The 72,089-nt window shown below is 39.7% G+C and overlaps 1 protein-coding gene across 6 annotated transcripts; it reads right to left on the bottom strand.

Annotated features, from left to right (window-relative positions):
• Nucleotides 1–14,775: 14,775 nt before the first annotated feature.
• Nucleotides 14,776–50,559, bottom strand: LOC18425695 (Golgi SNAP receptor complex member 1-2). Of its 6 annotated transcripts, none has more exons than XM_088848209.1 (7): nt 50,183–50,559; nt 47,107–47,309; nt 45,854–45,943; nt 45,690–45,761; nt 45,478–45,607; nt 45,250–45,393; nt 14,776–15,007 (listed from the first exon to the last, which is right to left on the bottom strand). In XM_088848209.1, exons 1-6 carry the CDS (start codon nt 50,274–50,276, stop codon nt 45,293–45,295), a joined length of 690 nt encoding a protein of 229 aa, XP_088704335.1. In that variant the 5' UTR covers nt 50,277–50,559; the 3' UTR covers nt 14,776–15,007; nt 45,250–45,292. The 6 variants fall into 6 exon arrangements, with proteins under 6 accessions (XP_088704335.1, XP_020517828.1, XP_006830290.1 ...); XM_020662169.2 differs by lacking the exon at nt 14,776–15,007 and adding an exon at nt 32,870–33,161; XM_006830227.4 differs by lacking the exon at nt 14,776–15,007 and adding an exon at nt 33,213–33,688.
• Between the last annotated feature and the right edge of the window lie 21,530 nt (nt 50,560–72,089).

Raw genomic sequence — 72,089 nt, 5'->3', positions numbered from 1 at the left:
AACATCAAGACCTTCTCCCCTTTAGTAGACCTTGCCATGAAGAATGAGAGGGACTGTGAAGAGTCCCGGTTCAAGAAAGAGGGAAGAATGGGGCCAACCCAATTTGGAAACCTTGGGAGGAAAACTCGACCACCTCCAAGGAAAATTTTTAAGGGAGGAAACAATCAGGGAAATAGGAAGATTCAGAAGACCTATCTGGCGACATAAGGGATAATCGACACCCGGCCTGCCCTTTGTCACGACCCCACCCCGGACCATCGTGCCTTGCGCTGCGACGGGCGATTGAGCACAGTTTTGTGAACCAATGTAACGTTTGTCACTCAAGAAGGAGTGGACTCAATGCTTTATTTCGGTAATTGAGCAAACCATGGGAAAAGAACTAGAACAATAACCTAACTAGTAGAAGAACATAGACAAACCCATGTGGTGTTACACTCACGACGATACGCGCACAGTGCCACCTACACAAAATTATGCGTGTGGTGTTATGTGTGCATCGTTACATGCACAGTGTTTCCCACATGCAGTACACATAGACGGCGATACTCAGACACACAAGGCGATGCTCAAACGAACGCGGTGATGCTCATGCAGTTTCACGGCGTTGCCCAAAAGGGAATCACCGTTATAAACAGTGACATGTTTGAACATTTTAATTCGCATCATTCGATTTATACACTATTTTAATATGGCATATAAAACAAACTTGAATTGAGTGCATATATCTCTCATCTAAGACCAGTTTGGGCTTGTTTGGGTGCTATTTTGGTCAGTGAAGAGCTCCGAGCAAGAGCCCTCGATGTTGTTAGAAATTTCTCTTTTCCATGGCATTAACGAACTACTACCATTATGTACACCAACTATGGCTAATGTTACGGGTGGTTAGGTAGAGCGTTGTGGCTGGCGTCACACGAGCAGCACGGTGTTAACACACTCGGTACGATGCTGACAAATACGGCGTGGTGCTGACACTGCTAACGGCTACACAATTGACCAACCAGATAGCGATATGCCTTGCGTCGATGCCCCAGCCAACGATACTTCACTTATTGCGTAGCGTTAGTCTCTCTCTTGTGCGATGATGCTTCTTACGCCTTTCGCGCTTGGCAATGCTTCTTATGTCATTCGCACGTGGTGATACTCCTTGTTCGCAAGCAGCATTACCATTTGTTCACCCTTTCGGACGGCATTAGCCATGATGCTACATGGGCGACACTAGGCCAAATCACCCAGACGGTGTTAACCCCTGCCCTTAGCGTCGAGCATGTGCCTCTTTCTTTCACGACTTCCTTCTCTCCCTCCACTGCCGCAAGTGGTCCGGTTCAATCAAATTGTGGCCCGTACATCATCCCCCTCTTAAAAGGATTGTGTCCCCAAAATCATTTATCAAAGAGGTGGGGGTATTTCTCCCTAATTTCATCCTTCCGTTTCCAAGTTGATTCTTATCTTCAGTGATATTGCCATTGTACTCAGACTAGGGGAATTTCTATATTGCGTAATATTTGCATTCTCTGGTCCAATATCCCGATTGGTCGATCAACATAGGTTAGGTCTTCCCTGAGTGGGACTGGTTCATACTCAAAGATATGGGACGGGTCAGGTTGATATTACCTTAACAGGGATACATGGAAGACATTATAGAGATTGGCCAAACCAAGTGGCAGGGCAAGTCAGTATGCCATGCTCCCAGTCCTTTTCATAATCTCAAAAGGCCCAATGAGTCGTGGGCTTAATTTCCCCTTCTTACCAAATCTCATGAACCCTTGGTCGGTGATATCTTCAAGAAGACCCAATCTCCCACTTCAAACTCGAGGTCTCTCCAACGATTATTGGCATAACTCTTTTGCCGACTTTGGGCTATCTTGAGCCACCCTCTGATTAAGGTAGCTTCTCAAAAGTCATCTGAACGAATTCGAGCCCTATTAATCTTCTTTTGCCCATCACATCCCAACAGATGGACGACCTACATTTCCTTCCATATAAGGCCTCGTAAGGTGCCATCTAGATGTTGGCTTGAATGCTATTGTTGTAAGAAAACTCTACCAGGGGTAGATGGTCTTCCCAGGTTCCTCTAAAATTAGTTACACATGTTCTCAACATGTCTTCCAAAGTTCAGATAGTCTCTGACTGCTTGTCTGTTTGGGGGTGAAAGGCGATGCTAAAAGTAAGCTCTGTCCCCAGAGCTGATTGTAGACTTGCCCAAAACCTAGAAGTTAACCAGGGGTCTCTTTCTGATACAATGCGGATAGGAATCCCATGAAGTTTCACAAATTCACTGATGTATAGTTGGGCCAAATTGTCCAATGTATAGGTCATGTGAACTGGCGAGAAGTGAGTAGCCTTAGTCAGTCAGTCAACCACGACCCAGATACTATCTTGCCCTGCACTAGATCTTGGTAACCCAGAGACAAAATTCATTGCGATGTGTTCCCATTTCCACTCTGGTATGGGCAGGGGCTGTGACAATCCAGCAGGTTTCTGATGTTCGGCCTTCACTTGTTGACACGTTAGACATTTAGCCACAAACTGCCCCACGTCTCGCTCCATATTATTCCACCAGAATGCTCTCTTTAAATCATGGTACATCTTTGTACCCCCAGGATCTATCGTGTAACGAGAGTGGTGTGCTTCCTTCAAAATGGCCCTGTTTACACTTTCATCATTAGGAACACATATTCGACCCTTAAACCTTATTCTACAGAAAAATCCTCTTTCCCTTCTATCTTCAGTTCTTCGAGGATTTTCATCAGGTGGGGATCTTCTTTCTGAGCCTCTCGGACTTGTTGGAAGAGTTGGGGATCCACCCTTAAACATGACAGCACTTCCCTCTCTTCACCGAGAGGTTGAGAAGGGTGTCAGTCCACTACATCTTCCAACAATTTCATTTCTCGCACCATCAATTATGTATATTAGTTTTACCTTGATGCTATTTGATTGTGCAGTCATAGTCATTCAGTAAGTCCATCCATCTCATTTGCCTCATGTTCAACTCTTTCTAAGAAAACAGGTACTTGAGTCTCTTGTGGTCTGTGGACCTTAAACTAGGCTCCATAAAGGTAGTGCCTCCATATTTGTAGTGCAAATACTATTGTCGCGAGTTCCAAATCATGAGTAGGATAGTTCTGCTCATATGGCTTTAATTGCCTAGAGGCATAAGCAATAACCTTACCTCTCTGCATTAGTACACCCCCGAGCCCTTTATGGGATGCCTTAGTATAAATCACGAAATCTTCATTTCCCTCGGGCAAAGCCAGCATTGGGGCGGTGGTCAGTCTCTTCTTGAGTTCTCAGAAACTTCTCTCACAATCTTCTGACCACAAAAACTTCACGCTCTTCTGGGTCAACCGAGTTAAAGGGAGCACTATTTTTTAGAACCCCTCTACAAAGTGCCGGTAGTATCTGGCTAACCCCAAGAAACTACCAACTTCGGTCACATTTGCCGATTTCACCCATTTAAGCACGGCTTCCACTTTGGAAGGGTCAACTATGACCCCATCCTTAGAAATAATGTGACCCAGGAAGGTCACGTTGGGTAGCCAAAACTCAATCTTTTTTAATTTGGCATACAACCTTTCTGACTTTAAGGTTTCCAAAACAGATCTTAGATGTTGTTCATGTAACTCCCAATTTTTCGAGTATACCAGGATATCATCAATAAATACCATCACAAAGTCATCTAGAAAAGGTCGGAACACCCTATTCATCAAATCCATAAATGCAACATAAGCATTGGTTAATCCGAACGGCATCACAAGAAACTCGCAGTGACCGTATTGAGTTCTAAAGGTCGTCTTCGGGATGTCTCTCCTTCACCCTTAGTTAGTGATACCCTGATCAGAGATCGATCTTATAAAACACCTGGGCTCCCTGGAGCTGATCAAAGAGGTCATCGATTTTAGGCAAAGGATACTGATTCTTCACCGTTATTTGGCTTAGTTGCCTATAGTCAATACATATCCTCAGGGACCCATCCTTCTTCTTCACGAATAGGACTGGTGCACCCTAGGGTGACACGCTGGGTCAGATGATTATTTAACAATTCTTGCAACTGCTCTTTCAACTCTACCGGGGCCATTCTATATGGCGCTTTAGAGATGGGCACAGTGCCTGGGGTTACATCTATCTCAAATTCAATTTTCCTCGCCGGGGGTAGGGATGCCAGTTCTCCAGGGAATACCTCAGGGTACTCCTTCACCATAGGTATCTCTTCTAACTGGGACTGCACACCCCAATTTTCCACTACATAAGTCAGATACCCTACACACTTCTTAGCCAAAAGGCGAGAGGCCAGGAGGGTAGAGATGAGGTGAAGGGGGAAATTGTTCTTAATGCCCCTGAAGTGAAATTTTGCTCGATCGGGACGTTTAAATGTTACCTTCTTTTCATGGTAGTTGATGGTGGCATAGTGTGTAAACAATCAATCCATGCCGAGAATCACATCAAAGTCTTGAATATCTAGGTGGATTAAATCCACAGGTAGGTCGCCCCCATCAATCGTAAGTTTACATTTCCTATAAATTATATCAGTTTCTATAGAGCCTTCCACAGGCGTGCATACTACCAAAGTATAATGGAGACATGAAGGTGCAACATTCAAGTAATGGGCAAACTGGGGTGTAACCAATGAGTGAGAGGATCCAGGGTCAATTAAGACTTTAGCATTAACATCACAAACTAAGCGCATACCTCTAATCACCGAGGTGGATGCCTTGGCCTCTTGTTCAGTGAGTGCAAACACACATCCTTGGGTCTTCGGGTGATCCTCGGTCTTCATCATAGGGAAATCCCTCGCCCAGTGGCCAAGCTTATCGCATTTCAGACATACATTCTTCTTTCGGTAGCATTTCGCGTCAGTGTGGTTGCCTCTCCCACAATACGTACAAATCGAGCATCGGTTAGTGTCTGTATTGCCTGGAAGACTCTTCAAGATCCTCGGGTTAGGTGGGTATGGCTTCCCTCTGGTGTTTCTCCTCGAAAGCTTTCAGAGTGTCTTCCCAAACTTTCATGGCGACACTGCTTTCATTTTTCCTTCCCTCCAAAACCTACGATCCTCGTAGTCTTTTTCCATGTTTAGGGCATGATCAACCATCAGGGCATACGACTCTATAATGGCCGACATCGCTCTACTCCTGATATCTGGTCACAAGCCGCTTTCAAATTTAGCGGCATTTCTCACCTCAATATTTATTATGTGGGGCCCATACCTAGAGAGTTATGCATGTCGAGCAACATATTGTTCAACAACCATACTCCCTTGCTGGAGTTCAATAAATTCTACTTCCTTCTTTTCCTTGATTGAATCGGTGGAGTACTTCTCGTTGAAGGCTGCCCAGAAATTTTCCCAGGTGACCTTGATCTCTGTCTCCCTCCAAGTTTGCTTCAACGAGTCCCACCCGTACTCTGCTTCCCCTTCAAGCATAAAGGTCCCTAGCTTGACTTTTTGCTCATCCGAGTAGTGTAACACCTCCAAAACCTTCTCCATTTGTTTCTTCCATCTCTCAGCCTTTTCTACTCCTCCATGCCCCAGAAAGGATGGGGGTGCCATTCTCCTAAACCTCTCCATGAGGCTACTGTCATTCTACTCTGGTGTAGGGGTAGTCTAGGTTGGCATCGATTCCTTCATCATTTGGGTGATAGCCCCCAGAGTTCTATAAAACTCGCTGAGGGCCTCGGTATTTTCATTATTGAAACTCGTGGTGTGGGTACGAGCTCTCGGCATCTTTAACCTAGTCACAATAACACCCAGTCACTTATCTACCCCAAAACAAATCTACGAACCCTCCTAAACTCCCTAGGCCAAGAATCCTATAATGGCTGCTTTGATATCATATCTGTCACGACCCAACCCCAGACCACCGTGCCTTACGCGACGACGGGCTATCGAGCGCGGTTTCGTGAACCAATGCAACGTTTATCACTCAAGAAGGAGTGGACTCAACACTTTATTTTCAATAATTGAGCAAACCATGGGAAAAGAACTAGAACAATAACTTAACTAGCAAAAGAATATAGACAAACCCAAACCCCAATAATTCACTATATGAAAAATTTTCCCAAAAGGTATTACATTCAGTTCGGGGCCTTTAGGCCCAATATTACACATATCAACAAAGAACAAAACCCAAGGCCAACCAGCCCAGACACAACCACGATCTAAGCACCTTCTTTGAGATATCTAGCTTTGACCTCTCCCCGCAACCACGAACTCCAAGACCTAAACCTGACTCTATCAATCTACAAGGATAGGAGAAATAATGGAATGAACTATACAGCCCAATAAGAAGATTTAGTGTCATGCATCTATAGTAATTCTATCCATGTGTGATAACAATTCAATCCATCAATATAAAGTCACGGTTTAACATTTATGAATATCAAGTCAAAATGGCGAGTATGAATATTACACTCAAACGACAGTTATCAACAAATCGGTGTAATCATAAGTTTTCAATTAGTGAAGTCATAAATCATTTAATCAGTGTAACCCTAAACATTCCTCATTTAGAAATCACATTATTAGCCACGCACTCCCTAATTCCCCTACTCCTGCAGTAGAGGCCCTATCCATCGGGCTAAGTCAATCCCATAGCTTAGAACCTCTACTATCACCCAGGAGGGAGAGCAATGACAAGTGGGTGAATCTACTTCGTAATACCCTCAACACACTTACATGGTCTCAAGCGTGCATTGGGTGTTCGATAGGCCTTTACCTTGCAAGGCATCACTCATTTCATTCCATTTCACAAATCTAGGGTGTGACCCTCTATCCTCTCCCTTAACCCGTTCCTATCATTACACAGGTTAAGGGATATGCCGGCATCACCTTCCTTACTACCGATGAGTGTCCCATCGTGTCGTAAGTGATATCATAACAGTATCCACTATCGGTGAGTATCCCACCATGTAGTGGCCAATATCCATATATAACAGTGGCCATTCATCACAGTATCATAATAACATCCACTACTGGTGAGTGTTCCACCGCATAGTGGTCAATATCCACATAAATGTGTAGCACAATACCCACTACCAATGGGTGTCTCATTGGGTAATGGTCATCATTGAGGCCTTTTTCCATGCTCAAACATTCAATTCATTCTTGCCAATTCAATGCCTCATAACAGGTGAATCACATTCTCATCATAACTGTATGGAAATAATCACGAAACATCCATTACATGAATCGTAGCATAACAATTATACATGAATGAAATCAACGGCATTTTGGCACTTGTCATAATCACATCAATATGGCACTTATCAGATTTACATAACGCATAGTTGCATAGTACGATTCATAAAATAGTATGGCGTTTAGTAGCTATCACATGAAGGTTGTCGCATGGCTCTCAGAAGGCAATGGCACACACGGTGCTTCACGCACTGCGCTAAGCACGTGGTGCTACATGCACATTGATACGCACACAGTGCCACCCATATGGAATTATGCGAGTGTAACGCTACGCGCACAACATTTCCACATGCAATACACACAGACGGCGATACTTAGATGCACAAGGCGATGCTCAGACACATGCGGCGATGCTCAAACGCATGCGGCAATGCTCAGAAGCACATGGTGATGCTCAAACACAAGCGACGATGCTCAGGCAGTTTCACGGCGATGCCCAAACGGGAATAACCGTTGCTGGGGTTTACAACAGCTATAAATAGTGACATGTTTTAACAATTTAATTCGCATCTTTTAATTTATACAATATTTCAATATGGCATATAAAACAAACTTGAAGTGAGTGCGTATATCTTTCATCTAAGACCAGTTTGGGCACTAGTTTTGCTAGCGGAGAGCTCTAAGCAAGATCCCTCGCTGTTGTTGGAAATTTCCCTTTTCCATGGCATTAACAAACTTCTACTATTATATACACCATTTTATAAGTCAAGTTAGAAAGTTTGGCAGGGGGATTACTTTTATGATTCTCCAAGCTCATCGGCAAGGGATGAATGCTCATTTTCATTTTCCATGCATTCCATTATCAAGCGTCTTAACCTACCATTTTCCTATCCATTACCCCATAAAAGCTTTAAGGTTGGCACAACACTAGATCCACTTACCAAAAATCATGGCACTACCAAACTTCCTCGCGTACGTCGCTCCTTGCACCACACGGCAGCTCCACTCCTAGATCTTCACGAGCAGGTCACCCCTCGGTCTAGTCGGTGGCTTCCCAATGGCAGCAATGCGAGGCTCTAGAGAATGAGAGGGTTTGAGGGAAGGAGAGGGAAAAAATGGTGCTGAGGGAAAGGAGGGGCATGGTTTATAGGAGCGTAGGTAGGTGAGGCCAGCTGTGGCTGACGTCGCGCGTGGTAGGGTAAAGCATTGTGGCTGGCGTCACATGCGTGGCACAGCGTTGACACCCTCGGTATGATGCCGATAGATTCTACGCGGCTCTGACACTGCTGATGGCTGCACAATTGATCAATTGTGCACGACGTTACAATAGGCGGTGATAAGGCTCGCGGCGCTGCCCAGCCGGCTATTCCTCTTTTATCACGCAACGTTAGTCTCCCTCAAGCACGGTGATACTCCTCTTACTCTTGACGATGCTTCTATACCTTTCAGGACCAGTGATACTCCTTGTTTGCAAGCGGCGTTACCATTTCTTCACCCTTACGCGCGACATTAGCCATGATGTTACATCGGCGGCACTAGGCCAAATCACCCAGACGATGTTAACCCCCACCCTTAGCATCGGGCGTGCACCTCTTTCTTTCATGACTTCCTTCTCTCACTCTGCTGCCACAAGTGGTTCGGTTCAATCGAATTGTGGCCCTTACACCCTTACTATGGGTTAAGACACCATTCGGCAGTTGAGTGCTTTAAGAAAATGAAGTCATGTTTTAGATGTGGCAAGCCTGACTACCTGATCAAAGATCGCTCGGTGAAAGGACCAGAGAACCGACTGAAGATCCAAGGTCGGGTATTTGCACTCACCGAACAAGAAGCCAAGGCGTCTACCTCCATGATTTGAGGTACGCACTTTGTTTGTGGCATAGAAGCTAAAATTTTGTTTGACCCTAGATCTTCTCACTCTTTTGTTGCACCTCACTTTGCATGCCACATAAATGTTAGACCTTCGCTTCTTGACTGGACATTGGTAGCATGCACACCTATGGAAGAATCTATAGAAACTGATATTGTTTATAAACAATGTGGGGTCTTGCTGGAAGTGTGTGTTCTACCGATGGACTTGATACTGTTAGACATTTAAGATTTTGATGTCATCTTGAGCATGGACTGGTTGTCCACACATCATGCTACAGTAAATTTCTATGATAAAAATGTGACCTTTAGATGCCCAAATCTGCCTGGGTTGAACTTTATTGGCATTAAGGACGTTCCCCCTCCATATCTTATCTCTGCCCTTCGAGCTTCCCGCCTTTTGACCAAAAGATGTGTTGGGTACTTAGCTTATGTAGTAGAGAATCGGGGCGTCCAATCCAAGTTAGAGGAGATACCAATGGTAAGAGAATATCCAGAAGTTTTTTCTGAGAAAGTGACCTCTTTGCCTCCAATCAAGGAGATAGAATTTGAAATAGATGTGGTCCCAGGTACTGCGCCCATCTCTAAATCCCTTATAGGATGACCCCAGACAAATTAAAGGAACTGAAAGAGCAATTGCTCAAATTGTTGGAGAAGGGGTTCATCCGACCTAGTATGTCACCATGGGGTGCACCGGTCCTGTTTGTAAAGTAAAAAGATAGGTCTTTAAGGCTTTGTATAGATTATAGACAGCTGAATCAGGTCACGATAAAGAATAAGTATCCCTTGCCTAGAATTGACGACCTTTTTGACCAGCTTCAAGGGGCCCAAGTATTTTCCAAGATTGATCTCCGGTCAGGCTATCATCAACTATGGGTAAGGGAAAAAGATGTCCCCAAGACCGTGTTCAGGACCCGATATGGCCACTATGAGTTCTTGGTAATGCCGTTTGGGTTGACCAATGCCCCCGCTGTCTTCATGGACCTGATGAATAGAATTTTAAGACCCTTTCTAGATAATTTCATGGTGATCTTTATAGATGATATTTTGGTGTATTCAAAGGACCTGGGAGAGCATGAGCAGCACCTAAGAATGGTTCTCCAGACTCTGAAGTCGAAAAATTTATATGTTAAGTTGGGTAAGAGTGAGTTTTGGCTTCCTAGCAGGGCCTTCCTTAGACACGTTGTTTCTAAGGACTGGCCTTTTAAAATTAAAGCCATACTTAAGTGGAGAAGACCGACAAATATGACAGAGGTCTGTAGTTTTCTGGGACTGACGGGTTATTATAAACGCTTTGTAGAAGGGTTCTAAAATATAATCCTACTCCTAACTCACCTAACCCAGAAAGAAAGGAAGTTTGTGTGGACATATGACTGTTAAAAAGGTTTCCAAGAAATGAAAAAGAGATTGACTACGGCTCTGATATTGACCTTACCTAAAAGAAACGAAGACTTTGTGGTCCACACTGATGCTTCTCATAAAGGGCTTGGATGCGTGTTGATGCAGCCAGGGAAGATCATAGCTTATGCCTCAAGACAGTTAAGGTCATAGCTTATGCCTCAAGACAGTTCGAACCCTGGAGGATATGTTAAGGACCTATGTTACTGATTTCAAAGGAAACTGAGATGACCATCTGCCTCTGATAGAATTTGATAAACTCAATACTGCATTCCAATGAATTAATCCTAAGAGCCAAGTCAACAAATTTACATCTACCCTAGTCCTTCAATTTGCATTTGAGAAATTTTAGCTTTTGATATAAAATAAACCCAAGTCACCCATGAACCAAGTAGTTAACCAAGGAGTCCCAAACCAAATCTAACAACGGATTGTCCTCAAGTCACATAAATTCAAATTGAAAGGGGGCCGGACCATAAACCTCATCATCCGTGTCCATAAGGATGGGAACATGGTCTGAGGTTAATTGTGGTAAGTCCTTCACCAAAGTTTTAAGGAAGAAAAATCCCAAACACTGAAGAAAGGAAACAAGATCCAGCTTTGACGTCTTAGGGTGAGAAGCCGAATAATTAGACCAAGTCAAATTGGCTCCCAAAATATTAAAATCTAAAAGGCCATTAGAAGTAACAAAATTATCAATAGAGTCATATGGGGGGAGATAGCACTTGAAAATAAGACTTCCTGCGGGCCCTTAACCAAATTATAATCCCTTTCCCCACACCAAGGTAGATCAGCCTTGGTAATAGTATCAGTAAGAGACCTAAGAAAGGCCTCTTTATCCCCTAGCACATTAGGACCATATACATTTGATAAACACCTCGGACATTCCAAGACAACACTATCATTAGGATGGAAGTCACAACCCCACTAGTGGCCCTAGTAGAGCTAGTAGGCAATGGGTCAAACGGCAAGGTCACAACCAAATCTTCTAGCTCCTTCTGCAAGCAATTATGAGGCCTCCTCGAACACGAGTTCTCAAGCACCAGAATATCTCCTCAACCAAAGCTTCTTCCACCAGCTTAATCTCCCATTTGAACTTGGCGCACATGCCCTCGAGCATCTTGGCAGCCTTTTCATGAGCCACTGCCCTTTTGAAAGCCTTGATAGACCAGTTGGCACATTCAGTTGGAAGGTCCTCCTCAAAGGAATCAAAGGATCAATCACCAGAATAAGGGGTGCCTCGAGCACCTCGGGAATGGTGGCAAGAAGAAGACCCTTGCATGCTGAGGCTCCTGGGCCACCATGAAAGGGGTTTTGAGGGTAAGACCCCAAGCACGGCCATATTCCCATATTCAGAAAGGGACATTCTCAAAGCATTCTTTGATGCCTCAGCCAGCTCGGGCAGAACAACATCATTTTTGTCCACAACCTCCAAAATAGTGACTCTTTGGGCCATTTCTAACAAAGGAAGACTTGCACGAAGACAACGACAAAGGAGAAAAGAAAAGGTGAAAGTGGAAAGCAAGTCCCAGTGCAGCAAGACGGATCCCAAACCAGGGCTAAAATAGGGAGGTGAAAAGGCACAATATCTTGCATGACATCTTTAGCAAATGGCAAAGAAGATTTAACAGGTACCTTTTCCAGGCAATCCATCCCGCAGTGATAATGACCCACTGCCTCCATACCTTCCAAATAGGGGACGAACCATCACCATGCTCATCACCGTCTACTAGTCCATGTGTCTAGGTGTCAACTCAACCTACAATACCGTCGGATGCTCTACATGGACAGGAACCGTGGATTTAGAGGAAGGCGATGAATTTTCAAAAGAGGGCTTCTATGGCACAACCGGTGTAGTTATTGAGGATGCCATATCTTTCCTTTTGATGATTCACCCTTCTCAAAGTAGTAACAAGGAAATAGAACTCAGACCACTAGAAAATGAAAAGTCCTTAACACTTCTAGCACAATTCAAATTTGAATTTGACCCCAAGGAAGCAAGCGTCCTCCCATCTTATGGAATTGCAGATGTGGAACCAACCACCTCCATTCCTTCCAAAAAGTTGCCTTTGGGAGCAGTCAAATCTTGGGGCTTGACCCCTTCTCTTTTTAGAAACTTGAATCCCATGGCTATTACGAGTAACCTGCTCCCAAATTCTGGCCCCCTGAAAGACTGGACCCCTCTGAGACCAAAGCCAAGAAATAGACATTTGAAATGGAAGGGTTTGGCTGAGAGTTGTCCACCTGGAAATCTTCAAAAGGATCTTATCTGATATCTTGCTTCCAAGGGAGGCTTGAATCTTCATCCTAAGGATGCCAATGGAGGGTCCAACTGAGGTGAACAAGTCAATCTCCCCCAGTCTACCACATTATTAAGCAATGATAAATATTACCTCTTTATCCCACGTCTGGATTGGTATACCCGACACCCTCACCCAAAATCCTAGAAAGTGAATCAATGACAAATTAGTATGAGAAAACCACTTCTCCACCATCATAAGCACCCCTTTAAATCCCTATGATTTTGAATGACTCTGTAAGTAAGAAGACAACCCTAAGTTCTAACATCCCATTGCTTAAGCATACTAAGATCCTCAACATTACTCCCCTTTTGAAAGGGGAGGGCGAGAAAAAGTGAGAGGGCGGTGGCTTGATTAAGGATGTGACAAGATGATGGCTTAGAAAAAATAAAACTAGAGGGTGAAAGGAAGAGAAAGAATACCATAAGTGAAAGTTGTTCGTTGAAGCATTGGGAGGAGGAGGTTTTTGCCTGCTTTGACACCATAAAGAATTTTACAAAGAGAAATGAACTTTTGAAAGATAATTGTGCCCGACTATGTTGCGATTATCTCATTACTGTATGTCCAATTTATATAAAATTATAGAATGTATATACTTTCCTATCTTGTTACATTATCTCAGAGTTTGCTTACATGTGTTGTGCATGATTACCTTGAAAAGGAAACGACAATATTTGTAATGTGGCATTTCCAAAAACTAAGAATGTTGAAGTTCATTTCAATTGCTTTCTACCTACTAATATTGCAAGGTAACTAAATATGAATAGCAAGAAAATATATTGGGCAACTTGGCTCATTTTTTACATGCTACTGTTGCAAGGTAACTAAATATGCATAAAAAGAAAATACACTGGGAACTTGGCTCATTTATTGATTATTTTGAGTCTGGTGAGATTATCATGAAGATGTAAATACCTAATTACCTCATATATCACCCAACTAAATTCCCCTAACTAAATTCCTCAATAATGTTTCTTTCTGTGTGCTTTAGGCTTACACATTTGATTTTGGAGCTGCAAAATCCTTCCAATGGAACCACAAAAAAAATTTGAAATAGAATTTAATCTTAATTTTTAAGGAATATATAAACTTTAGTATGTAGATTATTAATCTTTAAAAATAAATAACTAGAAATGATATTTTTTGGAGAGAATATTTGAACCATTGATTTACTTTTTCTTTGGAGCATTATTACTTATGGAGTAGTTCAAAACTTTATTTGGTGTATATGTTAACACGTATGGCTATGAGGCCTTACGTGTCTTAGCCTACATTATGGGAATCCAATATATCCAACGGTCATATGGTCCAACATCTATATGAACGTTGGATAATTATTCTTAAAGACTCGTTGGAGAAATACAACAGTTACCTCTTCTTCTCCCTATAAAATGGGAAGCCAGAGAGAGGATGTGTACAAGGAAAAAGACGTACAGTTCTTCTCTCTCTCCTAAAGGTGAAGAGATAAAAAATCCGTGCTCTACAATCACCAGCGTCACGACACTTCTCTTTGATCTCGGATTTGATCTCATCCACGCTCCACAATATTTACTAACATTGGTATCAGAGCATCCAGGTTCCATCTTCCCTAATTTCTTTATTCTTAATTTTCTTTTATCGAAAGAGCATAAGCAATTTGTTTGTTACGATCTATGCCTAATTTATTTTTTGTATATAAATCGTGCTTCAAATATCACCTGCTGCTATCTCATCTTGGTTCACAATGTTATCTTGGTTCACAATGTTAATTAATTAAAGGATAAGTATGCGTGCACTCCCTTTGTATTAATCAATTTCAAATCACCTATATCTCATTCTTTATGGGTTTGGTTTAGTGTTTGAATTGAGAGGATGATTTCACTCCGGGTACAGTTATGTTGTTTACTTCGTCTGATAAGTTGTAGGTCGTGACCCCACCCTCTGACCCTATACCGTACAACCCGGTGGTGGCAAGGTGCGAGACCGCAACGTGAGGTGGCGAACACCACCCGCGTGGCAGTGGCTCAATTGAATTGAAAAACAGAATCAAGAGAAAACCATGAAAGTAAAACTAAAAACTACACATAAAGACATATATTATTCCAAAAGAATAGCCATTTCCATTACGCTAGATATCCAAAAGTTCTTACAATTTTCTTCAAGGAACTAATGGCCCAAAGATACAAAGTGTAAAGTGAACATCTCAGTGGTAAAGCCATAAAAACCATACTATAGAAAACTTCGGAAGAGGGCTCATCAAACTTCAAGCTTTAACCGCATGAGCACAACACAGCTACCCTCCTTCTGCTCAGAGGCTAACACTTTAACTCTACAATCATGAAAATAAAATAGAATGAGCTAATATCCCAATAAGCAGATTTACGCCATTGCATCCAAACTTTGTGACAGTGATAACCGTAAACATTGCATACTAATTCACAGAATATCAATAAGAATCCGTCTATGATGCCTTTCAGTATTCTTACAATATGATAATAAAAGCAGTTCGAATACACAATGTATAAGTCAAAAATCATTTCACTTTAGGTAGCACAATAAGTTTAACAGATCACAGCTACAAAAGCTAGAGAAGCCTACTCTTGACATAGAAGTTATTGCTCAAGCTAAGCCAATCTTGTAGCTTGAAACCTCTACCCTCATTCCGAAGGGAGGACAATGACAAGGGGGTGTCCCACTTCGTAATGCCCTTACACACACACACACACACATCCCCAACGTGCTTTGGGGTTTTCAATAGGTAGTGGCCTTGCAAGATACGACCATCTCCGTGTGCCCTTCTGGCGTGAGGGTGTTACACTACCATTGGGTGTCCAAATGCCTAATGCCCATAACAATTGGGGGGAGCAACCCACCCTATTTTCTAGTTTCTCTTCCTGGCCCCATTCCTGCCATTAGGGTCGAGGTATAGTCAAATCAATAGTCGGTAGAGCAGTATCCAACCACCAATGGGTGACCCATTGCGTGGCGGTCAAAGGAACAATCTCTCACAGTATAAACAATATCACATTACCAACTACCAATGGGTGGCCCATTGCGTAGTAGCCAGTATCACAGCTTGTTAATATCCCACTGTTTTTCTCAGTACAATAGTGCCACTACAATTGGGTGCCCCATTGTGTAGTGGTCAGTATCAGATCAGTAACTCAGTATCGCATTATCACATTACTAGTATTACAGTAACTGTAGCAGTATCATAGTTACAGTAGCAATATCACAGCCGAGCGTTACATCTCAATTTCCTGCAATTATAGGCAATGATGTGCACTCACTAATAGGGTCATAACTTTTGGTTCATTTGGATTTTGAAAATGGTTCCAAAACCAATTTTATACTATAACATCTATCTTTCACAAGGCGGTGGTTTGAAGATATTTGGACCTCGTTTGTCCTCTTAGAGGTACAAGAAATGGGGGTTTGCTAGCTGCACCCTGCTGTGTACTTGAGACAACGACATACCCTTCTTCGTTTCACGATAACTCTCAATCCGTGAAGTATTTTGAGACAATTTCAAAATCAAGGTTTTATCCAAGACACATATATTTCTAATAATGGCAATTTGAAAGGATTTGGATTCCATTTGTTTGTTCAAAGACCCGTGCCAAACAAGGTGATAGCTCTGAGTTTTATCAAAACTAGGCCACAATAACATATCTTTAGAAAATGATGCATAATTTTCCATCTAAGAGGAATCTCAAAATAATTTCTCATGCAAGTTTAAGACAACTCAAATATCTTTCAAATGGTGTTGGTTTGACAAGAAATGGACTTCATTTAGTTAGTTAAAACCAATGACCACAGTAGTGACAGTGAAAGATCCAGGGAAAAACCACCAACAGTGACATACTCCTATGTTTTGAAATATAACTTCGTTTTTATAAATAATTTCGACAGTGGGCAAACATTAACATCCCACTAGTCTCGCCTATCGTTCTAATGGCGGTGATTTGGGGTCAATTGAACCTTGTTTGACTGTTCAAAAGCCCCTTACAAAACATGCATGTTCCTAGAATTTCACAGTAATACTATATATGCCTCAAAAACATGTTCGATAACCTTCATTTCATAGTAATGAGCATGATAACAACTATTCTCGCACGATGTACACACATAAACATACATTTCTTACAGGATTTACCAATCATACATTCATTGTCAGCATCCACATTCATCATAGAGCAAAAGCCCCAATTTCAGTGAACAAGGCAAAAGAAATCACCACATCACATACACTTTTATTACTCATCTCATAATCATATAAATTCATGCATTCTCATAGAAATCACCAAACCTTCTTTCACAGCTTTCTTCCACTCTAACAGTGGCTGGCTCTTCAAGTCTTTTTCCTTAGAGAGAGAGAAATGAGAGAAGAATGAATGGAGTGGGAGTGAGAGGGGAGGCTTATGTACTCATGAGCTTGGGGTGGCTGTCCACGTGGCTTAAAGTCTGGTAAGTGGCACTCAAGGCTGCATGCACTCAACAGGTGGCACCAACTATCCATGCATGTCAGTGACACATACGGCGATGTACTAAGTTTTGCTCCATCACACTGCCATGTGTAAAACTTCTTCTTTCCATACACTCACGACGTTGCCTCTCCTATTTCACAGACGGCGCTGACCTTGCACACATGGTGCTGACTTACTCTCTCTCTCTCTTCACAGCCGGCATTGCTCCTCATTCACATAGGCGATGCCACAGATGGTGATGCCCCTTGTTTACGTGCAGCACTGACTTATTCTCTCTCTTCTCCAAACGACATGCACTGACTTATTCTCTCTCTTCTCCAAACGACATTCGCCCTCGTTCAAGCGCGCTGCTGACTTATTCTCTCTCTTCGCCAAATGGCATTACCCCTTGAGTCACAGCTGGCGATGCCCCAAAGGGCGTTTTCCATCTCTTGTTCACGCACGGCGCTCCTTCTTGAGTCACAGACGGCGATGCTTCTTGAACCACAGACGGTGATGGCTCTTGAACCACAGATGGTGATGCCTCTTCTCAGCAGACTCCTACCGCCGTGCATCTTATTGTGACTGGGAAAATTTGGTCCTTAAATCATCCACCCTTAGAAAGATTTTGTCCTCAAAATCATTAACTTAATTAATTGAATAAATAGGGGTATTTATCTCTGATCTCATCTTCTCGTTCCTACGTTGATTCTTCCCTCGAATGATACTGCCATAAAACTTGGACTAGGGGAATCTCTTTGTTGTGTAATACTTGAATTCTTCTGTCTAGTATCTCAATTGGTTGTTCAACATAAGTTAAATCTTCCCTAATCAGGATCGGCTCATGCTTCAAGACGTGGGACGGATCGGGCTGATACTTTCTCAATAATGACACATGAAATACATCATGAATGTTGGCCAACTCGGGCGGTAGAGCCCATCGATAAGCTACCACTCCAATTCTTTTTAAAATTTCTAAGGGTTCAATAAATCGTGGACTCAGTTTTCCCCTTTTTGTCAAATCTCATTATGCCCTTAGTTTGTGATACCTTCCGAAAAACCCGATCACTTATTTCAAATTCTAGATCTCTTCTTTGATTATCGATATAACTCTTCTGTCGACTTTGAGCTGTTTTATATATTTCTTGGATTAGAGCGATCTTTTCTGAGTTTATTTGAACAATCTTTGGCCCTAATAGTCTCCTTTCACCGACGTCGTCCCAACATATAGACGATCCGCACTTCCTCCCATATAATGCCTCAAAAGGTGCCATTTGGATACTGGCCTGGAAACTGTTGTTATAAGAAAACTCTATCAAAGGCAGATGATTATCCTAGTTTCATTTAAAATATGTGACACGAGCCCTCAGCATATCTTCCCAGGTCTGAATGGTCCTTTCTGACTGTCCATCAGTCTGAGGGTGGAAAGTTGTACTGAAAGTGAGTTTGGTCAAACTATTCCAAAACCTTGAAGTAAATCTAGTGTCCCTGTCGGATACAATAATAACAAGCACCCCATGCCGTCTTATTATCTCCTTGATATATAGTTGAGCTAACTTATCCAAGGTATAGGTAGTACAGACCGACAAGAAATTAGCGGCTTTGGTGAGTTGGTCCACAATAACCCAAATATTATCATGCCCCATACTTGATCTAAGCAGGCCCGACACAAAATCTATAGTTATGTGCTCCCACTTCCACTCTAGCACAGATAAGGTTGTAACTGCCCGGCAGGTTTCTGATGTTCAGCCTTCACTTGCTAACACTTTAAACACTTAGAAACAAATTGTGCTACATCTCTCTTTATATTATTCCACCAAAAGACCCATTTTAGATCCTGATATATTTTCGTACTCCCTGGATGTACTGTATAATGGGAGTGGTATGCTTCTTCCAAGATAGCCTTTTTTACCTTCTCACTGTTAAGGACACAAACCCAACCTTTAAATCTCAAAATTTCATCGTCGCTCAAAGTGAAATCCTTCTTTCCTTCCGACTTTATGTCCTCGAGAATTTTCGTGAGATGAGGATCTTCCTTTCGTGCTACTTGGATTTGCTGAAAGCAATGGGCTCAACTCTTATACATGAAATCATTCAGTTCCCATCATCAAGGGGTAGAGCTGGGTTCCATTCTACTGCATCGTCTAGTACTTTCATCTCTTGGACCATCATGTGAGCCATCGACACCACGGGCTCCTTACTTAAGGCGTCTGCCACAACATTTGTCTTACCCGAGTGATAGTTGATGATACAATCATAATCATTGAGTAAGTCCATCCATCTTCTTTGCCTCATGTTCAATTCTTTCTGAGAAAATAAGTTCTTAAGGCTCTAATGGTCAGTGAACACTTTAAACTGGGCTCTATACAGATAATGCCTCCAAATCTTTAAGGAGAAAACCACAGCCGCCAATTCCAAATCGTGAGTGGGATGGTTTCGTTCATACGGCTTTAATTGCCTGGATGTGTCGATTATAACCTTTCCCCATTGCATTAATACACACCCAAGTCCTTTGTGCGAGGCATCAGTGTGGACTATAAAATCTCCATTCCCCGCATGCAAAGTCAATATCGAGTCTGTAGTCAGTCTTTTCTTTAGTTCCTGACAACGTGTCTCGCAGTTATCATACCATACAAACTTTATTTATTTTTGGGTTAGGCGGGTTAGGGGAAATGCTATCTTTGAGAACCCTTCAACAAAACTTCTATAATACCCTGCCAGTCCCAGGAAACTACGGACTTCAGATACATTCGTTGGTCTTTCTCACTTAAGCACAGCCTCAATCTTACAAGGATCAACTGCAACCTCATTTTTTGAAACAATATGCCCAAGGAAAGCCATGCTTGATAGCCAAAATTCACTCTTACTCACCTTGGCATATAACTTCTCTAACCTTAGAGTCTGGAGGACCATTCTTAAATGTCATTCACGTTCTTCTTGATTCCTGAAATACACCAAAATATCATCTATAAAGATCAAGTTATCCGGATAGGGTCTAAAAACTCTATTTATCAGATCCATAAAGACGGTTGGGGCATTTGTCAACCTAAAAGACATTACTAAGAACTCGTAGTGACCATGACGAGTCCTGAATGAGATCTTGAGAATATCCTCTTCCTTAACCCGCAATTGATGATACCTTGACCGGAGGTCAATCTTAGAAAATATTTGGACTCCTTGTAGTTGGTCAAATAAGTCATCTATTATGGGCAATGGGTACTTATTCTTCACTATAACCTGATTCAGCTATCTATAATCAATGCATAGTCTTAAAGTCTCATCTTTCTTTTAAACAAACAAAACCGGTCCACCCCATGGTGACACACTAGGTCGAATGAACCTCTTATCCAATAATTCCTATAATTTCTCCTTCAATTCCTTTAACTAAGCTAGGTCCATCCTATAATGGGCTATAGAAATAGGAGCAGTACCAGGGGCTACTTCTATTTCAAATTCAATCTCCCTAACTAGAGGCAGACAAGTTAACTCTTCAAGGAAGACCTTTGGATATTCTCTCACTACTGGTATCTTTTCCCATTTAAACTGAACATCCTGGTTTTCTACTATATAAGCCAAGTATCCTACATATCTTTTGGCCAACAGGCGAGAAGCTGGAAGGGCTGAGATGATGTGTAAAGGAGAAACATCCTTGATGCCCTTAAAATTCAGTTCAGATTGGCCTGGGCGCTTAAAGGTTACAGCCTTATCAAAGCAGTTCATTGTGGCATAGTGGGTGGACAACCAGTTCATAACCAAGATAATATCAAAGTCTTGGACATCTAAGAGTATCAAGTCTATAGGTAATATATGTCCTTAAATCACAACCCCACACTGTTTATACATTGTATCAATTTCTATTGACTCTCCCATAAATGTACATACTATCAGAGTCCAAAGAAGTTGTGCAGGCTTAACATTCAGGTGACATGCAAAGTGCGGTGCAACAAATGAATGGGAAGATCGAGAATCAATTAAAACTCTTGCTTTAATTCCACATACAGAAAGCGCACCTCGGATAACAGAGGTTAATGCCTTGGCTTCTTGCTTTGTCAGGGCGAACACTCGACCTTGAGCCCTCAGTCGGTCTTCTGGTCCTTTGACTGGACAGTCCTTCACTAGATGGCCTGGTTTGCGGCATCGAAAGTAGGCCCTGATCTTTTTGAAGCACTCAACTGCCGTATGATTACTCAAACCATAGTGAGAGCAGACTAGGCATTGGTCGCTCCTTACATCACTCAGAAATGCCCATGGGATCTTGACACCGCCCTAATTATTTCTCCCCTTCAACTCTTTCTTTAGAGGGGGTCGCACTTTCTTCTTAAAACTTCCGAGCAGTGTGACACCCAATCTCCCTTCTCTCCTTGCTCGAAAGTCTTCGCAATCTCTTTCTATCTTCAGCGCAAGATCCACCAATGGGGACAAGGTCTTGAGATTTTCTTAAATGATCCTCCCCCTTATATCGGACTGAAGACCCCTCTTAAACTTACTAGCCTTTCGCTCCTCAGAGTTAATAATATGTGGCACATATATGGAGAGTTCAGCAAATTTTGCTGCATATTGCTCTACAGACATCTTTCCCTTATGCATCTCTATAAATTATACCTCTTTCCTTTCCCTTAAAGAATCAGGAAAATACTTCTCACAAAATACTCTCAGAAAATTCTCCCAAGTAGTTACAATCCTTGACCTTTCCCGCGACTATTTTATTGAGCTCCACCAATGCTCAACTTCTCCTTCAAGCATAAACGTACCCAACCTAACCTTCTGCTCGTCTGTACAATTTAGAACTTCAAAGATCTTTTCTACCTGCCTTATCCATCTCTCAGCATTCTCTACTCCCCCATGCCCCACAAAGTTTGGAGGTGCCAGCCTCCTGAATCTTTCTATCAAATTACTATCACTCTGGTCAGGGACAAGGATAGATGGGGCCGGCATAGATTCTCTCATTATTTGTGTCATAACCTCCAAGGTTCTAAAGAATTCACCGAAGACCTCGGTTCTCTCATTATTTGAACTCACATTGTTGGTACGAGTCCTCGGCATCTTCAACCAAAAACACAAACACCTAGTTACTAGCCTATCAAAGAACTATCCTAAAGACACTCTTAAAACATCCTAGGCCAAGAATCCTATCCTGGCTGCTCTGATACCATATACTGTCACAACCCTGCCCCCTGACCCTATAGCGTACAAGCCGACAGCGGCAGAGTGTGGGATAGCGATATGAGGTGGCGAATGCCACTTAGGTGGGAGTGGCTCAATTGCATTAAAACACGGAATCAAGAGCAAACCATGAAAGTAAAACTAAAAACTACACATAAAGACATATATTATTCCAAAAGAAAAGCCATTTCCAGTATGTTAGATATCCAAAAGCTTTTAAAAATTTCTTCAAGGCACTAATGGCCCAAAAATACACCACAGTGGTAAGGCCACCAAAAACATACTATAGAAAAATTCGGAAGACGCCTCTTCAAACTTCAAGCTTCAACCACCCAAGCACAACACAGCTACCCCGCCTTCAGCTCAGAGGCTAACACTTTCACTCTACAGTCATGTAAATAAGATGAAATGAGCTAACAGCCTAGTAAGTAGATTTACACCATTGCATCCCAACTTTGTGACAACGATAACCGTAAACATTGCATACTAATTCACATAATATCAAGAAGAGTCCCTCTATGATGCCTTTCAGTATTCTAACAGTATGATAACAAAAGCAGTTAAAATACACAGTGTATAAGTGATAAATACTTCACTTTAGGCAGCACAATAAGTTTAACAGATCACAGCTACATATGCTAGAGAGGTCTACTCCTGAAATAGACGTTTCATTGCTCAGGCTAATCCAATCATATAGCTTGAAACCTCTACCCTCATTCAGGAGGGAGGACAATGACTAGTGGGTGTCCCACTTCATAATGCCCTTACACACACACACACATCCCTAGCATGCTTTGGGGTTTTCGATCAGTAGTCGCCTAGCAAGACACGACCCTCTTATGCCCTTCTGATGAGAGGTTGTTACAGTACCATTGGGTGTCCCAATGCATTGTGCCCATAACAATTGGGAGGAGCGACCCACCCTACTTTCTAGTTTCACTTCCCGACCCTATTCTTATCATTAAGGTCGAGATACAGTCAAATCAGTAGCCACCAGAGCAGTATCCAACCACCAATGGGTGACCCATTGCGTGGTTGTCAAAGGCATAGTATCTCATAGTAAAAACAATACCACATTACTTACTACCAATGGGTGGCCCATTGCGTAGTGATCAGTATCACAGCTTGTCAGTATCACAATGTTTTGCCCAGTACAACAGTGCCACTACCAATGGATGCCCCATTACGTAGTGGCAGTATCAGATCAGTAACCCAGTATCACATTATCACATTACCAGTATCATAGTCACTGTAGCAGTATCACAATAACAATAGCAGTATCACAGCCGAGCGTTACAGCTAAATTTCCTGCAAATATAGGCAATGATGTGCACTCACTAATAGGGTCGTAACTTTTGGTTCATTTCGAATTTGAAAATGGTTCCAAAACCAATTTTATACTAGACACATCTATCTTTCACAAAGGGGTGGTTTGAAGACATTTTGAACCCGTTTTGCCTTTTAGAGGTACAAGAAAATGGGGGTTTGCTAGTCGCACCATGCTGTGTACATGAGACAGCAATATACTCTACTTCGTATCACAATAACTCTCAATCTGTGAAGTATTTTGAGACAATTTCAAAATCAAGGTTTTATCCAAGAGACATAACTTTCTAATAAGGGCTATGTGAAAGGATTTGGACTCCATTTGTTTGTTCAAAGACCAATGCCAAACAAAGTGATAGCTCTAAGTGTTCCACTCCAACAGTAGTTGGCTCTTCAAGTAGTTTGCCTTAGAGAGAGAGAAATGAGGGAAGAATGATTGGCGTGGGACTGAGAGAAGAGGCTTAAGTACTCATTAGGTTGGGCTGGCTGTCCAAGTGGCTTAAAGTCTGGACAAGTGGCACTCAAGGCTGCATTCACTCAGCAGGTGGCACCAACTATCCATGCATGTCAGTGACACGCACGGTTATGCACTAATTTTTGCTCCATCACACTGCCATGTGTGAAACTTCTTCTTTCCATACACTCATGGCGTTGCCTCTTCCATTTCACAAACGACACTGACCTTTCATGCACGGTGGTGACTTACTCTCTCTCTCTCTCTTCACAGCCGCTGCTGCTCCTCATTCATAGACAGGGATGCTACAGACAGCGATGCCCCTTCTTCACGAGCGACACTTATTTATTCTTTCTCTTCTCCAACGGTGTTGCCCCTCGTTCACGCATTGCATTGACTTATTCTGTCTCTTCTCCAAATGGCGTTGCCCCTTGGTTCACAGTCGGCGATGCCCCAAACGGCGTTGCCCATCTCCTATTCATGTGCAGCGCTCTTCCTCGAGTCACAGACAACGATGCCTCTAAACCACATATGGCGAAGCCTCTAACCACAGATGGCGATGCCTCTTCTCAGCAGACTCCTACCACCGTGCATGTTACTGTGGCTGGGAAACTTTTGTCCTTACATTGTAATATGGATATATGATACTGGGTGATATAGGATTGACTAACTAATTGTTTTTAGTTGATCACTTTGATTTACTCTCCGCAACATCTATAAAAATAGGGTTTGGGATTGGATCCCACATTGTATTGATGATAACAACTGTGGACAATTGTTTTGTTTTAAGCGTGTTTGAAGGGGCTAAGGAGAGTTTTGGATAACTCAACGTTAGAGGAGGCACATATTTGAGCATGCCACCAAACGCTCCCTCTCTCTCTCTCGCTTTGATCAATATCATGAAGAAGAACAAAAATTTATGCCAGCCCATCACAAACCTTTAGCCCACGTGTACTCTCTCCAACTTTTGTTGCGTACCCACAAACCCTTCTAAGTGTTGTTTTTGTTATCTCCTACTTCTAAGCATTGATTTTGGTGCAGATCCATTATTGTATATTGCTGTATCCGACAGTCCCTAATGAGATAACAAATGACCTAAAGAATTTGATTTTGCTCATTTCTTTTATATTGTACCTATTTCTATTTTTAAAAAAACATAAATAAAATAATAAATAAATAAAAATAATGAAAAAGGGGGCTAAATGCATATTTTGCTATCTTGTTGCCTTATATATTGCTAATATTTCCATTAAAAAAATTTATGGAAGGCTTATTTTGATGATATTTGAATACAAATGCACTTACTGTCTTGGTGTGATATAGAGTTGATTTGTCGAATCACATACCTGGTATTTGCTCTTTTATTATTAGAGCTGACACACCCATAATATTGCTCATGCACCCAAAATAAATAAAATAAAAGGGGAATTTATATTATCTTTGATAATTGTAGTGTTTGGAAGCTTGCTTATTTCATCAAATTTATTTTTAAGGCATCACTTAATAACTGATTTTATTTATGAAATATTTTTAGCTCTCTCTATACATACATTGACCACATAACAAATATTTTGGTGGCTTATTTAGCTTCTTTAGAACTTAGAAAGTATTAGGTTTCTCACACATAACTTAGCAAATGGCCAGTAGAATTGTAATGGTTGAACTTTCCAAAGTTGAAAAATTGAATGGAAATAATTTTGGCATGTGGAAGTGAAAGATGGAATATCTCATCATCGAAGATAGAATAATATATGTAGTAAGAGAAGATCCACCAGTGGTCGGTGATAAACCAATTGAAGAAGAAAATAAAAGTTGGAAAATTTTTGAGAAGATGACCTCATAGAAAAAACTTTTATATTAACTTTTATGCAAGATGACCTTATTAAGGTTTTCAAGCATCATGAAACATCAAAGAGCATGCTGGAGGCAATAAAAACTAAATATGACTGAACCTCTGAAACACACCTTCAATTGCTCTTAGAGCAATGTAACTCATTTAAGATGAAAGAGGGTAATAATATAGTGGAACATGTAAACAAAATGCTTGTTATGGCCAAGGACTTAGCCAATGCTGCGAATGAAGTCTGTGAGCGCATGCAAGTTCCCACAATCTTAAATAGCCTTCCACCTTCATAGAGGATGGTAAAAATTACACTTAGGTTGAATGCAAAATCTCTTACTTTAAGATATCTACTTATGCAACTAGCCTTAAAGCAAGAGTACATGAACAAAGATAAAAGGAGTGAACTCATGTTTGCTCAAGGACCTCACAAATCTAGCCAATCCAAATCTAAAAACCAGAAATTTCAAGTGAAGTTTAATAAAAGGAATAATAGGTTCAAAAACAAAGGAACTGAGTCCTACAACCAAGAATCTAAACTAAGACCACTAAAATGTTTCTTATGTGGTCAGCTAGGTCACTTCAAGAACTGCTGCCCACATAATAGAAACCCGTAAAATCCAAATAATAGCGAAAATGGAAGCAAGAGGCATGAAATTGTTTATGTGGTTTCTGATTGCTTTATAGTAGACCACAACATCAAAGGATGGTGGGTAGACTCAGGTGCTAATCGGCATATCACAAGCTCAAAAGGCCTCTTTGAGGACTTCAAAGAAATAAAAGATGGGGAGAAACGCATTTACATGGGAAACAAGACTTATTCTGATGTATTAGGTGTAGGAACTTGTAGGTTGTATGTAGGGACAATCGACCTTGTATTAACAGATGCATATTTTGTCTCTTTTATGAGACGAAATATTGCATCTATCCTCTAACTCATTAGAAAGGGTTTTGAAGTCCACTTCCCATCATTGAAAGTATCAATCAGAAAGCGTGGACAAATTCATGCTTGGGGACACTTGGTTGATGACCACAACTTGTTCCTTCTTCATGTAAATGAGAAAGCTAATAATAACATTTCAACTTATTCTGGTTATGTTGATTGTGTAATAGTTGTTGATGCATATTTGGCATGTTAGGCTTGGCCACATAGGAAAAGACCAAATAAATAGATTAATAAAGAAATGTCTTATTCCAAATCTAAATAATGTCGAATTTCCAACCTGTCAGCACTGCTTGTCTAGAAAAATAACTAGGAAATCATTCAATAAATAGGAGAGAGCTAACGAGTTATTGAATGTAGTCCACTCAAGCATTTGTGGGCCCCTCAATATTAGAACTCATAGAGGGATGTCATACTTCATCACTTTTATTAATGATTTTCTAGATTTTGACATATTTATCTAATCCACCATAAATCAGAAGCTTTAGAAAAATTTAAAATATATAAAAAGAAAGTAGAAAACCAATTGAGTAGGAACATTAAAGTTTTTAAAACTGATAGGGGGCATGAATATACATCCGAAGCTTTCAATACTTATTGCCAAGAATATAGTATTAAAGGACATATCACTATGCCTTATACGTCACAACAAAATGGAATAATTGAAATGAGTAATAGAACCCTCTCATAAATAACAAGATCCATGATGGCTCATATTAATCTGCCCAAGACTTTTTGGGAAGAAGCAACAAGCACATCCATGTATATTCTTAATAGGGTTCTTGAAGACTGTTGACACGTATGCCTATGAGGTGTTACATGTCTTAGCCAGTATTGTGGGAATCCAATATATCTAACGGTAATGTGGTCCAACGTCCATATGAACATTGGATATCCCTGAGATCAAGGAATCCCCATTGTTCTTAAAGACCCGTTGGACAAATACAACGGTTACCCATTCTTCTCCCTATAAAATAGAAAGTCAGAGGATGTATACAAGAAGGAAAAAGGCGTACAGTTTTTTTCTCTTTCTAAAAGATGAAAGGATAAAAAATCCAAGCTCTGTGATCACCAGCCTCATGACACGCCTCTCTGATATCAAGTTTGATATTATCCATATTCCATGAATATTTACTAACATAGTATAGATCTCCAAGCCCGCATGATAATAGGTATGGGCTTGGACGCACCAAACAATTCTTCAAATAAATATTGAGCAAACCACCTTCCGCCCTCATGCTCAATCCCAAGCTCGCCACCCAGTGAATATCATCTCGACTAACATCGTAATTTCAATATGTGATGCCGATATCTTGAGAGTCCCCAAGATAATTTACCCAAAAAAATCACAGACGAGAGATAACCCCAAGATGTTGTTTGGTCTCTCATAAAATATTCGCAGGACTCCTTATGACTATAGGAGTAATGTGAAAACTTGAAGAGTGCACAAGCACCATGCAACGGTTTAACCTAGTATGTCAAATGGCACAAAAAAAGTTTTATAGTTAATATTTTATTTTTATTTAAAATATTAAATAGTGCAGTTATTTTTATACAATTTGTAAAATAAATATTAATAAAAAAATTGAACAATAAAGTTGACGAAAATATCACTAAAACAATTTAAGGTATTTTGACCAACGTCTTTATTAAAAATATTTTTTATTATTTTTTTTTACATCTAAACCCAAATTCTAGGTAAATATAATTTTAAATAAAAAAGATAAATAAAATACCAAACTCTTTTATGTTCGAGGTCATTTTTAATCTGAACGCACCCTTCCCGTCCACATTAGTGAACAAGAGACTTTCCCTCTCTCCTCTAATGGAGATTCCTTCACATTTTTCTTCTTTCGACACATTCAAAGACTAAATACATGTAGCCTAATGCTTTCACCAATGTGGAAAACGTTTATGAGTGCGAGGCTCTAAATAATCAAATTAGGGCGCACATCAAAAATTTCACTAGAAATATCCTCAAATTGATCATATCGGCGTCAAGATGTATGGACGTGAGAAAACAATGGATGTCTAGTTTTAAAAATAGTGCATCTTATAATGCATTTTTTGACCGCCAATTTTCAAGATTTTTAAGTTTTCACAGATATACCCGATTTACACTATTTTTGAAGCTTTAAATTTTATAACTAGGGATGAACATATATTTTAAGGCTATCACAAAGATTTATAGTATTGAAACTATATTTCTCAACACTATTTCAATGTGTGCTATATTTTGATTGTTTAGAGCCTCGGCCCTACACCAACCGCACCGGTTTTTAAAACTGAAATTTGGGTGGAAGGCCCTTAGGTGAACCAATCAAGATTTTGGCCATATTTGATCAATGCTGGTGGGTTTAATTAGGAACAATAATAATAGGTACAAATCGGGTGATTGTAATAGCTATCAAACGTACCCCCCTCCCCCCCTCAATAAAAAAAAGGATTGTCTATAAAGACGTCACTTATGTTTCGTACATGAAAATCACAGTTATTCTCACTCATTAGATGTCAAATTGGATAGCTTAAAGTGAATCATGAAGTTCAAAAATATTTTTTTTTGAACTTTGTCTATTCAATAATACTCTTAGAAATAACAATTCTAGTAAAAAAACATTTCGACTTTAGACCGTTTGTTTCTATCGGTTTCAAATGGAACACTACTTCCATCCATCTTTAAGATGGACGTTGTACACACTCTGGACCATATGTAGAAATGTCGTCTAGCCCGCATGAAACGATTTTCCTTCAACTAAGCAGCCGTTAGGATCCATGGAAAAAGATTATCTGAACAAATCTATTTCTTTTAAAATATATTATTAATTATAATGTCATTTTTTATTAAATTTGAGATAGTTTCTCTCTCTAAAAATTTTGAAATAATTTCTTTACAAATTTTCAAGTAGTTTCTCTCTCTAAAATTTTAAAATATTCTCTAAAACTTAAAATTTGAGATAGTTTCTCTATCTAAAAATTTTAAGATAGTTTCTCTATCTAAAACTTTCAGGTACTTTCTCTCTTTAAAATTTGATATAGTTTCTCTCTCTAAAATTTTAAGATACTTTATCTAAAACTTAAAATATAGGATAGTTTCTCTATCTAAAAATTTTGAGATAGTTTCTCTCTCTATAAATATTTAAGTAGCTTTTCTCTTTTAAAATTTAATAGTGTCTCCCTCTAAAATTCTAAGATATTCTCTCTCTAAAACTTAAAATTTGAGATAGTGTCTCTCTCTAGAAATTTAGAGATAGTTTCTCTCTATAAAATTTGCAGGTACTTTCTCTCTTGATAGTTTCTATGTAAAACTTAAAATTTGAGATATTTTCCATCTCTAAAAATTTTGAGATAATTTCTCTCTTTAAAACTTTTTAGGTACTTCTCCCTCTAAAATTTGAAAAAGTTTGGCTCTCTAAAATTGTACGATATTTTCTCTCTAAAAATTAATTTGAAATAGTTTCTCTATAAAAAAATTTGAGATAGTTTCTCTTTAAAAATTGTTAAGTAAATTCTCTCTCTAAAATTAGATATAATTTCTCTTTAAAATTTTAAGATACTTCATCTCTAAAATTTAAAATGTTAGATAGTTTCTCTCTCTAATTTGTTGGGGTGTTTTGGTGAAATTAGTTGATTTTATAACGTGGGCATCTACGAACCAATGAAATCTGGCTGGACATCAATTATTGAGGGTAAGGGCAATGGTACAAATTTCTTTATTTTTGGCTTGAAATGAGAAAAATAGTTTCTAGCATAAATACTTTTCTATCAAAAAATTTTGATCCAGTCACTAGAAATGTCTCATCTCCACATAAAAACATTTTTGAAAATACATTTCCAAGTATCCAAAAGGCCCCTAAAAGATGGCTAGAGAAGATTTTTCAGGGAACCATACATTTACACACTGGATAAAACTGGTGAAGTTGAGGAGAGTGAGGGACCATTTAAGCAAGATCAGTATCCCAATAGTGAAAGAACATTCACACAAAATTATCCCTTAGGCACGTTTGTTTTTCTAAAAGATATCTTCTAAAATGTTCAATGTTTTCAAATCTTTTAAAAAGATGAATGTTTTGCATTGGAATGTTTAAATAAATTTTAGATATTGTGTTTGATAACTTGCTGGAATGTTAAAAAAGTTATGGGTACACGTTTTTTATATAATATATTATATAATATAATATAATATAATACAATATTCTAAAATATAATATTATAAAATATAATACTATATAATATTAATAATTCTAATATTATGTATTTATATTAGGGAAAATATCTCCATAATCCCCCTTTTCACTTTTCATTTCTTCCTAAATCCAAAATTTCAAAACCTATTTTCTAAACCCCTTAAATAATGTTATCTATTTTTATTCCAACTTTTAACCCAAACAAATTAAAAAAGATATCTTTTTTTTAACTCTATCTCCTCACGTATTTCTCCCTCTAGACTGTTCTTCCTCTCTCTTTCCGCAACCCATTTCTTTCCAGCTCAACAATGGTGGAAGCCAGGCTATGGTGGGTATGGTGGTTATAGCGGGGTGATGGGGCGTATGGTGGGGCAGCAAGCTACGCTGCTGTTGGTGGTCGTGGGGGTGGATTGGTGTTTCGGGAGGAAGTGCAAGTGGTGTAGCTAGTGGTAAGCAAGGTGGTGGAGGCTATATGGGAAGTGGATATGGTGATTTGAATGGGAATGCGGGGTTTTGGAAATCTGATGCTTCTTCTCAAGGTGGTGCTCAAGGCTATGGGGTCCCTCGAGCCAATGGGCCTTCCAGTTCTCAGGTTGGGTATTGTGGTTGTCGTGCGCAAACAAGGCAGGCTCATCAACAGTGAGTGGAGGAGGCTCAACACGTTCCAACCCTCAAGCTCTTCATAGCTCACAAAGCCATCTTTTGGCTTTACATCAATGAGAAGAAACAAAAAAACCAGCCTCCTCGTCATGTCATAAATAATACCGGAATTCGCCGGAATTTGCCCCTTCCCCGAGTTTTTCCCTTAAAAGCCTGAATGGCCAGAATTTTGGCTAGAAATTGCCAGAAAAATGAGCATTCCAGCCAAAGCCTTCCTCCCATTCTAGGTCAAAGAAAGAGGGGCAGGGTTCCTATGGTCGCCGGGAAATGAGCCGGCGATGGCTGAAAGTAGCCGGAGGTTTGCCGAAAAATGCAATAAATTTTGGGGGGTTGAGTGAGAGAGGGGTTTGGGAGGTTGATAGGGGAGAGAGAAAGGAATCATATTAAGAGATGAGAGGTTTAGAAAACAATGTTTTTTCTAAATTTGTTTGAGCCAAAAAAATTAGTAAAAAATGAATAAAATATATTTAAGAGATTAAGAGATATAATAAAATGAATTTCTATGTAGTAAGATAGGTTTTACAAGCTTAGGTCAATGGAGAAATGAAAGTTGAAAATGAGATCTATAAAAATATTTTTCCTTTATATTATGTATAGTGAATAGTGATCGACAAAAACATTATGAAAAATTAAGTTCCTACCATCCCCTCCCTTTAAAACTTAATCTTTCATGTTTTAACAAATGAATGCGAACTTTAATGGAAGATTACTTTCTAGACTTTTACATGGAAATGTGTCAAATGCATAACTTTTTGGAAAATTAAAAAGATTTCTTTCTGAAAGAATTTTTTCAGAAAAACAAACACGCCCTCAAAGAGTTTCTTCTCTTTGGGTTTCTTTTTCTTTTTCTTTTTCTTTTCTTTTCTTAATAGTCTCTTATTCTCCCTCTTCCTCTAACAGGGAAGCCGAAATCTGCCCCTCTATTTTCATTTCTGTATCCAAGAAAGTTCTTTCTCCCTGTTCCCAAATGGCCAAATGCTCTCTCTCTCTTCTCCGCCCCAACCCAAATGCTGTCTTTTTTTCTTTTTTTTTATTGAAATTTTCGGTTTTATTTTCGTTTTTACTTTTTTAAGGCCGTAAACTACTCATGCAAGTCCACTCAGATTTGCCCGAGTTACTCAGTTGGGCAGGGGCCAAGTCCCGAGCTTGAGCTTAGTATTTAAACCTAGTTTCAAAGTGAGGAATGGACTAAAATCCAAGTATAATTTGAACTAGAAACGAATTTTACTCTTACTGTTAAGTAGGGAAAGCCTACCCCAATCAGTTCCTGTTCATTCAGCTGAGCCATTCAGCTGAGCCATGGGCAAAAGTTGCAGCCCATAAGAACGAGAAAACCAAAGGGACTTGGTAAAGTCGAGCCTTTTCTCCGATACCTCAGAAGCCCCCAAAACATGTGCAGAATATGTGTGCTCCTTTTTCACGTCCGTTGGTACCTAGAAAGGTTATTCTAGACATGATAACAATGAGTGCATCAGCTATACATCGAAGGGAACAAATAGGGTTGGAATGGCAGTTGCAAAATCCGATTTAACAGGAAGCGTTTGCAACAATAGAAACATAGTTACTGAAACCTCCTAATGGACTAGCGCTCTTGACACACAAAATAAAATGCCCAAGCACAGGATATACAGATAAACTTCCTTGGGTAGTTATATGCTCCATAACAGAAAGAAGTCTAAAAAGTAATATACAGAGAATAAAATAACTACCGCATCCATCAGGAACTAAAATACCATCCAGATTTCAGCAGTTGAAGCCAGTTCACAATAAAAATATCTTGGAATAACTGGAAGCCTGGCGGCAGATTCCTCATCCTGTTAGAAGAGACAATTTTAGTATTCAAAGCATATGCCCTCTACATGTGCACCCACAGATCAGCACATACAATTGCAGGGTCTGTCCCCTAATTGCATAAAATTTACTGGAGCGGTGGACCACAAGCTTGCGCATCCTGACTGATCACTTAGCGAAATGCTGGAGCAGGATAATAATTCAGATATTTTTTTTGAGGATGTTAATATATATTATTAACATATATTTATATTATATGTTATATATCATATGAGAAATAATACTATGAGACCCTCCCACACCCATGTGAATAGGACCCCAAAAGATCACTATCAAATTTGGCATAGATCTCTAGAAAAGTTATAACATGGGTATGGGACTTAGCTTTTTTAGATCTGTGCAAAATTTGATGGTGATCATTTGGGGTTCTACTCACATGAACGTGAGAGGGTCTCATAGGATCATTACTCATATCATATATATACTATTAATAATATTTGTACTATATATAATATAATATCTATCGGATGTCTCCCAAGAGAAAGATAATAATTCAGATATTTCACCAAAATTATAACTTGTAATCCAAAAAGAGGACCATAGAGGGAATAACAATGTGATCAGCAAAAAGTCTCATGCATGTGAATTATCATAGAGAGAAATCCCAATAGATTATTTCATCATCATCGTTAGAGTCTTATCCCAACTCTTCGGAGTCTGTTACACACCATTCTGAGTAAAATGGATAATGAACAGTTCAAAATCACCTGTTTTTGTGAAGAGGAGGTTACTTACATTAAACCCCACGATATGAATATATCAAGGACGAGGTTTGGATGTCTCAACTAACACACCCAATTCAAAAGTGTGCCTCCTTTCAAAATCCATGTTACTAATAGCTTTTGGATCTGAAATTTAACAGGTCGATAATCTGGACCATGATGATCATCACTTCGGAAAAAAGAAAAAAAGAATCTTATAACAAGATGAAATTAGATTTATTTTTGACTATTTATGAACCATTCATTTATATTCTATTAAAATAGTCTCTGTTTAAAGCACAGTTGTTGAGAGCAGGAACGGGTCCGGCAGCCTAGGACCAGCACTTAGTTAAAGCTCCCTACCCTTGAAGCGCTTGGGAGCGTTGGTCAAGGAGCGACCTAAGAGCGATCTTGTATATATAATTTACATGTATATAGGAGAACAGGGGGAGCACCCCAAATATTACATATATATATATATATATAGGAAAAGTCTTCCCAACGCCTATAGGCGAAAAATAAATAGTGATTTCGCCTATGCTCATCACCGTCCAAAGTTCATCGCACAGTCACGATTGTCAAGTAGTGTTTCAATTTTTATTTTTTTTTTATAAATCGAAATTATTTGAAATTTGGAGTGTATACATCTTAGTGAGGTGGACCTAATAAAAATATAAAAAACATATTTCGCAAAATAAAAATTGATCAAAATACCCAGATCATTCCGATTTGTAGAAAATAAATGAAAATTGAAGTACCACCGGACAACTGTGACCGTGCGATGAACTTTGAACAGTGATGAGCATAGGCGAAATCACGGTTCATTTTCGCCCATAAGCGTTGCGTAGTGTTTTCTATATATATATATATATATATATATATATATATATATATATATATATATATATATATATATATATGTATATAGGGAAAAGTTTACATAGAGCTAAAGGCTCTAAACAATCAAATAAGAGCCTTCCTCAAAATTTTAACTAGAAGAGGTTGTTTTGATACCCAAATTTCCTCAAATTGATCATCTCGACATCAAGATGCATGGACACAAGAGAAAAATGGATTTCAAGTTCTAAAAATTATTTATTTTGTAATATAGTTTTGGACCATCAATTTTCAAGATTTTCAAGTTCTCATAGATCTATCGATCTACACTATTTTTTAAGCTTTAAACTTTATAAATAAAGATGAAAATACATTTTAAGGCCATCACATAGATTTCCAGTATTGAAACCACATATCTCGAAACAATTTGAAGCTAGGCTCTAATTTGATTTTTCAGAGCCTAAACTCTATACAAACCACTCCCATATATATATATATATATATATATGGGGAAAAGATCTTGTCAGCCAACGGCCCAAATTGAATTTAAGCCCAATCCAATGGTCAGATCTTTATTTCGTATTTGAATTTTCATTTTTTATATACAAATCCAAATCACTTGAAATTTTGAGCATCTATTCTTAAAAAATATTAGAATCTAATAAAATATTAAAAAGTAATTAGAAAAATATAAATTGACCAAAATATCCCCGAAACTTTTTAGGGATATTTGGTCAATTTATATTATGCGAATTATTTTTTTATATTTTTATTAGGTGTACCTTGATGAGTAGAATGTATGCCTAAATTTTCAAGTGATTTGGATTTGTAGAAAAAAACATGAAAAATAAAATACGAAATAACGTAGTGACCATCAAATCGGCCAAAATTCAATCTGGGCCATTGGCTGACGCTATAGCAGTCAGCCCAAAGGCGTACTGCTACAGTAAACACCAACGACCCAGATTGAATCTGAGCCGATCTAACGATCCCGAACGTCTGATAGTGTTTGAATTTTAATTTTTTTTCAACAAATTGGATTAATCTGAAATTTGGATTACATAAAAAATATGTAAATCTTTGAAAAATATAAAAAATATATTTTACATGAAAATAATTTACCAAAATAACCCTATAAAGTTTCGGGGGTATTTTTGTCAAATTTTTTTTGCAGATTATTTTTTTATATTTTTATTAGGTTTGCCTTGATGAGAAGAATATACGCCTATAATTTCAAGTGATTTGGATTTTTAGAAAAAAAATTAAAATTTAAACATGAAAAGATGTCGTGACCGTCAGATCGGTTTAGATTCAATCTGGGTCATAGTGTTTACTGTAGCGGTCAACTGGTGGGCATACAGAATCCACTCCTTTGGAAGGTATTTTGGTCAATTTATATTATGCGACTTAAGTGTGCCTTGATGAGAAGAATGTACGCCTAAATTTTCAAGTGATTTGGATTTGTAAAAAGAAAATGAAATATGAAATATGAAATGATGTTGTGACCATCAAATCGGCCCAGATTCAATCTAGGCTATTGGCTAACACTACAACAGTCAACCCATAGGCTGACAGGCACATTTCATTATAATATATACTGTCAGGCATTTCATTATAATATATACTGTCACCATAGGCTGACAGGCACATTTCATTATATATATACTGTCACCATTTCATTATAATATAATAAAACCCATAGGCTGACAGGCACATTTCAACCCATAGGCTGACAGGCACATTTCATTATATATATACTGTCACCATTTCATTATAATATAATAAAACCACACTTCTAGAAAACCATGTTTGTGGTATTTGTATGATGAAAATTTTGCACACACATTTTCTTCATCTCAATAATCAATCTGAAACAAAAAAAACAATTAATTTGTACCCTATACATGGTCAAAATGAGTCCTCTCCAACAATGGGTCTAGACCGTCCATTTGGTGAATTTTAAGATCTAAACCTTTATGAATTCAAAATCCTTTTTTTCTTATTTAAGGTTGTTAATCGAACGATAACAAAATTATCTAAAAATTTGGAAAGAAAAAAGATCCTTCTAAGGCCAAGATCTAAGCATCTCACCAAAATGGACGACCTATGTTAATTGGGCTAAAAAACCACTTTCTAGGTTATGTTTTCAAATTTTTCTTTTTTGTGTATGTTCATTAGAATGAAATGAGTACGTATTTTAAATTTGGATCAAACCAATGGCCCTAACATGGTTTTTTAAGGTTGTTTTCATTATATTACTATACAACCGTAGTATGAAATCACTCCCTCTATATATATATATATATATATATATATATATATATATATATATATATATATATATATATATATATATATATATATATATATATATATATATATATGAAAAGTCTTAAAAACGCCTATAAGCTAATTGCTACAGTGTTTTGCCCCGCTACGGACATGCTATATCTCTGACGGTTTATTGAAAGCAGCTGCAATAGACGATGTGTGGTCCGTGGCGGTTTTACGTGTTTTTTTACCACCACGGACTTCCTATGTCCATGACGGTTTGACCACCACAAGCATGCTAGGTCCGTGGCAGTCTTTAATCCTCACCATTCGAAAGCACTGTTCATTTTCTCCCATAGGTGTTGCATAGTCTCTTCCATATATATATATATGGAAGATACTACAAAACTCCAATAGGCGAAAATGAACAATGATTTCACTTAACCTCATCACCGTCCAAAGTTCATCGCACGATCACGATTGTCCGGTAGTGTTTCATTTTTTATTTTTTTCTAAAACTCGAAATGATCTGAAATTTGGAGCGCGTGTTTATCAAAAATAGGTGAATCTACAAAAAAAATCAAAAAAATATTTGATATGAAATAAATTGACCAAAATACCCCTGAAAATTTACAAGGGTATTTTGGTCTATTTATTTTTTCGAAATATTTTTTTTATATTTTTATTAGGTGTGCCTCACTAAGAGGTACACACACTCCAAATTTTAGATCATTCTGATTTATAAAAAAAAAAAGAAAATTGAAACACTACTCGACAATCGTGACCGTGCGATGAACCTTGGACGGTGATGAACATAGGTGAAATCACTGCTCATTTCGCCTGTAGGCGTTGGGAAGACTTTTCATATATATATATATAGGAAGATACTACCAACTTCTATAGGCGAAAATGAACAGTGATTTCGCATACCCTCATCACCATCTAAACTTCATCACACGGTCACAATTGTCAGGTAGTGATTCAATTTTCATTTTTTATACTAATCGAAACGATCTGAAATTTGGAGCGTGTGTACATCTAAGTGAGGCGCACTTAATTAAAATATGAAAAAAATAATTCATAAAATATAAATTGACCAAAATACCCCCGTAATTGATGAGGTATTTTGATCAATTTACATTTTACGAATTATTTTTTTCATATGTTTATTATGTGCGCCTCACTAAAATGTACACATGATCCAAATTTCAAGTAATTTGGATTTGTAAAAAAAAAATGAGAATTGAAACACCACCGGATAACTGTGACCATGCGATGAAGTTGGGATGGTGATGAAGATAAGTGAAATCACTGTTCATTTTCGCCTATAGGCATTGGAAAGAGTTTTCCATATATATATATATATATATATATATATATATATATATATATATAGGGTGCGGTTTGTATATAGCCGAGGCTCTAAACAATCAAATTTGAGCCCACCTTCAAATAGTGTAGAGAAATACGGTTTCAATGTCGGAAAGCTTTCATCTTTAGTTATAAATTTAAAGCTTAAAACATAGTGTAGATCAATCAGATCTATGAAAACTTGAAAATCTTAAAAATTGACGGTCGAAAGATGCGTTACAAGATGCCCTATTTCCAAAACTTGAAATTCAGTTTTTTCTCATGTCCATGCATCTTTTTGTCGAGGTTATTAATTTGTGGATATTCAAGCATCAAAACGACATATTCTAATGAATGTTTTGAAGTAGGCTCCAATTTGATTGTTTAGAGCCTAGGCTCTATATAAACTTTTCCTATATATATATATATATATATATATATATATATATATATATATATATATATATATATATATATATATATATATATATATATATATATATATATATAGGAAAAAGATGGGATTAGCCCACTAACTCATATGAATATATGAGCCCAACGGCCTAGATTGAATCTGGGCCGATCTGACGATCACAGATGTCTGGTAGTGATTGAATTTTATTTATTTTTCTACAAATCTAAATCACTTGAAATTTTAGGTGTGTGTTCTTCTCATCAAGGCGCCTAATAAAAATATAAAAAAAAATTATTCGCAAAAAAAAAATGATCAAAATACCCCCCGAAACTTTTCGGGGGTATTTTTGTCAATTTGTTTCATGTAAAATATTTTTTTGATATTTTTCAAAGATTCACCTATTGTTTGATGAACACACGACTAAAAGTTCAAGTGATTTGGATTTTTTTAAAAAAAAACTAAAATTCAAACACTACCGAACATCCATGATTGTCAGATTGGCCTAGAATCATTTTGGGACGTTGAGCTCATATGTTCATATAAGCTAGTGGGATAATCTCATCTTTTCCTTATATATATATATATATATATATATATATATATATATATATATATAAGCAATGATCTAAAGCAACGCTTGTATCATAGTATAATGCAACAACACTTCTAAAAAACCATGTTTGCAGTATTTGTATGACCCAAAATTTTGGACACACTCTCTTTATCTCAACAATCAATCCCCTCCAAAAAAAAAAAACTTCAATTTGAACCCTAAATATGTTCAAAATGAGTCCCCTCCAAAAACGAATCTAGACCACTCATTTGGTGAATTTCAAGATCTTGACCTTTATAAACTCAAAATCATTTTTTTCTTTTTTAACATTGTTCATCTAATGATAATAAAACCATCCAAAAAAATTGGAAATGAAAAAATCCTTCTAAGACCTAGATCTAAGCATCTCACCAAAATGAACGAAGTATATTAATTGGGCTAGGAAATGCTTTCTAGGTTGTGTTTTGAGGTTTTCTCTTTTATGATTGTTCATTAGAATGAAAAGAGTGTATATATCAAAATTTGGATCAAACAAATGGCCATAACATAGTTTTTGAAGATTGTTGAATCATATTACTATGCAACCTTTGCATGAAAGCATTGCCCTTTATATATATATATATATATATATATATATATATATATATATATATATATATATATATATATATATATATATATATATATATATATATATATATATATCTTGTTTAAGGCCTCAACTTTACAAAAACCACACCCTTTAAAAATAAAAGTACGAACACAAGATAGAAGTGAGGCAAGAAGCCCAAATAGTACACTTTCTATTACTAATGACATGATTTATACAAAACTAAAGAGTGATTTGTATCAAAATATATACTATTGCAAAAAGTTAACAATTAAAAACAAATCAAGGAATAGCTTCAAGAAAGATTTGAAGTGAGATGCATTAAATGCTAGAAATGATACAAAATAAATTATTTATGAATTGAAAGACAAATCTAAGTACGAAATCCAATAAAAGATTTTGTACTATAATCACAAATTTTGACATGAAAATTAAGAGAATAAAATAAATTAAATGAGAAATATCATTACTTTCAAACACATTTAAACAATAGTAAAAATTCAAGAATTATAGAAAATACAAATAGATAGATAAGACATCTTGTTTAGAAAAATTTAATCTATCGAAACTTAATAATTTAAATATCAAGAAATTGATTTAAGGAAGAATTGATGTGAGATGCATTAAATGCTTGATATTATATTTAATTAATTTTTCAAGAAATGCATGACAAAAAGGTAAGCACGAAATCCAATAGAGTTTGTACTATGATCCAAAATATTGACATAAAAATTAAGAGAAAAAAATTAAATGAAAAATATCATTACTTTCAAAACATTTAAATAATATAAAACAATCGTCAATTGTAGAAAATATCAATAGATAGGTAAGACGTCTAAGTTGAAAAAATATAATCTATGAAATCAAAAAATTTAAAAAGCAAGAAATAGATTTAAGGAAGATTTAAAGTGAGATGCATTACTTGACATGATATTTAATTATTTTTTTAGGAAATGCAAGACATAGAGGTCAGCACGAAATCCAATAAAAGATTTTGTACTATCATCCAAAATTTTGAAATGAAAACTAAGAGAATAAAAAATCAAATGAAAAATATCACTACTTTAAAACACACTTGAATAAATATAAAAAAAATTGTCAATTGTAAAAAATATAAATATGTACGTAGACATTGTGTTTAAAAAAATATTTCTATTAAATCTTAATAATTAAAAAAAAAATCAAGAAATAGATTTAAGAAAGCTTTGAAGTGAGATGCATTAAATGTTTGAAGATGTTAAATTAGTTTTTGAAGAGATGAAAGACATAAATATAATTACGAAATCCATAAAAATTGTTGTATAAACCAAAATTTAATCATGAAAATTAAGAGAATAAATAAATATAGACATTGTGTTTAAAAAAATATTTCTACGAAATCTTAATAATTAAAAAGATCAAGAAATAGATTTGAGAAAGCTTTGAAGTGCGATGCATATAATGTTTGAAGATGTTAAATTAGTTTTTGAAGAGATGAAAGACATAAATGTAATTACGAAATCCATAAAAATTGTGTGCTATAAACCAAAATTTAATCATGAAAATTATGTGAATAAATAAATAAATGAAAAACGTCATTACTTTCAAACACTTTTAAATAATATAAAATAAAAACATCAATTTTGTAGGAGCTATAAAAAGATATATAACACATTTTGTTTAAAACATTAATACATGAAATCTTAATAATTAAAGAGCCATATCCTTAGTATTGCTCTTAGGTCTACTAAATCAATGTACCTTAATATTGCTCTTAGGTCTACAAACATTACACACACAAACACATATATAATATTGCTCTTAGGTCTACACATGGATACAGGTTTATCGTTCCCCATGAGCCAAAAGGGAACTAAGTGCTACAGCATGGGGCAACTCTCCCAGTTGCACCCCGTGGTAGGAAAATGGGAACCGAGGTCATCAATCTAAATCATCCTATCACAGAGGAAGTGATTCTTAGGCCAGGACACAATGATGTCATAGATACTAAGCAAAGTGGTTCAGAGTAAACCCAACCTGATCAGGAGGGGGAAGACACTCCTTGATCCCTTTGCGATTAGTTAAGACCACTAGTAATCTGAGGAGAACCGAAGCTTCAATAATTAGCCTCAATCAAGTTTCTTTCTTTGTCTTTTCTTTTTCCTTTTTCCTCCTATTAAGAAAGTAATCCTCGATCGGTTGGACCGACAAAATTTAGGGACCAACAGCAAATGGCCCATCAAATTAAACTTGTCCCAACCTTCCTAGCATCTTAGTATCACCTCAGGATAGAGAATCAGTGGGGAGTAGAATCTCCCAAGTGACAAGCCACCTAACTAACCCAAGAAAGCCACCTTTAGGAATCAGCCTAACCCACACTCCTCTATGCTCCATCGCTGGTACATAGCACTACATTTCTTAAATCCTACGGTGATCCAGGCTAGGATTGCCCTATATTTTTCAGAAAAAAATAAATTTCAGATATGCAATTTTCAAAATCTTAAAGAGTTTATTTTTAGGGTTTCTAATTCTTTCTTTTAAACGATTTCTGGGGGTAGTTTGGAAAATTAGTAAGGTTGTTATTTTCTTTTCGTCAAAGGCTTATTATTTTATCTATAAAACGTAGTTTGGTCATTTTCGTTTTATATTTTCATTGGAGTCCAATTTAATTCAATTAGATAATAGACTTAGGTTTCATGCAGTCTAAGTTAGGTTTACTCTATAGATAGGGGTTGGTGTAAGGGTTTGAATGACGGTTGGATATAACTTGTTTAGAGAGCCTCAGTTTCACCAGAGAACTATGAAGCTTGGCTTGGAAGTTTCCACCATTTCAATTGAATTCTTAATTCTTTGATTTCATTCTATGAATTCCTCGCTGCATCAAATGGGAATGGGGATCCCAAAGCACCATCTTGCGTCTTAATCCAAGAGGTTCCCTTTCCGAAGTGTCCCACGGGGTATGCCTCATAATATAATATGAATATGTGACATGGTTTGTACAGCACTTTTGACGAGCTGGTCTACGTATGTCAAACATTTATATTTCAACTTTGCTCCTCAAACCATTCACTAAGATATCAATGATTTCAAACAAGGGGAAAGAGAAACTATTGATGGTGACCAAAGGATTAGAAAGCTACTAAACAGGACTTCTGAGCCGCAACCTTTGTTCCACTGCTGCAGAAAAATGCTCAACTGCTTCCTCTTACCAGAAGTAGAAAAGGGGAACCAGAAAATGGCTGACAAAACTTAAAGACTCCCACAAGCACTAGCCCCCTAGGGCTCCTATGAATCAAAAGGAAAGGGAAAGGAGGAAGGACCTGAGTATGGAGGTTGTTCCCCCACTAATAACGAGGAATGCAAAACAAACTCCCTCTCATTGACAAGCTTCTTTTGACTCACCGGTTTGATTTCCTAGGAGGCTAAACTAATGCATAGTGACTGCATATAAGACCTACTTTGGTGGAAACCAAAGAATGTCTTTTGAAATATGTCCTTGTAATCAATGCTTTTGCTGGAGCGTTTCACATGGATCGCAGCACAAATCAAAATGCTCACTAAATCAGCCAATCTTGTTTATACCTGGATCCAAGCAGCGGAAAATCCGAGATCCCCCCTCTCTTAATTTTGATCTTAAACAAATAAATTAATACAAAATGATAGAGAAATGGGTCCCATCAAATTGAAATCTTTAGGATCTGTAGGCCCAAGCGTTACATAAAGCAAGGCAAAATAAAGACAGATAAATGGATTTATTAGTAATCATGAGTAAACAATGGTGAAGGTTTTATGTCAGGTTTTGAGTTTCAGTTTAATCATTCTTGTTTCTTCACTTGTGCCTGTATCAGCCTGGAAACTAAATTTGTGGAGATGCCAGGACCAATGTCGTACAAGTGGCATATACATGGAGAATACATCATTCATTTGAGGGTTTCTCCATCTGAGTATGATTCACATGAAACAATCTATGAGACTAAAAATCAATCTTAATGGTCAGTTAAGCATCAGTTTAGTGGTAAACATATTAGTTTGGGTGAGGGAAATAAGGGGTTCAAACCTTCTGAAGTTTGTCCCAAAAAACCAAACTAGCTGACCCAGCTCTTTCTCGGGAATCAAGTGGCTAGTTATTCACATTTGGAATGCATGTCTTAGGTTTGATTCCTAGCACTGAACAGTCCTGAAAAGAAATTCTTCAGGGGAACAATGTATTCGGGAAAAGTAAACCGAGGCATGAGGGAGGAGAATCAAGAGGAAAGAGAAAACTGGCACATTGACAAGTTCAGTTTGCAGTTTGGATGCAACAGAAAGTACATAAAGATTGCTTTTGACAGGTCTATATCTCTAGGTGATTGGTGAATCTCTTGTCAAGAATCACAAATAGAGTTAAAATACTGTTTTGGCATCAGACGATAACTGATATAAAGGTTGTGGTGTCTGTAATTTAAACAAGCACAAAGGTTTTTAAAATGATCCCGTTACTTGATATAGCATCCAAGGACTGTTTCCACATATAATGGCTGTTACAACATTTTTATAATCCTTGCTTTGTTACATGCTCGACATAGGTGAGGTAGAGTTTAAAAGATTTCTTTAATGCTTAATCAACTTGAGGCAGTGAGAAGCAAATGGAAGATCTTTATTTTAGATTTCCTCCATCCATCATAGGTGGCTGTCAATAGATGAAATATCTACTTTAACGTGGAATAAAAATGAAAACGCTCAAGAAGCAGGGCCATTAAAAGTAACAACCCAGTCAAAAAAAACTCTTCTGATCCTTTAAACTCCAGGCCTGGGAAGGAAAAAGCCTTAGCTGTAGGAAACTTGAAGTAGGGTACATGCCTTCTCCCAAAACCAACAACCCTTTGGCAATGGTTACGTGATTGCTAATAGTAAAGACTCCCAAATGAAATCACTAATGTAATAATTAAGCTCAAGATCAGAATGTAAGAATCTGTATAGAGGACATACCTGTTGCAAGAAGCAAGTACTTAAATAGAAATAATCTCCTCAATTATTCCTTTGACAACCAATATATAAGAAGAAATAATGTACATCCGGCAATAACAGCTGATAGAATAAGTGTGTCCTTAGATCTCTTCCGCTTGATAGCTCCTGCAAATAATAGAACCAGTTAAAATCAAAACAAACTTATACACATTTCTGTCATATAAGAAACACTTGGGAGCAGAGAAAGACCTAGGAGTCCACGGATCACTGGAAATCTATCACTCAATTGCTTCACTTTTCCTTGAATACTTGTAAATGCATTTCTCTGCGCTGTCAATACTCCTTTGAGTGATTCTGCTTGATCGGTTACATCCTCTATCTGGCAAAATACAATACAATGTTCGTTAATTTGCAACCTATCCACCATGGATGAATGGCAGGAGTTCATATCTCAACTTTACCTGGTTTATACTTCCATGTATAGCAGCACGTTCTCTTAAAAGGCCCGGGGCTAATTTTAATGTAGTCGATGCCTATGTAAAATTAAGTTGTCCAGTCAAGCTAGAGATACTAAATAATGAGTAAAACGCAAAAATAGAGAGGTTTCCCTTAATTCACAACTGACCTTATATTCATTTATATCATTACGAACTGATTTAAGGAGCTCGGCATGCTCCCACATTAACATTATATTTCCTTGCGTACGTTTGAATTCCTGGTTAGCAACAGAAATAAAATGTAAGATCAGCCATTCCAGAAACTGCTGGTCAAGCATTCGATAGTGAAAATGAAAGCATCTGTACTATTGCTTTACACTACATTTGAAAATCAAAATAGCATGCTGTATCACAAAAACCCTGATCATAGCATCCAATAGTTCCATTCAGTGTGACCAATCCTTTCTCCTTTTTCTAACAATCCAACAGTTCCATCCAGTATGAACAGTCTTCTTTTCCTTCCTTATCTTTTTTTTGATGGGTAAGGTTATTTCTTTTGGTCCTAATAGTTCCCTAACAATACAAGGGTTAGGTAGGCCTCGAGTAATGCTGTAATAACAATTAGGGAATCCTGCACCCAGAAAGAGGCCTGTTCAAGAGCCACAATGTGAACAATCTCATTACTTGCCAGGTTTACCCCTTCTATAACAGAGACCCAATGCAATTTTTCCCTTTCTTATAAAGAGAATCAAAATCTGCTATTTTAAGATGGCATGCATTTCAACACATGTTAGCTATCACCATGCTAATGTTGCATGTCCAGAAATGGCAATGGGCACTACAAAGTATGAACAGCTATGTGACAAATGTCTTAGAAAGCAGTGGTAGGAAAAAAAACTTTATTACTCCTAATTGATATGGCCAAACCCTATTGCTAACTTCACCACAACAAGAACTGCCAAAGGGGAAGCTAATCATGTGCATGACATTATTATGGATGGCGTAGGTGAATAAATGAATTGTGTGAGTATATTCACTTAGTATACAAAGAGATGCACACAGCCTTTACTGCCTCCTCCTCTTGCAATCAAATTGTTAAGGATTTTGAGTCTATGAGTTAGGCATGACTAAAGCTCCTCACACTAATATGAAGGATTTCGAGTCTATGAGTTAGGCATGACTGAATGTCCTCATGCTAATAGGATCACCAAGTTTAAAATATTATACAAGTTAAATATTGTAATTGTAGCAAATCCCTAAAACAAAACGCGAAATTGATGATTAAAAGAGGCAATAGAAATAGTGGAAAACATTTGCGCATTTCGATTGACATTATACTTAGCGTGCATTACATGGTAGAGGTCTGTTGGGTTTCTTAAATGATACAAACCCAAAACATTTTATTTGTCAGCATTGAAAGATGCCAAGAAAAAAATTTTACCTGAGTATATTCATGAAGAATATCTCTATGTCTTGTAAGCTTTTGCCCCATGGAAATACTTGGGACTGTAGCAGCTGCACATCGACTCATTGTATCATTAACATCCAACAATTTCTCAAGTAGAGCCTGTATTTCCATTTCCATGGATTTCCATTGAATATCTTGGCCATGTGTATCTGTTAGTGATTTTCCATCAATGTAACCTAATGAAGAAAATCATTGGAAAAAACCATCAGATAAAGAAACTGAAATTCCCATTAAAACAAACATCAAACATTTATATACTTTTGATAAGGAAAAAAAAAAACAACCTAATTTTCTTTCTGCAAATCAGAAAAAACTATGAACATATACATCAAGTTGCGTTATTAAGAAGAAAAAGGTTTTTCCAAAAAGAGTTTGTCTGCCTGACAAAAACAGGAGTTGAAAAACAATGTTCAATTACTCAAGAAGTATTATCCTTCTCCGAAAAAATCCGTTGATGGGTTCTCCCTAGGAAATCCAGGTCGTTTGGGCTAGGGGGAAGATTGACTAACCACGAAGGAGAACTTCTCTGTTTTTCTAGGTTTCCAGATTACAGGGACTCTACTGCAGAGGTCTATTGCTATCTTGGAGGGTCTCAACCCTCCCTGTCGACCCTAGCATTGATGGCCGTCTCGTGGAGGGGGACTCCAAGAATGTCATCTAGTGGGCTGCTAAAATCTCTCAATCCCCATGGAGGAAAGCTCATTTATTTGACCACATTCGCATCTTATTCAGGAACACTCATGTCATTTTCCACCATGTGCCGAGGGAAGCCAATACAGTCGCTGATATGTTGGCCAAAGAAGATGTTGTGAGGAAGCGATCAGCATCCCCCTCGATACCATGACAGTTCTTATTTCTCCTACTCTTTCCTCTTACAGTCTCTCCAAATGGCAGCAGGATGGCTCCTTTTCTCTATCCCTCCCTTCATCCTACCCTTCTCTTCCTATCGTTCTCTCCGTTCACCTCTCCCTCTTTCACTCTTTCCTCCACTTTTCTCTCTCTGCTCTCTGTTGCCCTTTCTTCCACTGCCTGCTATTTTTTCTCTCTCCGTTCTGCTCTCCTTCACCTCTTCCTCCCTCAGCTACTACCTCCCGATCTTCTCCTCTTCTTAGTAGACCTTACAGATTGCATGCAAAGCAGGTCAGGCCTTAGTTATCAGGATTGGGATGGAATTAGATTTGAGATTGGGATCAGGACCGGGGGATAGTGAGAAACAGAAAGCTCCTTATTGTAGGGATTATAGTCCCTACACCCTGAAATCTGCAGATCTTGATTTTTATATGTGGAGGAGCTCAATGCAAACTTAATCGCGATCCACTATTAACATATACAGGAATGAGCTCCATCTGTTTAAAAATTAAGACTCTCAAGAGCAGATATCAGTTAATGAGTATAGCGGTATAGTATATACTACTATAATAAACAATATGGTTACGCTATACTACAAGGACGCGGTTAGCATGCGGCCAAGACCGCACATATACAAATGCAGGCTTGGCAATAAACATATATTTTAAAATAATTTGATCCTAGTTTTTAGAGAATATATAATCCTTAACATGGAGATCATGAATATGAAAAAAGAAATAAATTTTGAAAACTAGAAATAATAATTATATTAAAAAAACATTTGGACCATTAGTTACAATTGTTTTCAGATGGATCACCTATTTGCATCCATCTTTAAGATCGATGCTTTATACCACTGGACCGCATATTGTACAAATGCGGTCCAGCCCGCATGAAACAATTGTTCACACTACAATGCTATGCCATATATATTCCACTATGCTATACTATATGCTACTATATTTAAACTTACTACATACTACTACATAACACATACTATATTATATAGTATACACTACAATTCTATACCACATTGCTATACTATACTGCTACATTATAATACATACTAGAGATATGGAGCACATGTAACCCAGGACCTCGATCCATAACAGGAAGGATTGCAATCCCAAAATTTCAAGAATCCTGGAGGAGCAAGATTCCATTCCCTAGGGCGCAAGATCGGGATACCAGAGCAGAATCAACTTCTTGGTACGTGGATCCCGGTACCTATGGGTTGGGTTTTTGCCGGTTACTATTTTTTTACTAGAGTCCCAGTTTATAGGCAGCCGGTCTTGGTTTTTAATCTTTTGAAGTTTTTGATCTTTTGGATTTTGAGATCCCTAGATGTGGGAAGCCTCTCTAACTCATGTTTTGTTTCCTCCTCCACTTTCACTCTTAGTAGCTCCCGTTTATGTTTTTTGAGCTCCTGATCTGTGGGTAGCCTGGTTGGGGATTTTTATATTTTGTTTTTAATACTAAAATACAGTCAACGTTCATTCAAAACAAAACAAAAAAGAAAATTATCCATCTCCAAGAAACTAGGTCTTTCAAATAATTCAGGATCTCAGAGTAAAATTAAAATTGTTCCTAATCATTTGGTATCCATGCTCTAAATAAACTAGTAATTAAACAAGACAAGAAGAACAAGTCTGAAGCTAGATGACAGCTGAATGAATCATGGAGCAGATGAACTAGAAAATGAACAGCAGTTGACCTAAAAAAGAGACCATTCCTGATTGTATTTTTGAACAATCAATTCTCCTACAACCCGCACAAGAAATTTAAAAAAAAAAATCCATTAGGAATCTCCTAATGGAAATATCTACAAATCCTCCCTAATACTAGATCTAAATGAGCATAGAACAATATGAGAAAACTAAAATACCATGGAATAAGGATATATCATAGAGAGAAAACGCATCTGTTGACAAGGTACCAATGCAGCGAAATTTCCAACCATGAAGCACAAGCACAATACCAATTTCAAAATTTCAGGATTTTTCAGCTTAGCATTGTAGGGATCTAGCACATTAAGAACTTAGAATAGTTCAAGGAAGAGACTACCAAATTAGATTAACAATCAAAGAAAGATTCATGTAAATTGCGAGGCATATATCACATAGAAGCGATCACCAATTGAAACCTAAAAATGCACAGAGATGAGGGATGAAAAAGGAGAAGAGAGAGAGAGAGGATTAACCTCCAAGTTTCGCATAAGAAGAGAGTCGAACGTCGAGGTCTCCTTCTAATCTGCGGGCTTCCTTTCTCAGATCATCCCAGCTCATCTCCGCCATTCATGAAGCATTAATCCAATGGCACGTATTGCTTTGCAAGCTCTGAGAAGTAACGAGGTGAGCAGTAGAGAGAGTGGGGGAAGAGATGTGAGGGAGTTGAAGTTCGGTTGGTCTATAACTCCCTCTAGTCAAAGAAGAGTCACAAAACGCATGTTCCAAGCGTCCGAAATTTCGAATTCCAATGAATATTTCGGCATCAGAAATGAGCTTCGCTTGATTTAATTTTCCGTTTCCTTTATGGGTCCGTTGGGGCCAATATACCCCAAATTTTTACTAATACCTGTTTTTGTTGCTTCTAGTATATATAAAACTTGATTTTGAGCATAAAGTTGTTAGGAAGAATCCATAAAATATATATATAATACGTCATCTGTTGGCACTATGAAGATGAAAACTAGTTTTTGGTTGTTTTCTATAGTTTAGTTGTTGATTCTTACAATTGGATACACAAAATCATGATTTGTATATCCAGTTTCATAAATAGCGTTTGGCTCTAATATTGCCGCAAAGCTAGGTTTTTTTTATCCACATAATAGCCGAAAATGGTGACACATTTATTCCCAAAAATACTTGGAATTGAGAAAACCAAGCTTTGTACTATTTCAGTTTTCCTCCTTTCTCGCGCTGCCTGTTGCTTATTTCCTCATCTTTTTTTTATTCTCTCTCTCAATATGTACAGAGCTCTCTCTCCCTCATTGCAAGCACGACCGACAAGCTCGTCCTCCCCATTCAACACAAACATTGAAGTTACGAAACCCATAAATCCATCGTTCGTACTTTGATCAACACTTTGAGCTCCATTATTGCTACTTTTGTTTTAGAGTCGGCAACCTCCCTTCCACCATGAAAACCCGAGTTTGATGTATGTATTTTGAGCACTGTGAAAATCGTTTTTCCCATGAACATGCTCATCGAATTTAAGCGTGATTTGACTTGGTACCGGTGAGATATTTTTATCGAAAGTCACTGCTCGTGACTATCCCTTCAATGGTGTAGAGTTGCAGGGTGGCCGCACGGGAATAGCGTGCGACTCCTCCTGTTTCCCTCCTTTGCCTGTAATTTATTCTTGGAGTGTTCGTTCGAGCTGAAATTTGACCCTTAAGGGTTTTCAACCATGCCGGATCTAATGGTAGTGGTCCGACAGTAAGATATTGAGAATGTAGCTCTAGTTATAGAGGCCGATTCTACTGCCTTAGACGTTTCGAAATGCAATGAAACTATGCGGGAGACTTTTGAGAGACCTCATGATGATCTTGGCTAAGTTTCTAGGCTATTCTGAGACTGTCAGGATTTCCACTGTTTGCTAGGATTTTATTCAGCGTGGGACCCATGATGATGAAAAATATCTTCCAACAATGTGATGTCTCAGCAAAGCCCACTTAGCAAGGTGTCTCGACAAGCAGGGGCGTGTGATGAGAAACTTTACAGAATCTGATTTTGAGATAATTTTTACTTGATGACCAAGCAAGTAATGGCGAAGCATTTGTACTACAAAGATTAGGGTTAGACACATCTTCTCTATAGAGGGATAATTCTTCTCGGCTCCATGCATCATGCAACTGAGATAGTATAACATGGTCTCTTTCCCTTCATCATTGTTGTGTGTATATAACACCCCAAGTGACTCGTTTAGGGTGGTCACATAAAGGATGAGAGGTTTTCCCAGCACTGGTGTAGTGAGCATTGGAGGATTGAGTAAATATCGCTGATGTCATCAAGGGCCTCCTTACATGCCTCCTCCCAGTTGAATGGGGTATCATTCTTCAATAGGTTCTTAAAAGGCCTACAGCCACTTGAGAGGTTTGAGATGAACCTGCGGATATAAGCCATCAGCCCTTGAAAGGATCGTAGCTCTTGTAATTTTGTTGGTGACGGCATTTCTTGGATCTCCTTGATCTTAACTGGCTCAACTTCCAGCCCTTGGTGACTAATAATGAATCCTAAGAACGTTCCTGAATGCACTCAAAAAGCAAATTTTATTGAGTTCATCATGAGCTGATGAAGGCGTAATCGTTCGAACACCTTTTCAAGGTCTTGCATATTAGCATCTTTATCTTCAAATTTTACCACCAAGTCATCCACATAACATTCCACCTCTTTGTGCATCATGTCCTTGAAGATGGTTGTCATTGCTCTCTGATATGTGGCACCAACATTCTTCAATCTGAAAGGCATCATTGTGTAGCAGAAGACCACTTTTTGAGTCAAGAATGCAGTGACGTCATCATCTTCTGGTGTCATCCGTATCTGATTATACCTAGAGTATCGGTCCATAAAGAAGAAGATCTGACAATGAGCTGTAGAATCAATGAGCATCTCTGTAAATGGCAACGGGAAGTCATCCTTTGCGCAAGCGGTATTTAGGTCACGAAAGTCAATACAAACCCTAATTTGGTCGTTCTTCGTCTTGACTGAGACAACATTTTCCAGCCACTTTGGGTACTTGACTTTGCGAATGAAACCCGCTTACCTGAGCTTCGTCACTTCAGCATTTATCTGCATTTCGAGGTCAGGCATGAACCTCCTTGATTTCTGCTTGACAGGTTTAACGGATTGATCCATGCCATGATGGTGGACTGCGAGTTGAGGCAACTCATGGTAATGTCAGGCAAAGACGTCTCGGTTTGCTCACAAGAAGGTAGTAAAATCCTATTTCTCTTCTGACGACATATTTTCTGAGATAAAAGTGGGCCTAGGGTCGGCTTCATCTCTTAGGTTTATGTCCTCGAGCTCATGAACTGTGGCTTGACCGCCTTCTTCCCATTCTTCTGGGGCCTCTAGCAACTCTTCATCATTGGCTTCGTAACACTTCTTGTTAACCTCTAGTGAAGATACCCACACTCCCGGCATTTCTTTTTCGAGCTAGCCTTTGCTATGAAACATGGTTCTTGCATCCTCATCTTGCTTACCATCAAAAGGATCAACCTCGAGCAGAATTGATGTATCTGGTCGAGAGGATTCATTCTGAGGTTCTTGGGACGGTTGGGACTCAATGATTGTATAGACAACAAATGTCTCATGAGAACCTTCCTGATGTTTCCTTGTATTCACCATGGGTCTAGGTAATGTGGTCGGTTGAGGGTCAGGTTTAGAAGGAGGGGGTTGAGTATATGGGACAAGAGGCATCCCAGGAAATTGGAGGATAGGTGGATTACCCTTGGTATTTGGGCTAGGAAGAAGCCCAAGGACCTTGAGAATGGGTAAATTGTTTGGGGTATTTGGGCTAGGAAGGAGTGGTGGACCAAGATACTTCAGGACACTTGGCCTCTGAGGTGGAGGTTATAGTGTTTTCTCCATTCTTAGGCTCATTTGCCCCGTGTTAAGTGAAGCTTCTGAGATTTGCACCATGTGACAGACTTCTTGAGAATAGAAGCTTTGCCCCTCTTGATTCTCTCAGCCTCTGCTCAAAGTCGGGCTTAGGGAGCCACTGGGGTTTCTTCGGTTTGACTTCTTACGCTTCTTAATAGAAGAGGATGGCTCGAACTTGGCTCGAGTCTCCAAGGCATCAGCAATTGTTAAGAATCCAGTTGCTTGGGCTAACGTTTATCTCAGCCATCTCCAGTTCTCTATCTAGAGCCTTGAAGTCTGGACATTCCCGAGTTATACCTGCAGGAGACACAGAAGAGGAAGGGGGAGGAGAAGAAGAAGAAGACAAGGGATTAGCAAGTGAGGAACTTTTAAGGTCATTTTCTTCATCGGACCGATTTGAGTAGCTTTTTATGTCATCGCCAGAGTTGGACGTGTGCAAGGAGTCTTTTAGGTCTTTCCCCTGCTTAGACTGTTGGGGGTGTTTTTAACTTCGTCACCCTCATTGGATGTGCCCTGAGCAGAAGAGGGCTCAGGGGTGTCCTCCTAATGAGATGATGAAGCAAGGATGATTGCGTCGGGGATGAAGTCCTGTAAGGTCGGTAATGGAGGAAGAGATCTTAGAAACTCTTACTCAACGAGTGGTTGAGGAATCTTGTTGCTTCGGTGAGCAGCCCTTGATGCCCATCGCTAGGTCTGTGAACATCCCTAGCTTGATGAACTTTCTCTCACTTTAAGAACTTGAGTCTGCTTCACCGGCGGTAGACTCTCCAAGGTTTAGAAGTTGAGGGTCCAACAAGAATTGATTCATCATTACTCGGGTCTTGTGTCAGGAGGCCCTCTCACTCCGGTGGACCAGTGAATTGGGGATCTCCTTTTGGATCGTTACAAGCTCCTTGGCATCCCTGTATTTTCTTCACCATTATGTGGTGGAAACTGGAGCACTCGCTCAGGTTGTGGCCCCATATCTGATGGTACGGGCACCAATGGTTCTTAGTTCCCTGAGCAAGGTGTCGGGGATGCCTTGCCAGTTTTTGTATGATGAGGTCTTCTTGAAACATCATGACAAGCAAGGTGCGAAGGACATCAAGAGCTTCATCATCCTCTGGGACTGTCACCGCGTGGGAAGCTTTTGCTGCCTCAAATGCTTTCTTTAGCTCTTTGATCTTTATCTGCCCTTCTAAATCAGGGCTTCAATGATGTCTTTTAACGTGTAGCAATCCTCTGTGGGGTGGTTTAGCCTCCGATGATAAGCACAATAATTTGCATGGGTGTCGAGTCCAGCTTGATCAGGGAACTTAGTCTCAGGCAGCTCGATCATGTTTTGTTTTAGTAATAGTAGGAGTAATGCGGGAACCCATTCCTTTTCAAAAGGGTAGACTTTGTTCTTATTCCTGGCCTAATAATCATCTCGATTAAGGTTCGTAGGTGGGGGTACTCAGTTGTATTACTGTTGTTGTTCACCTGGCTGAGGCGCTTTTGTTTTGCTTACCCCTTTGGAGAGGTCTAAAGTTTGGGAGGCAGCCTTCTTTTGATCATTGACAGTGACGACTGTGCTGATTACCTTTTTTTGTTGATTGCACCAGGCATTGGTCTGAGCACTACCATTGCCCCGGTAGTTTCTTGAGCTTGCAAACTATTATTGTGACCAACCATGGTGGCGTGACAGGCTTTCTATGCGATCTGACTTAGAGATCAGCTCTGACATGGAGGTTGGATTGGAGGCCTGAACATGTAGAGCGATCTCAGGTCGCATGTTTCGCACACAGGTTTGAACTACTTCCTTCTCAGGCATGGGATTAAGATGGTAAGCAGTTAAATCCCTCCATCTTGCTATAAATTAATCCACGGGTTCGTCAAGTCCCTAAGTCAAGGTGATAAGCTCGATGGTTTGGACCTCTCTCTCGACCTCATTGAAGCGTTGGTGGAATAGTTTCTCCATTTCCTTCCAAGTATGTATTGAATTTGCGGGAAGCCGAGCATACCACTGAAAAGCCGGGCCACCAAGGGTTTCAACAAACTGACGAAGGAGGAGTCTCCCATCAACCGATGTGTCTCGACATGCCGCTTGGAAGTGCACGATATGCTGATACAGAGTTGTTGTACCATCAAACAGGGGAAGCTTCCCCTTTTTGCAGTCCAAGGGAAACGAAAACTAATCAATGTAAGCGTTGTACCCTGTATACCCAGGATTTGTCTGCTCTTTATGTTCTGGGTTACCATAGTGTCGATGTCTGCATGTGAGATGTGGTGAGGGACGAAATTGTCTTGTGAGGCAAGAGGAGGAGGCTGCCTTGGAGCTGCATCATCCGACTGATGGGAGTCAGCCTCATGATGGGATAAATTGCCTGGGGACCTCATGCCTTCCATGCGATCAATCTTCTCCATCATCTCTCGCACCATCTATTCGAACCTATCCATACGATCTTCCTGGTTGTCAAGGTTAGGTTACAACCCTTACGCTAACCATTTCCTCAGGGCGGTCAGCTTTAGTTGCAGTTGAAAGCTTCTGAGTTTGGCGAGTCACGCACAACAGATCAGTCAGCAAGGGCTTAGCATGCCCCGACTGGACTCGAGTCTTCTTTACCGATCGCATGAGTATCTGTTCTCAACAGTCTTGAGACCGTGGCTACAGAGTAGATTAGTCATCTCCTACAATGCTGACCACTGTGCAGGATTCACACACTTGTTCTTTAGGATTTATCATCTGAAGAGGGTAAAAGGGGTTCTACAGAGCTGGGTGCCCCGACTATTTTTATAGCTCCTCTGGTTAGGATTTACAGACCCCTGTCACGCTTGGCTTTGAGGATTTGAAGGACCTCGTGCCAGAACTGTGATCGGGATTACGGCTAGTTGGACATTCTTGGATAAGAGAGAGCCGTCTCAATTAGGTGAAGCAATGGGTGTGGGCCAGTAACTGTGGACATCCTGGGCCAGGGAGGATGAAGGACTTGATCTCCCATCAGGTCTTTGCCTCGAGCTCTCTTACGGGCTCCGAGACATGACCAAGCTAATGGGGCTGACTCAGGATTTTAATCATGGGGAATGTTTTTGAGTATCAGGGCTGGAGGTGCTTGCCCGAAGAAGAAGGAGAAAAAAGGGGAAGGATCGACTCATGATAGGGCAGGGCGAGGAGTGGTCTATGAAGGCGACGCATGTGCCCCTTGAACAATGATCACGGGTGACCTTGGGGTTAGCTCAGGCTCGAAAATGTTGTTTATCGTTAGAAGGCAGAGAGCCACGAGCAGTTGTTTGTAAGAGAACAGGTGGAAGCCCGTATCTTACAAGGTGCACTAGTGTGTGCTGAGTAGGAGGATGAGAGGGTCGTGTTCCGTGTACTCGGGTTGGCGCAGCGACGGCGTTGCCTCGAGTGATGGGATGCATATGCATAACGTGTACAAGACCTCGCCCAAGCAGGCCTGATCCTACGCATTGACTCGAGGTAACAAAAGGGTTGCCTCGAGGTGCGGCTAGCATGGATGACCCATGAGCCTTAGGGTGTGTGCACGAGGTAGAGGCTCTAAGGTCTCCGCCTCGATGTGTTGAGCCTCTAAGCATAGAGACCCGAGGCGGTGCAAGAATATGGGGGGTAGCCTTATGGTGACCCACAAAAGCAACAATAACTTCCTTGCCTTTTTTAAAAAGGGACTGGGCAGCCTTTAGGCATACCTCGGCAATATGACAGGCAAGTTATTTGCCGATGATGGGGTACATGCTATGAATGGTAGCAGATGAGCTACCAATGCGAAGTGCTTTGATGGATGTTCCACCAGAGCTAGGAAATGGGGATTTAGGGACCTTTAAGTCCCTCGTCACACTTATCTAAGTCAAGACTTGGGAGCTAGACACTAGGTTTTTGCTAGGTTTTTGCTCAAAAGGAAAGTTGGGAATGAAGTTCGAGGAACTTGCTCCCTAAGGAAACTCGCGAATGCGGGAATGAAAAAATCCCTGATCCGGATAAATGGTTTAAGAAACCCAGAATCCATGTTTGTGTAAAAAAAACAAATAACAAAGGAGAGACTAGTCAAACAAGGATGATCCAACTAAGGGGTAGTAAGTCCCCAGTGGAGTCGCCATCCTGGTTTGGTGCCTCGATCTTGCACTCCGGGTCGGGATGACCTGGTGGCACGTGTCTCGAGTTTCAGGGTAACCTAAGACTTGAGACCGCTCTCTCGAGAACCATGTTACAAAACAAGGTCAAGTATAACAACTAATGAGAGATGAATTTTAATGTGAGGCGGGGCACATCTCACCTAGGTGTGTGACTCATAGAGCTGACTCGTGTGGGTGCCCTCTTAGATCACTATGGAAAGCCCCCCAGTTCTTCAACTGGTTCAAAATTGCTTCTCTTGAGTTATTTTCTCATGTTTTTGCAATCACACACACACAGTTAATTCTATAAGACAAGTGGACCGAGGTGCCCCACCTTGTCTTTGGTTGAAGGCACACAGGCGTGCGCATTAAAGGAAGAAAAGGAAGGAATGAGATGAAGATTGGGGTGATAAGAGGAGAAGAAGAAATTGAATAGAGGGAAGAGAAGAGAGGAAAGAGAAATTTGACTAGGTTGCGAGACTGACACAGTAGCGAGACCAGTTAGTGATTGACCCAGCATGGTAACAAGATGAGCACGATAACTTAAACTGGCACGGGGGCAACTCTACTGGACGACCAGTCTTGACATGATGGCTAGCCTATTGCTGCAGCAAGATGGGCACAATAACTCAGACCGACACGGCAACAATACTGCTTGACGATGAGACTACCATGACAGTGTTAATCTTAACCTTCTTTGGTCAAACAAGAGAGGAAGAAGAAAGAAGATAGAGAAGAAAGAAAGGGAGAAGAGAAAATAGAAAAGGAGAGAAGGAGAAGGAAGAAAATATAAAGTACGGAGAGATAAAAGAGAAGGAAGAAAGAGAGAGAAGTGGAAGAGAAGAGAGTAAAAGAAAAGAGAAGAGAGAGAGGTGAAAAGAAGGGAATAAAAGAGAGGAGAGAGAAGAAAAAAGAGTGGAATAGAGGAGAAAAGAAAGCAGAGGAAAAAAGAGGAGGAAGAAGAAATAGAAGGGAGAAGAGAGAGAAGAAAGAAGTAAGAAGAGAGAGAAAGAAGAGAGAAGGGAGAAGTGAAACATGGACGGCGATGATGTTCTGCATCCATGACAAAAGAGAGAGAAAGGCAATGGAGCATGGATGGCGATGAGGTCCCGCCGTTCGTGACCGAGGAGAGGGAAGAAAGAGAGGAGCATGAAGGGCGATGGGTTTCCGCCGTTCATGACTGAGAGTGAGAAGAGAGAAGAAAGTATGGATGGTGATGAGGTTCTGTCGTCCATGATAGAGGAGAGAGAAAGGAGGAGAAAACTTAAACGATGATGAGGTTCCACTGTTCATGATAGAGGAGAGAGAAAATATGAACGGCAATGAGGTTCCACCATCCATGACAAAGGAGAGAGAATAGAGAAGAAAACATTGACGACGATGAGGTTACACCATCTATGATAGAGGAGAGAGAAAGGAGGAGAAAACATGAACGGCGATCAGGTTCCACTGTTCATGATAGAGGAAAAGAGATAGGAGAGAGAAAATGTGGATGACGATGAGCTTTTGCTATCTATGATAGAGGAGAGAGAAAGTAGAAGAAAACATGGATAATGATGAGGTTTCCTGTCCATGACAGTGGGAAAGAGATAGGGGAGAGAAAACATGGAATGACGTTCAGCTGTCCATGACAGAGGAGAGAGAAAGGAGAGAAAAAATATGGATAGTGATGGGGTTCCACCATCCATGACAGAGGAAAGAGAAAGGATGAGAAAACATGGACGACGATGAGGTTCCACCATCCATGACCGATGAAAAGAGATAGGAGACCTTAGTCAGAGGCCCAGCCTGCCACTCGGGTTAAGACCTTGCTCACTGTGTATGTTCCAAGAGATTAAGAGAAGAAAGAGGATGTCATGCTCAGCGATAGACCCCATCATGAATGACTGGAGAGAAGAGAGGAAGGAAATATCAGAGAGAAAGAAAGATAGAGAGAAGAAAAGAGGAGAGAGAAAGAAAGAGAGGAGAGAGGAAGAGAGAAAGAGAGAGAAGAGAGGAAGAGTTTCACGACCCCACCCCCGACCACCAAAGTTGTACTCACTAGAGGATGGATGAGTGCAGATCCATGATCTTGATTTAGCGTATGCCACTCACGTTGGAGTGACTCAATGCTTTGATAATGCGGTAAGCTGAGCAAATCATGGAAAAGAACTAAAACAATAACTCAGTTGGGATATGAACATAAAAGATCCCATACACAAAAAAAATCCAATGGTATAAAATTTTTCCAAAATATTACACTTTAGTTTGGGGCATTTAGGCTCAATCTTGCACATATTCACAAAGAATAAAAGCCCAAGGCTAAACTGCCCAGATACAAACAAGATCTAAGCACCTTCTTCAAGAAATCTAGCTTCAACTTCCTACTATAAAATAGGAACTCCAGGCCCTGAACCTGTCGCTATCAATCTACAAGGAGAGGAGAAATAATGGGATGAGTTATACAGCCCAGTAAGTAGGTCTAATTGCTATACATCAACAATAAGTATATTCATGTAAAATAAATAGTTCATGCATCTATACAAGGGTACAACGTAGTAGTAAAGTACATTGAAAATCAAATCAGTGCATTAATTGTAGACGTTATATCCAAAAAGTAGATATTATTCAATCATTGCAATTATAGGCATTCACATTCACTATTCAATCATTACTCACTCACTCCTTAGCTTGCTTACTCTCGCAGTAGAGGCCCTATCCATTGGGCTAAGCCAATCCCATTGCTTAGAACCTCTACCATCTTTCAGAGAGGAGAGCAATGAAAAGTGGGGAAATCCACTTTGTAATGCCCTCATACTCATATAAACAGCCGCCAGCACACATTGGAGGTTCGAAAGGCACTTACCTTGCACGACGTCAGTCCTTAGTCTTATCTCAGTAAATCTCTAGTGGTGCGACCCTCCCATTTCACTTTTCCCCCAACTGCATCCTATCATTCATCAAATTAGGGGATATAGTCGACATCACTTTCCTTAGTATAGCAATCCTCACTACCGATGGGTGCCCCATCGCGTAGCGAGCAATATCAATGAAACAACGGCCAGTATCACAATATTATCATAGAACAACGCCCACTACTTATGGGTGTCCCATTGCGCAGTAGTCATTATTATGGCCTCATATCATTCTCAAGCATTAAACTTCATTCATGCTAATTCATTGCATTGTAACCGATAAATCAAATTTCATCATGTAAGAACGAAGTCTTACTCAGAATCATCCAGCATCCACAAAACATTATAACATTTATCATGCAGCATCCATTCAATGAGCTATCACATAGCATTTATGCTTAGACGTCGTCGACAGCAATCCGACACTTATCATGTAACACTCATCATAGAAAAATCACATTAGCTTTCCACTTATCCATTTATCACATAATACATAGTTGCATAGCATCATCCATATAACACTATGGCATTTGTATGAAAACATCACATAATACTCACTTTTATCACTTATCAAATATGTTACATAGCTACTTGAATAGATTAATGAGTAATTTAGAGAAAGATGGCAGAAAACGGGCATAACATCAATTTTGTGGATGAAACAGTGACATACCCCTCTTCTCGGGGGCAAAATTTCTCAATCTAGGGAGATTTTCAAAATACTTAAAACATGCAACATTAAGTTCATGCCCAGTGCCTTAAAATGGCAAAGATTTGAAGAAATTTGAACAACTTCTAGTTAGTCAAAAACTTGACTCAAGACAAGCAAAAGTTGCTGGAATTTCCTTCAATAGTGGGTAGTGACATACTCATACATTTTGGGGTACAACTCTAAATTTACGAGAAATCTCAAAATTTTCAAAACATGAAACTGCAAGATTATTCACTGATCTTTGAAATGGTGGAAGTTTGAAGACGTTTGGACATCTTTTGATAGGCCAAAAGTGTGGCATAAAAAGAGTCACAGTTGCTAGAATTAACTGTGATTGTGGGCAGTGACATGCGCCAACATTTTGGGGCATATCTTTTGATCCATACAAATTTTTAAAATAGTAGAAGAAACCAACTTAAAATAGACATGCATATCTTAAATTCAAGACCGATTTGGACCCATTTGGGAGCCATTTGGTCACCAAAAAGCCCAAGGCAAAGACTCTCACAGTTGCTGAAAAATCCCTTATCTATCCAAATGAATACACACCATGTCACAAGCCAAAAATAAAACCCATCACAAGCCTTATTCATGTCAAACAATTTAAGCAAGCTTACAAGGAAACTAATTTATAAATTTATCGAGTTCATTACTCAATACCCAATCACTCATTCAAACCCTTTTTATTCATTTGTTTTCATGCTCCTCATTCTATAATTTTGTTCCTTATAGCAGGTTGAGTTTAGATCTCATGAAGTGGAGTGATGCATGGCATTAAACCCACTTACCTGGTCCCTCACGATGTCTTCAATCTCCTTCAACGATCTTCTCTGGCTTCCTCCACCTTCACCCATTGGCTGTCTTCAAGGGGCGGCAGTGAGCTACTTAGGGAGAGAGAGAGATAGAGAGTATAAGGTAGAATGAGCAAAGCGATGTTGTCAAGGGGAGGGGAAAGGCTTAAGTACCCATGGTTAGTGGGATTCACTGTGGCTGACGGGTAGGTGAAAGTCACTGTGGCTTATGTAATCACACGCGGCTCTGACACTTATGGTGACAGTACGTTTGACCAAAAGACTCTCGACGCTGCCCTAAATTCACGCACGACGTTACTCTCTTGCTCTCATTTCATAAACGGTGCTGGGTTATAACCGGTGATAGTTCACAAATGGTGCTACGCTCGCAGCGATGCTCCAATTTCACTCACGATGATACCTTTCACACGTAGAGCTACCCTTCCTTCCTCATTTCACAACCGGAGATGGGTCTTCTTACACAGCCGGCAAAAGTCCCCATGCATGTGGCGTTACCACCACCAAGCCACCAAGTTTGGGAATACACAGACGACGCTGCCCTCTTACATGCACGGTGATGCGTCTTCTTTCTCTCTCTCCTGCTTCTTTATCACATAAGACAATGCTCCAAATGGTGTTAGGCCTCTGCCTCACCCTCCATCGCTGTGCATGTCATTGAGCTGAGAGAAAATTGTGGTCCTTACATCATCCCCTCGTAACAGGATTTTGTCCCCAAAATCACATTCGTGTCAATAAAAAAGGTGGGGGTATTTCTTACGAATTTCGTCCTCCCACTCCCATGTTGATTTTTCCCTCGAGTGATACTACCATTGCACTCGGACCAGGGGAATTTATTTATTACGTAACACTTGTACTCTCCTATCAAGTACTCTAATTGATCATTCAACAAAGGTCAAATCTTCCCTAAGTGGGATTGGTTCATACTCCAAGACATGGGACATGTCAGGTTGATATTTCCTCAGCAGTGATATATGGAACACATTGTGAATGCTGGCCAGTTCAGGTGGCAGGGCAAGTCCGTAAGCCATGTTTTCAATTTTTTCCAGGACGTCAAAAATCCCAATGGATCATGGGCACAATTTCCCCTTTTAGCCAAATCTCATAGCACCCTTGGTCGGCAATACCTTCAAGAAGACCCGACCCTCTACTTGAAACTCTAGGTGTCTCCAGTGATTATTGGCATAACTCCTTTGCCAACTTTGGGCTGTCTTGAGCTGCTCCCAAATTAAGGAAATCTTCTCAGAATTCATTTGAAAGATTTTGGGCCCTAATAATTTTTTTTCGCCCACCTCATCCCAACAGATGGGTGACCTACACTTTCTTCCATATAAGGCCTTACAAGGTGCCACCTGAATACTGGCTTGGAAGCTGTTGTTGTAAGCAAATTCTATCAAAGGTAGATGGTCTTCCCAGCTTCCTTTAAAGTCAGTGACACACGTCCTTAACATGTCCTCCAAGGTTTGAATGGTCCTCTCCTACTGTCCATTTGTCTGAGGGTGAAAAGCGGTGCTAAAGGTAAGCCTACTTCGCAAGGTTGACTGCAAACTTGCTCAAACCCTAGAGGTGAACCTGATGTCCCTGTCAGACATGATGTTGATGGGTATACTGTGCAACCTCACAATCTATCTAATGTATAACTGAGTTATCTTATCCAAGGTAAAGGTCGTGTGGACTGGTAAGAAATGAGCAGCTTTAGTTAATCGGTCCACAACGACCCAAATACAATCATGTCCCGCAATTGACCTTGGCAATCTGAAAACAAAATCCATCGTAATGTGTTACCATTTCTACTCCGGTATGAGCAAGGATTGTAACAATCCAACAGGTTTCTGATGTTCTGCCTTCACTTGCTGGCACGTCAAACATTTAACAACAAATTGTGCCACATCTCGCTTCAAACCCGAAGGTCTTTTTCAAATCATGGTACATCTTTGTAGTCTCAGGGTGTATTGTGTAGCGAGAGTGGTGTGCTTCTTCTTAAATAGCCCTTCTTATACCTTCATCATTAGGAACACGTACTCGGTCCTTAAACCTTAACAAGTCATCACTGCTCTTAGAGAAATCCTCTTTTCCATCCATCTTCAGTCCTTCTAGAATCTTTACAAGTAGAGGATCTCCCTTTTGAGCCACTCGAATTTGTTAAAATAGTTGAGGCTCCATTTTCAGACCCAAGAGCATTCCTTCCTCCTCACTATGGGGTTGAGAAGGGTGCCACTCCACCAAGTCCTCTAATAGCTTCATTTCGTGAACCATCAAATATGCCATGGAGGCTACGGCTTTCCGACTTAAGGCATCTGCTACTACATTAGTGTTGCTTGGTTGGTAATCATATGTATAGTCATAATCATTCAACCGATCCATCCATCTTCTTTGCCTCATATTCAACTCCTTCTGAGAAAATAGATACTTGACGCTTTTATGATCCGTAAACACCTTAAATTGGGCCCCATAGACGTAGTGTCTCCAAATATTTAACGTTACGACTGCAAGCTCCAAGTCATGCGTTGCATAGTTTTGATCATACAGTTTCAACTGTCTGGAGGCAAAAGCTATGACCTTCCCTCTCTGCATGAGTACACACCCGAGCCCTTTATGAGAAGCATCGGTGTAAATCACAAAATCTTCATTTCCATTTGGCGAGGTCAATATCAGGGCCTTGGTTAATCTTTTCTTAAGTTCTTGAAGGCTTCTTACAGTCCTTTGACCACCCAAATCTCACATTCTTCTTGGTCAATCGAGAAAGGGGAAGCGTTATCTTTCAGAATCCCTCTACAAAGTGCCTGTGGTATCCTACTAACCCCAGGAAACAACAAACTTCGATCACACTTATTACTATTTCCCGTTTATGTATAACTTTGATCTTAGAGGGGTCGATCGTGATCCCATCTTTAGAAATAATGTGCCCTAAGAAGGCCACACTGGGGAGCCCAAACTCGCTCTTGCTCAACTTAGCATATAATCTCTCCGACTTCAAAGTTTGCAAGACAATTCTTAGATGTTGTTCATGCAGTTCCCGACTATTTGAATATACTAAGATATCATTGATAAAAACCACTACAAAGTTATCTAGAACGGGTCTAAACACTCTATTCATCAAATCCATGAACACAGCGGGGGTATTTGTTAACCCAAATGGCGCTACAAGAAACTCCTCGAGAATTACCGGGGCTTCTTCCCAAACCTTCCCGAATGGCACTTCCTTCATCCTTCATTACTTCCTCGACCTGTGGTCCTCATAGTCTCTCTCAATATTTAGAGCGAGGTCTATCAACGAGGCGTATAACTTTAGGTTGGCCGACATTACTCTACCCCTGATATCTGATCGTAGGCCCCTCTCAAATTTAACTTCCTTTCGCTCCATCGTGTTTATAATGTGGGGCATGTATTTAGAGAGCTCTGCAAAGCTGGCGGCGTACTGTTCCATAGTCATGCCTGTTTGAACACATTTTTTAGCACCTTAGGTCCCTGATACGGAATAAAAGAGGGATCGGTCAAAATTTCCCCAGAATAGGTTAGAATCTTACTAAATACTCCAAAAGGAAACCTACTAAGTTTTGTCACAATCCGACATGTCTAAGGCAGCACAGACAAAGAAACAATTTCAGAAAAATTAGCTTCTTGCAGCCTGAAACAGACCCTATAACTAGAACTCTATATTTGGTGTGTCAAATAGCTGTGGGACCACCTCCATTGGATCTAGCACGGTCAAAAACCCCTATGAGTCAAGTTTTGGCTTAATCAGGTACTCCAAGACAAAGTTATGGGTAAAATAATGTAAAAAGGTAGGTTGCACACTATTCTTGGGCGCCCTCCCTGCAGTAAATCACCATTAAAGGTGACCTTTTTTACAGTCTCAGGCAGTGACTTTTGAGAGGTATATCTCACTCATATTGAGTCGGATCGCACTCAAATTGAGTGAACGTGTTCGTCTTGTCAAGACGAGCGTTTTGATATGTGGCACGACTCTTGATGATACTTGAGCAGGAAGAAAAACTAGAGAAAAATTGACGATTCGTGAAGAAAGTTACAGATAATTCATCGGCGACATGCCTCACTCAAGCTACCATATCACGGCGCTCGCATACTCGATCGATGTGAAATCAGTTATATTATGTACTTAAAGTCCGACATTGTGTCTGGTCCGAACCCCATGTACAATGAGAGGTTAGATTCATTGCATGAAGGCTTCAAAATTGTTACAGATTTTGGCCGTTGGATTTCCAGATTTTAATCGCCTGATTTTCTGATTCCAACCAAAAACCAAAGACGACGAATTCTTCATCAAGACAAAAAGGCGAGCTGCATTTGTTACAACATGATTGTAACGGCATGCTCAGAGCAATTCAACAAATAAATCAAAGAAAAACATTAAGAAACAAGCACACCATTGGTAAGAAGTTTTCAAGATCTATATAAATTTCAAGTCACATGATCGTGACTTAAAAATGTGATTCATGACTAAATGTTGGTATCAAATCGATCGTCATGCCGAGCCTGACAAGAAATTAATCATCTTTCGGTCAAACAGATGTTGGAGGAGCCTTGAATCATCCATGAAAGATCACGCAAGTTCTAGGGCAGTAGTAGGGATTCTTTTCGAATTTCATAGATTGTTGGGCAGGGGCTTAACAGTCATTTTGCTCTTATTTTTGGATTTTATTTTAATTTAATTTAATTTTAATTATCATAAATTAGGCTAGATTTTGGGCGTACACCCATGTTTGCGCCCAATTCTATAAGTACATGCTAAACCTAAATGTCCAAGAGACCTTGATTTTTCAATCTCATCAATAAAATTTGAGAGTTTTCACATTAAAATTGTGGGCACGTCTTGAAAAGAGAGAGATGAGAGAGAAGAAAAGGTTTGATACCCATTGGTAAAGATAATTTTCTCTCTCCTCCTCTCATCTCTCTTTCTTTCTCTCTCCTCTCGTCTCTCTCTCTCTTTCTCTCCTCTCATTTATCTCTTTCTCTCTCCTCCTCTCATCTCTCTCTTTCTTTCTCTCTCCTCTCATCTACCTCTTTCCCTCTCCTTCTCTCATATCTATCTTTCTCTCTCCTCTCATTTAGCTCTTTCACTCTCCTCTCGTCTATTACTCTGTTTCCTTATCATCTTTATTCACTATCCTTCTCTCTCTTCAATCTTTCCTTTCTGTTTTCCTCTCTTTCTTAATCTCTCTCTTTCTCCCTTCTCCCTGTTCTCCCTCTTTCTTCTCTGTTCATGCATGGTGGAGTCTATCGTCGGGTGTATGTCTTCTTACTCCTAGGGCATAAACAGTGAGCCGAGCCTTAATCGTGTGGCCTGGCGGGCCTCTGTCAAAGTTCCCTTGTCTCCCTCCTCTATCATGGATGGTAGAAGCTTATCAACGTCCATGTTTTCTTTCTGTTCTTACTCCTCTGTCATGGACGGAGGAAACTCATCGCCGTCCATGCTTTCTCTCTCTTCTTACTCCTCTGTCATGGACGGTGGAAGTTCATCGACATCCATGCTTTCTCTCTCTTCTTACTCCTCTGTCATGGACAACAGAATCTCATCACCATTCATGTTTTCTCTCTCTTTCTGACTACTATGTCATGGATGGCGGAAGCTCATTACCATCCATAGTAACTTGACCTCTGCTACAGTTTAAGGTCGTATAGTTTGGACCGTGGTGTTGTGATTTTTAACGTCGTGTGACTGGGACGTAGTCTATGGTTGAAGGTCATATAGTTTGGATCATGCAGTTTAAGATCATGCTATTAGACCTCTGCTACAGTTTAATGTCATATAGTTAGAACCGCGGAGTTTACGGCCATGCGTTTAGACTAGGGATGTGTAGTTTAGGGTCATGCAGCATGGACTGTGGTGTCGGTCGCCATGTAGGTGAAGCTTCATGGGGAATAGGCCTGTGGACGGTTATTTGACTCCTTGGGGATAACATGGCTTAGACCATTCAAAAATTGAGGGCTAGGTGGAAATGGTGACTTAATGAAGGATGGCCAACAGAAGTGGACCTTGCTGTGGTTTTTGAGGGGGTAAGGAACTCTTTGAGGTGAAACATGAGATGTTATTACCGGTAACGTGACTCCTTGGGGATAAGGTAGCTTAGTGTGAAGCTAACCCACTGGGTATTGGGGAGGTAAGAATGACCCCAACTTCACTGAGGTTGATGGGTTGCAGCATGGGTGTGACTCCTAGTGGGGGACGAGAGACAGCTCGTGACTTCATTGGGGAAGTCACAGTTTGGGTGCAACAGCCTGGGTGTAAGTCCACTAAGGATGACACATCTTGGCTTGGGTACACTACTCGACTAGGGATAATGGTAGGGCATATACTGCTTGAAATATGGCCGGCACCACATGTAACACTGAGTTCTCACAACACAACTAGTGCTGAGTTTTCACAATACAACCAACGATGAGTTCTAACACAATCGGCACTGTTCAACTGGCATTGTGAATGGCCTATGATATCATTTGAAGCCAACACAACTAGTGCTGAGTTTTCACAACACAACCAACGATGAGTTCTAACACAATCGGCACTGTTCAACTGGCATTGTGAATGACCTATGATATCATCTGAAGCCAACTGGCACTCAGTTAACCGGCGCTAAGGTCGTTCCGGAGACACAACCAACGCTAAGTCAACCGGGGCTAAGGTTGTATTTGAAAACACACCCGGCGCTAAGTCAACTGACACTAAGTTGTATTTGAAAAACACACCCGGCACTACGTCAACTGACACTAGGTTGTATTTGAAAACACACCTAGTGCTACGTCAACTGGTACTAGGTTGGTTTAAAAATTTACCCGACGCTGCGTCAACCGACGCTGAGGATGGATTGATGAGAGTTCCTCGGGCCTCGTGTCCCAGCCTGTTGTCGCCTGGCTTCCCTTGGATGCAACTGGTATTCCAATCTTGTGAAGGGCTTTTGAGGGTAGTGTAATCTATATAAGGGGGAAAAACTCCATTTTTCCCTTATTTTCCACCAAGGGTAAAAACTTAAGCAAGTTTTCTTTAACTCCGATGAGAGAGTGATCTGTTAAAGTTTTCGACGGGCGGTGAGACTTCAACAACAGTCTCCGCAGGGAAGGTTCTTCAATAGGCATCAGGATTCCAGCAAGGGTTTTGTTGAGAAGACTTTCGGCATGCGTACTTTGCCCAGAATTTCGTGAAGATGCAAAGAGAGTAGCAGGGAAAGGAGAGCTTTTCGGGGATCTTTTCAGGGAGCAAAGGAGGCTCCGGCTCTCATTTTTCTTTCGGGAAGAGGGGAAAAACACTTCAGCGAGTATTTTCGCACGTCTTGAGGGCTTTTCGGGGGCTTTTTAAGGGGTTTTTGGGCAATTATGGAAGTTTTTTGACACTTTCGTGGTGTCGCTGAGGTATCTTGGTGAGGTTTTGGTGATGTCCAGACCAAAAAGATAGACGGGAAAGTTTTCTGTGAGTTTTCAACCATGTGGGAGCAATTCTGGTGGAAGTCAAATGGTCATCGGAGGTGGGCCGTACGGCTGCAGGAGGTGAAACGTCGTGGGGAAGGCGTACGGTTGCTGAAGGTGAACTTCCATGATGATTGCTGGAGGTGAACCGTTACAAGGAAGGCGTATGGTTGTTGGAGGTGAACCATCATCCTTGGAAATCCTGTGACAATTTAAGGAGGTGTGAAGATGAGAAGTCTAGGGAGGCGAGCAGTCACGACAGGGCCAGCGTTAATAGAAGTCCAACTGGGGCTAAGGTAATCGATATTGATGATTTGGAGTGCTGATACAACCGGCGTTAAGGGTTAGGAGCACAATCGGCACTGGCCTTTGGAGAAGGCAATAGGCGCTGGCTTCAGTCGGTGCTCGTCAGGACATGTGACTTATCACGGTGAGAAGAAAGATGTTTGCATATGTCAGTAAGTCATGTGCGGGGTTCGCGGTACTCAGCGATGAACTACGTACGACGATGTCCATGGGCCAGTAAAAAGTGACGAAGGATGAGGCGTGGCTTGCGGTATCTGTTGGAAGCCAAATCTTCCAGGACAGCAGTGAGGAACACGTTGTTCTGTGGAAGGGCATCCACTGTGAACAGGGTGTGCTTCTCATCATAGGCCAGGTCCTTGCCAGGGCAGCCCCTTTTGTATGTTTGATATCCACGTCGAATGGATCCTACGTCGTATGTTCGACATACATGTAAGATGAGGTATCTGGCTTATATATTTGACGTACACAGCAGATGGATTGAGGCTAACTTCTTGGAGTGGCTCTGCATTGTCTTCTGGCATGTAACCATCCTCCTATTCGTTAGATGAGTTAAAGCTAACTCTCCAAGTGGTTTCGCTTCTTCTTCATGAGGAGGTCCTTCCTTTTGTGGGTTTGCTTCTTCCTCATGGGACAAGCATTTATTTTTGCCTGTAACCGTCCTTTTACTCTCAGATGTAAGAGCAAAAGCACAAGTTTTGGTTTGTAACCATCCTCTTATCCTCAGACGCAAGAGACCTATAACCTCCCTAGTAATGGGTTCTTTTAACTTGTAACTCATTTTTACTGCAATATGAAAGAAAAAAGATAGCATTTTGTTTGGACTATCTTGCTTGTTCTTGCGTTGAGTCCCTATGAATTACAGATAGTACTTCTCTAGGTATCATCTGTTGATTTGGGGCATTGCCTTTTCTCCACCAGGATGTCCTAGTATGTAGGCCCCATTGGGCGAGACCTTTTTGACTATAAAGGGACCTTCCCACTTAGGCTCAAACTTCCCTTTACGCCAGCCATTCATAACAATAGGCCTCTTGATGGTTAAGACTAAATCACAACGAGTGAATGAGCAGATCTTGATAGATTTGTCAAAAGCCCTCTTCATTCTCCCTTGGTTGAGTTCAAGGTTCTACTGTGCTTCAAGCCTTTTTCCATCGAGTGCATCCAGTTCTTGATACCGGAGCTTGACTTTCTCATATTCGGTTATTCCCTGGTGAATAGCTACTAGCAATAAAGGGATTTTTATTTTGAGAGGTAAAACTGCTTCAACCCCATAGACCAGACAATAAGGAGTGGAATCAGTAGCATTTGGTATAGTAGTACGATAAGCCCACAGTGCTTCAAGAAGCTTCTCATGCCAGCACTTCCTTCTTTTTTATACTGACTTTCTTAGATCATTGTATAGAGTCTTATTGAAAGCCTCAGCTAATCCATTCCCCCGAGGGTGGTACATAGTCGAATACCTCCATTTGAAATCGAACTGATTAACTAGGCGATCGATGTGATGACTTCTAAATTGAGGGCCATTGTCAGATATGATCCGGTCGGGAACTGCGAAGCAGTATATGTTATGATCTTGAACAAAGTAGGCCACCGCTGTCCCAAGAACTTACTTAAGGGAGACCGCTTCAGCCCACTTAGAGAAATAATCTGTTGCAGCTAGGATGAAAACATGGCCCATTGTGGAAGGGGGGTCAATGGGCCCTACGATATCCATACCCCATTATGAGAAGGGCCATGACACAACCGTAGGGTATAAGGGCTCTGAAGGCTAGTGAACCAGGTTGGAGTGTATTTGGCATACCTGGTACTTTTTAACATAGCTGAAGGACTCGGCGATCATAGAAGGCCAATAATATCCCAACATGCATATTCATTCATAGAGCTTAAGACCAGACTAGTGCAGCCCACAAATTCCTAAGTGGACTTCTTTTAACACCTTATTTGCCTCTTGGATGTTGACACAACTCAGAAGAATGTCGTCAAATGATGTTCTAAAGAGAACATCCCCTTCAAGGAGGATATAATTGGTGGACATTCGACGTATACTGTTACGTTCGGCATGATCTTTTGAGAGCCTCCCATATTTTAGGAAACTAGTAATGGGGTCTCTCCAATCTTCGACCGGCTCAATTTCTGCCCATATTGGGCCAAAGAATTGTGATCCTTGATTTTGACCTTTAGCTCCTCGACTCTGTGTTATTTCTTGTTCGGTCTTGATTACTTCTTTGGCCAATAGAAGTGCTCCGAATGGATAAGGAGGACACTTGGGGAAGAT

Source organism: Amborella trichopoda, chromosome 9 (genome assembly GCF_054954075.1).
Source record: "Amborella trichopoda isolate Santa Cruz 75 chromosome 9, AtrichopodaSantaCruz75HAP2 v2.0, whole genome shotgun sequence".
Classification (NCBI taxonomy): domain Eukaryota; kingdom Viridiplantae; phylum Streptophyta; class Magnoliopsida; order Amborellales; family Amborellaceae; genus Amborella; species Amborella trichopoda.
This window is presented reverse-complemented; position numbering and strand designations above follow the sequence as displayed.

What these genes read in the sequence shown, in the direction of transcription:
- LOC18425695 (XM_088848209.1), bottom strand. Translation starts at nt 50,276, where the DNA reads ATGGCGGAGATGAGCTGGGATGATCTGAGAAAGGAAGCCCGCAGATTA. An exon ending in ATGATATAAATGAATATAAG is followed by an intron (nt 45,762 to 45,853) that starts GTCAGTTGTGAA and finishes AATTTTACATAG; the next exon opens with GCATCGACTACATTAAAATT. An exon ending in TACATGGAAGTATAAACCAG is followed by an intron (nt 45,608 to 45,689) that starts GTAAAGTTGAGA and finishes GTATTTTGCCAG; the next exon opens with ATAGAGGATGTAACCGATCA.